Raw genomic sequence first — 71,189 nt, 5'->3', positions numbered from 1 at the left:
TCATCTTTTGTCATGCTTGAGTTAAAAGAGGAAGCCTGTAAACTTCCAATCACTGCATTGTCCACGTGACGACTTGATACTTTTCTGAGTTGTATTTAATTAAATCGTTTTAGTTGTGAATATATACTCAGATTATCCGATGCTTAAACTTCTTTTTGTCAGGGTGATAAAGGATAGAACAGCTGGAACACTCAGATATCGTTCTTCTCTAGGCCAGAACTGTACAATTTATCTGTACGTTACTTCTTTCACAGCAGGAATGAATAGTTGTTTATCATGGAGAGAAACGGATTCCGTTTAATCAATTACAACTAGAAATCTTAAATAGTGGTGAGGTTTCGATGGAATTGGTTTGGAGTATGCATTTTGCACCGAAAGCGTATGCGTTCGCAACAGTATATAACACGGACATTAAAATTCTTTCAAGATGATATAGCCGGCGTAGCTGGCGGTTTAGTTGGGGTGGAAGAAACAAAAGGCCTTTTTCATTTTTCCCTCAGGCCTTTCGCAGCTTCGTCATACCCCAACCAACTAAACCGCCAGCTACGCAGGCTAAAGATGACACAGATGTATCACTAACTACATGGCTGCTATGACATCTACAATACAAAGATGCTTTATAAAATTTGTAGTTTCAGGTTACTTGTTAAGACAACCCCGGTAAAAGTTTCTCAAAACAAATTTTTAATTTCAATAAATGTGAATTCTTACATTAAGATTTGCTCTCTTCCAGGAATCCTCTCAATTCTGATGCAGAAGTTATCAAAGTCTATAGTCCAGAATCAAAGCGAAGTATAGCTTTCGTTTCCGCTCTCATGGCTTCAGGATTCACCAGGATACCTAACAACTTTACGGATGACATTTATCATTCCTTTCTACCATGTCCAGTGGGAACGTTCTCAAACACGACATCTAAAGGAAAAGATGGATGCACGCCGTGTTCCCCAGGTTACTGTTACTCTTCAGTTAAACTGCTTGTGTGACTAGGATTATCTAGAGCTTGTCTTCAGAGTTTTATGGGAGTGGAATGAGCCCACAGTAAGTGCAGACCGGAGTAAAACCCGGTCAAGGGCGCATAAAAATATCGGTTGATAGGTAGAGCTCAAACCCTGGATAAAATATCCACCTTCCAAAATACGTACCTTCAAGAAATATACAGACGAAGGATCCCTGGAATGCATCCTAACTATTCAGTCAAAACCGCGAGTGCAAAACCCCTTCAATGAGTGCCTTATGTCTGCTTTATTTCGTAAGTTCAGAATACACTGTAAATCTTTTACAGGTGGATTTTACTCTGACAATCTCGGCCACGTGGCTGAAAACTGCAAGAGGTGTCCAAATGGTTCCTTTGTAGCATATGACAAAGCACCAGGAACACGAACGCAAGATTGCAAGTCTTGTCCCCATGGTATAAACAATCAATCAAAGTATAAACAATCAATCAGGAGCCATAATCGGGGACGGAGACCGTAAGCGCGCGCTATTTCTAGTATTGGGGCTGTCCCTATGATATAGGACAATTTTTCTATTTTTTAGAACAAATTGCGCCATCACGTGCGGCACACGCGCGTACATGCTGCGTGGATTTTTGCGGATATAGCGCGGGGAATTGGCGTCCAAAATTCCCCAAATGTTCCACGTTTTTGGCCTTCAAATCAATACGTTCATGTCTGTTGGAATTTTGCTTCAGTATTTTCGTCGTAAGCTGCTCCAGTTTGAGTGAAGTAAGACAGTGCCGAGTTTAGTTATGTCCCGCTTCATATCGCTGACCAAGTTGTGTTCCGCTGCTTCATTTACAAGAGCTCCACATTACTCCACTCTAAGTTTCACATATGTTGAAGATTAACAGCTTTTCCATAACACAGCAAAAAACCAGTTGGATATATTTGGATTTAGTATCACCCAACCAGCGGACTAAAGCAAATCCTGCATTTTGATTGGCTGCGCTACTAGAGGACTATTAGTAATAGTCCTCGAGTAGCGAAACTGTCGCAATCGAGCGTGACGCTTTCTTTCGTTTTATTCCCAAATAAATATTTCTTCAACTTGCATTTGCTAACTTTATTATTGCCTTTTCTGTCCGACTAGTTGGGTGATGCTAAAACAATTAGACCCTTCGCCCTCAAGGGCCACGGGTCAATAGCCCATTCGACTTCGCCTCATGGGCTATTGACCCGTAGCCCTCGCGGGCTACGGGTCTAATTGTTAAATAGCACCGTTTCAGGACTTCAAAGTTTCCCTCCTCTTGCCACAGGCTTGCGAGGATTTGCTTGCCAGGTCCATCTCGACCGAAAAGTAAAACAAAGTAATTGCAAGTTTGAGTTTCGCCTGAATTGTAAGCAACGCTTGATGCTTTATCAAGGCCCAATAAGTGACAATAAAGTTTATGTCTGTAGATGCCGCTCAGTTTTGTTTGTGTAAAAATCCAATGAATTGTCTGTTGTCGATGAATAAGAGCGCCCGCCGATGTGTGTTTTGTACAGTCAGTAAAACATGACAAATTGGACTTTCCCACTTTCGTGTGAAAACGTACATCGAACTCATATAATCAGGGTTCTACGGGTCCTGGAAAACCTGGAAAGTCCTGGAATTATACTGTGGCATTTTCCAGGACTGGAAAGTCCTGGAAAAGGGCTACTGGTTCTGGAAAGTGCTGGAAATCTGTTAAACTCAAGTAAAAAATATAAATTGTATGGGAGACAGTAAGGAGAATTAAAATTGAGATCTTGGGAGTGAAAGGGTTAATGTGAATTTTAGAGTCCTGGAGTCCTGAAAAAGTCCTGGGAAAGTCCTGGAAATTTGTTTCTGAAAAAGGGTACGAACCCTGTATAATATCTCTAGTTTTTAAATATGTTTAAGGTTGATAAATATTTGAGAACATATTAAAAGCTTAGCTGAAAATGTGTGAATACAGCAGAAATAATCAGCAAAGTTACGATGACTCTTTCTTTAATCAACTCGAATAACGATTTCGATTTCGTTGGTTGAGTTATGAAAACTCTATGTCTATTTTCTTTTCTTTTTTCTTTTCGCTGTGAAAAATTTCACTATGTTAAAGAAATACACATGATGTTAGTAGCCTTTTGGCGTTGGTGAAAACTGTTGCAGCAATTCAGCGCAAAAGACAACGAAAGAAATCTTTGTCAAGATTTGTTGAGAATTGAAAACACCGACTCGGATTTGAAGGTGCACGCGCTGCACTATGCAAATGAGCTACTTGTGTACGCGTCAGACTTTCCATTAAAAAACTTTTGCAAGCTCGCCAAACAAACAGAAGCAATAAGAAACTATCAAAAACAGGGTCTGGTTATGATTAAGCATTGTCTCGGGAAACTCTCAAATTAACTCGCTACCAAAGTAAAGAGTTTTCTTTCATAACTTTTCTTTACAGAACAAACGTAAAAGCTTACGCGTTCAACTAGCGAGAGCTCATATTAGTCATTCACAGCGCGAAAGTCTTGTTTTCGACCCTGAAAAACTCACCTTTTCCACCAGCTCAGAGCATTGGGAGGCGCGGTGACCTCATGGTTAGTGCGCTCGTCTCCGGATCGAGCGGTTCGGGTTCGAGCCCTGGCCGGGGACATTGTGTTGTGTTCTTGGGCAAGACGCTTTACTCTCACAGTGCCTCTCTCCACCCAGGTGTATAAATGGGTACCGGCGAACTTAATGCTGGGGGTAACCCTGCGATGGACTAGCATCCCATCCAGGGGGGAGTAGAAATACTCCTAGTCGCTTCATGCTACAGAAACCGGGATAAGCTCCGGCCTGATGGGCCACTTGGCTCGTATGGAGACTTTGCCAGAGCATAACACTACATATAAGAGCCCTGGATCTAATTCCTTGCCTTATTCTCTGCCATCGCTGTGAAAAATCTGCAAGAGAATCTCGCAACTCTCGCCATTTGATCATGCAACGTGACAACATCCACGCGAGAACCCCTGACACGTGCGTGGATCCGCGCGGATATATGACGTCAGGATGACGCGATTTGTTCTAAAAATAGAAAAATTGTCCCATATCATAGGTGCGCGCGGATCCCGAGACTTACGGTCTCCGTCCCCGATTATAGCTCCTGCAATCAATATAAAATTGTAGTTTGCTGTTAACTCGTGTGGTATCTATTTCATGTACGGGTACGTCAGTTTAAGAATGTCCCGTTTGAAGGATAATTTATGTAGTGGATTCCCGGGCTCATCTTGAGTTGTAGTGTTGCATCCACGTCCTCTAGGATGGTTTTAAAACACAACACAAAAGACTTTGCTGATGTAGTCCAGTGCACTGATCCGTAACGACATAATGGTTCAATTTTTTGCTTGTTTGTTTGTTGTTGTTGCTCTTCTTTTTAAATGCTTGTTTTTACATAATCTCCAGAATGGTTGTAACTTTTAATGTAAATGTTTAGTATATATATCTTCTTGTTTTTTTTTTAAGTACAATTTTATGAATAGCTGTATTTTATATGTAAATGCTGATCGCCAGTTAATACCAGTGATCCAGTGATCACTGATTGGCCTTTCAGGGTAAATAAAGTCTTTTATTTATTTTTATTTAATACGGAACCACTTGAGTAATACTCGTTTGAAGTCATTCTCACCACAGATGAACAGCTTCAATATAAAACAAATAGAAAAGGCTTGATCGTATGACCTTTCTTTGGTCTGTTATAAAGCAAGGAAGTGACGTCAAGAATCGTGCTTCGATACTCTACACTTTTGTGTTGCTCTACTCACTTCCTGGCGTGCTTTATGAGAGAACAAAACACGTTCAAGCCTTTTTATTTACTAAAACATGCGGTTTTCTTCCCTGAACCTCTTATGGCTCGTCTTGACTCTCTCACAGGAACAGATACTGATTTCTTTGCTGGATATCGTGGTTGCAAATGTTTGGCAGGATTTTATCGAACACATATGTTCGACAAATGTGAAAAATGTGGCTTAGGTGGACTGAAATGCCAAGATGATTTTGCGTCTTTAAAGTCTGGTTACTGGTGGGAATGGCGTAATACGACGCACAAAGATCGATACAAAGAATTTATAACAAATCTTTTGGCAACCTTACCAACACTAGGTGTTGATGATGTGCAATTCCCTCATCCTATACCAACGCCATACAAGTGTCCAAGAGAGGAATCTTGCGGAGGTGAACTGGATTCTCCCTGCGACATTGGCTACGAAGGTCCACTCTGTGCTGTTTGCAGTAAAGGACATTATAAGCAATTACAAACCTGCAAAAAATGTCCATCAAAGAGGTGGATACTGGGACAGTTATCCATCGTCGTGGCCATTTTAATGATTATTGTGGTAGGCTTGGCGTGGTCAGCGAGCAAAAGAAAAGTTAAAAAGGACAAAGGGCGCACTCTAATAGACATGTTCTTTTCTAAACTTAAGATTGTTATTGGATTTTATCAGGTCACTTACGGTTTGTTGGAAGCGTTCTCCTACATTAAGTGGCCAGATTCCATGGAAGTTATCGCCCAATATTCCGAAATACTCCAAATGAATGTACTTCAGATAGCACCTATTGACTGCTTAATTTCGGGATTTCGAGTGAATGCGTTTGGCAGCATGTTTGCAATGATGGCCATAAATGCTCTTGTCATTGGTGTTTCAGGCGCCGCGTACGGAGTGCGTAAAGTCATCATCTTAAGAAACAGCGACATTGGCGAGGAAGAAAAGTCAAGTAGACTCTCCCAGACCAAAGAGCTTGTGTACAGGAATCTGTTTTTCATTTTGTACGTTACGTATCTCAGCACCTGTACCAAAACAGCCAATGTCCTCCCATTTGCTTGTCGGAAACTTTGCCGCGATGAGAAAGAGGAACTTTGTTTCAAATACCTGAAAGCAGATTACAGCGTACGATGCCAAGGTCCACAGTACGACAACTTACTTATCTTGGGATACATCTCTACCGCCTACATTATTATCCTTCCAGCCGCTTCATTCATTGCCCTTTGGAGAGAGCGAAGAATGATAATGGCTACAGGACGCGACAAAAAATCGCAGAAACCAAACGCTAGCGCGGAAATGATCGCAGGATTACGTTTCCTTTTTGAAAACTACAAACCTCGTTCGTGGTTTTGGGAATTGGTTGAAATGTGTCGAAAACTAATCCTCACATCGGGTCTCATTCTAGTGGGGCAAGAGAGCAGGTCCTACATTGGTCTGGCATGGGTAATCGCTGGGATGTACGGAATGCTATTTGCCTTTATCAGTCCCATACAAGACGTAGTCGAGAACCGATTGATGGTAGTTTCACTGTCTGTTACTATCGTCAACTTGGGCATCGGAGCCGTGAGCAGAATACCCGCTGAGAATCTTCCAGACTCGACAGATCGGTACACAGACACGGCCATGTTTAAGGCATTAGTGCTTGGAGCAAATACTTTGGTGATCGGTTTAGCTGCTGGTAAGAAGTTAAAATAAACCTTGTTCTACAGTTGATGTTAGGTGTAAATGAGGACCTGTTTTTATTTGGATTTACTATCACAAGTGTAATGAAACGTTTTTGAAACTCGCATGACACTTGGGCACTTAGGCAGCAGTAAGAAATTAAGTTCATCAAGTCTTAACCAGTTTTTTGGTTTTAACTCCCGAGTTTTTTGGCGATCTCATTCTGCTGTCAATTGTACGCTGACTACCAGTCCTTTCGGCGTCTGTTTGCTCTTTTTCCATTTTTCAGAGACCAATTCCTAAGCGTATATATTTTCGACAGAGCGGTCTCGTTATGTCATTGTAGAGCTAAGTGCATTGTTTTTGTTGTCGAGATTGCACGGAAATGCATGTTTAAGAGGGTTTCTCGTTCACGAAATCTTTTCGTTCAAGGTGGTTGGACTTTACATGGTCGTGTAGTATCTATTCTCAGAAAGTAGAATATCACTGGCTTTTTCCATGAGCTTTTAAACGACGGGTAAACGATGGTAAATGAACATAAATTGTGACGAGCAAGCGTGTTTTTGACCGAACGTTACTTCTGAGAATCATATACTGTATCTTTATTTGCCTGGAATTAACACCCTGACACGGTGTCCATGTATGAAACATGAACTGTTTCTTTCAAAGAAAACGTGGCAAGGTTTACCTTCCTATTTTCAATATTTAAAACCACTGAAACTTGGAAACAAGATATTGCTTTCACATTAAAAGTGTGTTCTAAAACTTAGTAAAACACCCCCCGGGGGAGGGGTATTCCGTTATATGGGCTATGTAAGTATGCGCGGCTCCAAAGGGTACGGTTTTTTCAGCCGTTTTCAGTTTTTCATAAATAGGGTATCGATTTTGGCCATTTTGGTCTTAAATAGGGTGTGGTTTTTGTACTCTAGTCTTGAATTGGGTATGTTATCTAAAAGAAGCTACTTTTTCATCATTATCGATAAGACCATAAGCAAATGCCCTTCAATAATTATGCTTAGGGTAGTTTTGTCAGCCGCAACTGTCATAAACAGGGTGTCGAATTTTTGGTCAGGTCATAAATTGGGTGGGGAAAATCGCAGATTTTGGTCATAAATAGGGTAAGGGTTTTGGAATCGAAGCGGGCCACACACCTCCACCAAATTTTTCTGGGAGTACCGTATTGACCGAATTCAACAGTGGGCCCAATAGGCATTTCGACATTAGATATCTCATAATTCATTGACGGTAACTTACAATTGCGTGATAAAAACGACAATGGCCGCGAGAATCAGAAATAGCGAGTTGCAAGAAGATCAGGTTCTGCGGGACGGTTTGACACGGTATGGGGCTCAGAATTTGCCCTGTAGGGAGATTCTCGATTTTGTCAACATTAGCTATCCCAGAAAGAAAGAAAGAGAGAAAGAAAGAAAGAAAGAAAGAAAGAAAGAAAGAAAAAAATCGTGAGGTTTATGGCTTGAACGTGCCCAGAAGTGATGACCGAGGTCAACCCACAAGGACTTGCCGTAAGAGAAGGAGCTGGAAAACCTAAACGACCACAGAGAAAGAAAGCGTATATATGTGACGTACGGCTTAAATCACAGTGCTACTAAATACGGACACTGGCGAGTTCTCTAGTTTCTGTACAGCCTTTTAACCCAAGCTATCCTGAGTTTTTAGGCGAAGCCGCGATCGACAAAACCACAGTATACCGGTTACAGTACTAAATTATCGAATGGTTGCACGGTGGAACGGCGGAACACCGGACTTAAATCCAAAACGTCGGAATACTATTATACAAACGGTTTAGTACAGTATGCACTGCTCAAAATTAAGAATACAACTAAAGACTAAAGAGGCTTGAAGATATTATAAATGTTCTGCTGCTCCAGGTTTTACTACAACCTGGTAAACCCAAGATAAAAAGAAATTTCCCAAATACTTCCCTACCATAGAGAGGTTACAAAGATTTAGAATCTGGACCAAACAATTTAAAAACGATGCCCTTTTCAAAGCTAAATAACAAAATGATTACACTAAGGGTTTATCTTTAGCACGAGAAATCTTGTTGAAAATGCCAATGATGTTGGCAAGGGTTAACATTCTCAGTAGCCTCCTTACGATTGTCGCACAATCTTTATTCTACCTGTGTGGGCGGATGCAATCTTACTATAAATTTAAAGAAATATATATCTCTTCTACTGGATATCAATGTATTAATATTGGTTTCCATTAAAATAATTAAACCACTGTATAAGGTCAAAGGATAATTATAAACCAATACAATGCACAATCAGATAATCTACCAAATGTTAAACTAGTGAGACAATCTCAGATAGTGCAGAACGCAATTGATAGCTCTGGTACAGTAGTCCCATAAGTACTCACCCCAGCTCGGTTCACTTCCGGTTTGTGTCTACCTTGGTAGTCTGCTACGGCTTTTCCCCTTTGCAGTGTGTATGTTTCAAGATTGTATTTTCATGCAAGGTCCAAAAATTACGTACAAATTAATTACTACTGGTGTTTTACGTTGATTTTCGTTCATTTTAAATTCAATAACACGCTGAAGCAGCAAACGTGATAATTTAGCTCTTCACACCAGCTTTGCAACTTGATACTTTTGTTTTCCTCGCAAGGGCATGTAATATGAAACCCTTGTTTTCTCAAAAACATACGGAAGATGTCCTTGTTTTTTGGAGATAATTGAAAGAAAGTTAAATATCTGATGTAGTGATGAAGAAACGGAAGAGAAACGATGTTGTTTTACTAAAAATGCAAATTCTTACCGATGAACAAGAACTAGTTTTATTATCAGATAGTCAGGAAATACCACTTTCTTTTTCTGTTGCCACCTTTGTTGTTAACAATAAAACAATTCAAAATTAACACACAACGATATTGATGGCTGAGAAGCATTTCAACGAAAAGTATTGAAGATAGACAGCGCTACTTGGCCGATATGAATGAGTCTCCTCAAAGACTAATTAAATTAATTTGCACTTTCATTAGGTGCCACGGCGTCTGCAGCAATATTTGAGCATTTTCCTGGTTTCTTTTCTTACAGATTTACAATTTGCGGAGTATTAAAGCCACTAACTTGGGAACTTTTTGGTCTCTCTTACAGACACAATTAAGGCAGGGGGCAGCATACCCATCAAAATGTTTCATTCAAAAAGTCATAAGTCTGAGAATGTAAGATTTGAAACTACTGATTCAAAACAGTTTTAAATGAATGTGGCCATGAATCTCATAATGTTTTATTTTTGCGGAGGATCTGTAGCCGGGTAGACTACCGCGGCCATCCACTTCCTTCCCATCAGCTTCGCGTACATCGTCAACATCCATGCTATAATCTGTAACCTTGATACCGAAATATTGCAGTCGATGAGTGAGAGTGAGAGGATGAGGGCTCCATGCATACATGGGATAGTTGATGTTGACAAAATCGAGAATCTCCTTACAGTGCTAATTCTGAGCCACATACCGTGTCAAATCTTCCCGCAAACCCTGATCTCCTTGCCACTCACTAATTCTGATTCTCACGGCCATTTTCGATTTTATCACGCAATTGCAAGTTACTGTGAATGAATTATGGGATATCTGGTGTCGAAATGCCTATTGGGCTATGGCCTCTCTGGGCCTATGGCCACCATGGGCTACCTCCAAATTTTCTTTTTTTTTTTTTCTCCAGACACACACACAAAAATAAACTTAAAACAATAAAACGTAATAAAAAAGAAGGAAAATAAGAATAATAAAAGAAAACATAATGTTTTAAATTTTTTTAAATAAAATAAATAAAAAATAAGAAACAAAGAAGAAAATAAGAAAAAATAAAATAAAAACCAAACTTAAAAAAAATAAAAGGCAAGAAAATAAAAAGAAAATAGGAAGGAATAGAATAAAAACACAAATAAGTTAGGAAAAATATCGGAAAACTTTATGGCTCTAATGAGCCACCATAGATACGACATTTCAGGCTAGTTCTCAGAAAGTGCGGCTTGAAATTGATTTCTCCTTGGCTTGGTGGTTACAATTTTAGTTAATCTTCAAAAGTAGTTCCTTAATCTTCAAAAAATGTATTTTGTCTTAAATATCATTTTACTTCCATTGGGTGATGTTCTTTCATTGAAAACTATTCTTGATTTCTTGTCCACTCACAGTTCAGTATGTAGTGCACTTTTACCAGTACTTCAAGGAATGGCGCAAGAATCCTCGTTGGTCCATTTCATGTTGTCTGGAGGTGCTTCTGCCTCTCACTGACATGCAAGGAGAAGTTAATGTTTTGGCGGAGACGAATGTTCTTGACAAACAGCTGCAGTCAGGGCAACTTGAGATGCCCACTATTATCGATCTCGTTAAAGAAAGTGAGCCTGATAACTTCACGCAGGAGGAAGGTGGCCAAGGTGGTAATAATACAACTGCAGTGCAGATTGAGCACTACAGCGATGTCGTTTGCAGCAACAAAACTTGTCATCAAGAGACGCAAACAAGTTTCTTTACACTTTCAGTCGCAGAAGGTGTGTTACATTAGCCAACGTTGGAGATACGAAAAATTGTGAGTTTTAGTTAATTCAAAATCGAATTCTTACTATGCACTTGACAAAAAGACAGTGTACCGTATTTATAAGCTGAGTACAGTAAGCGCAGTTTCTGCTTTAAAGAAAATTAAACGATAAACGGGATATCTATTAAAACAAGGAGAAAGAAAAGTGTTTTGTTATAACAGGATCAGCAGGATATTTGGTGCCACGGTTGGAGTTCTGCAAAGAATACTTCTCAAGTAGTCTGCTTCTTATAGTGCATTCGAATTAAAAGGTACAATATAACTGCAAAAAAATCCACTCATTACCTGGGTTGCTACAGAGCTTTAACCTTGCACTCAGCATGTACCAAGAATAACCTCAGCTAATACTCACCCTGATACGCCTTAAAAAGATCAACATCTTCCTTCAAGGGAAAGACATTTTATTTAGCTGAGATTATGTTGCCGTGCGTCTGTTCAGTAATATATATCACAGATGACGTCAAAATGTGGTAAGAACATCAGTGACACACTCGCCTAATAAACGGCTCGTGTACAACCTTTCTGTTCTAGCCACATTTTGACGTCATCTGTGATATGTAACTGAACAAACAAAGGACAACATGGAATGTATTTGTTTCATTAAATAAAGACGTCATCTATGCTGATGTCTGTCCTCTAATCAATCATAAGTACCAATCAATAAAAATGTGAGAATAGCTAGAATTACTATATATTATTACTTATTGATATACTGTGACCAAGTACTATCTGTCACTTTCGTTTCTAGACTTCTTTGATCTAAAACGAGAAACTCGTGAAATGAAGATGTAGGATTAGCCATCATGAACAACAATCAGCTCCTAAGTTATGTTGTGTAATGGAAACTTATATCAATACTAGTTATTTAAGGTTTGTGCTATCATAATTAAATTTAATTTAAATTGGGATTTACTTGGTAATCAAAATGCTTGAGGAAATGTCTATTTTGGCATTACCGGGTTGCTAGGAAACAAGTAAGATGGCATATATAGCAACAATCCATTCAGTATATTACTCGCATTTTAACTTTTTTAGTGTGATATTGATCTCTTATGTTTGCTGCTCCTAGGGTAGGTCAGCGACTTGTTGAAACATTCAATAAAAATTGTCGCGAGCAAATACTATATATAAAATTGCTTTAAGCTACAGACCTCCTTGAATTTAACTATCGAGCAATATTAAATAAATATGTCTTCGTTTGTTAGTATTAATTAATTATAATAAAAACATAATATTCGCTTAGGTTCCAAAGGTCTTTTGCATCAAGACAATTTAGAGTTGACAGAGTGGACACTAAAAGTTCATTTTAAAAGACTTCAGTTATACAACATCGTCTTTTCCTTGGATTAAGGTTACCGTATACCTTCAGGGGTGTCTCACGTCCAAGCGATGTAGCGCGTCCGGTTTAAGCTGTAGATACCTAAACCCCTATATCAAATTTAAGCTTATAGAGCTGGCTATCAAACCATACCAAAAATTTTAAAATAAAATGAACTCCCGATTTTTTTCATGGCCACTAAATGCGAGCTTCCTAATCACCTTTTGGAAGCTACAAGTCAAAGCAAATTTTGTTTTTCGCCAATTTATTTTTTCCTCGGTTTCAGGACAAAAAGCGCTAAAAAAGCGTGTCTGCGTTTTGCCACATTCAATTGCAGTAAAACGTTACAGAACATTTTCGAAATAGGATTTAAAAAATGTGAAGTGATCGTACAAAAATTGCTCTCGGAGAAAAAATATCTCGAAATAAACAATTCGCGGACACGGTTTTGTTTTTTATATGTTAATCTAGCTACTGTCCCAATTTGAGGGCAATCAAACAAATCCCCTTTGAGTTGTAACTCTTTAAAGTGTCTGCTTCAAGCGAAAAAATTTATTCGAGAAAACAGCCCTAAGAAAAATCTTTTGCTTCGCAAACAAACTCCGCCCACAAACGCCTTCATCTGGGTTCTCAGATCACTGAGCCAATCAGAGCTTGGAAAATTTAATACCATTAACTCGCAGTGAAATTTACGCGTGAATCTCTAAAAAAACCCCTTGTGTTTCGCAATGCGCTCAAGGCGGAGAGATAATTTTTCTGTATCTCGGTTTTTCTTGAAGCTGGTCTGGCAAAATGGGGAAGACGAAAAAGGATACGGCGAATGTACTGTCGTGAAATGTAATAATGTCGTGAATTGTAATACATGTCGTGAATTGTAATTACACTTGTCATGTATTGTAATACTTGTCGTAAAATGTAATAACAAGTGTCGTGAATTGTAATAACATACCCGTCGTAAATTGTAATAACATGCTGTCGTAAAATTTAATAATCCGAGCTGTCGTAAATTGTAATAACACTCTGTCGTGTTTTGTAATAACCTGTGAAGTAGAAGGATTTCATTTCATTGTCATTTTCTATATTCAAAATTCATAATATTGAAATGACCTTGTAATGGACATCTTCGTAAAAAGATTTACGCTAAAAAAAATATTGGCATAGTTGAGATTTCGTCGGACACTAGCTATTTTTAGTCAGCCAATGTCCGATGACCGACCGTTTGCAGCATTGACGTTGTCAGGAACGTGTCTAACGGGAAAGAAAACGGTTTATTTGCCGCTAAAAGGACAATTTAATGAGGTCATTACAATGTCATCAAAAGATATCGATGAATTCCTAAGATTGTAGTGGTCAGAGCCTGGATGTCTTTTGTAGAACACTGAACATTCTTGAGTTAACGCACAAGTTCGATTTTTAAAATCGTAGTTTTTGTTAAAACATCAATAGTGTAATAGCATTGGGTTTATTTGGCGAGATAGAACTTTAAAACATTTGCTTAAGTTGGGCTAAAATTGTAATTGCGATGTATTCTTGTTTGTCTTGAGTGCTAAGTGCTATAATCGTTACGTTTTCCGATCACCTGTTATCATAAAAGTAATGGTATGTAAGAGATAGCATTTATGGTTTGAATTAAAGTAAATTGCTGTGCAACACTCCCGTTTTTCTTTTTACCTCCCAACGATGAATGTATAATATTGTGCTGACATTTCACCGTCAAAATATCAAATGAAAAAAACTGTACTAGGTCGAAAGCTGTTAAAAATTATTGCCACACGTTTTCGACCGATTGATCATCTTCAGAGTAACTAATCTGCGTGAACCAAGTATTTTCTTTAAACTTGTTGGTGACATAAGGCCATTTCCCAATCGCAGTTTACATTTCTTTATTGAATGCATAACAGTATCGATAAGCAGCATTGCAATTCTCATAAAACCATCATCATCATCATCATCATCATCATCATCCTCACTGTCATCATCACCATCACCACCGTCATCAATTTTAACGGTTATTTGTTGAAAAGACTAAACACGCTTTTTGAAAAACTGCTCGTTCTCAGGTTCACGACCTATTACAAAATACGACAGGATGTTGTTACACTTTGTATTCACTATTATTTGTATTCACATGTCACCCATGGTTCTGTATTTGTCTTTGATTGTCTAATCCTTTTCACCTTGTAATTTAGACCTTTGTTGTATTACGTAACCTCAATCTTAATATTTCTGCTCTGTATATAACTCGGTGTTTCTGTAAATCGCAACCACTGTTAATAGTTTTTTAGTTTTTAACTTTTAACCTGAAGAAGGCCGAACGGCCGAAACGTTGCACATTAAACTCGTTCAGAACAGTCAAGAGTTGGTCTCTTCGCCACATCGCACACTAATTAAACTACAAATTTACGTAGAGACACTGGATCCGTTGGATCCTCTTACTGGGAGTTCATCGTTTGGTACACCATTTTTACACTGCTTATATATATAGGCCGGTTATTTCAGGAAAACACAAGTCAGCATATTAACAATATGATATTAACAATATGATATTAACATCATTAGACTTATTAGGCTGAAAAGCAGGTTAGTGTGGACTTCAGGGTCGTTAAGCAGTCTACGCTTAAAGTATTTTTTACTTGAAAAATGAATGTTGTTCTTATGTTTTCTTTATAACACCACCTATAACAAGAAGGAAACATATTTTGAAACAAAGATTACAAACTTGACTTATGACAACTAAGTTCTATCAGCCATCATTAAGACGAATTGATGCATTCAGTATTTCTTAACTATTGTAATTTGTCTGTATTTGTTTTTCAATCTTCGTGGGGCACATAATCAGTTTAATATAAACCTGCAGCGCAGTTAAAGTCATTCTGAATAGGCAGGTGTTTGTATAACGTCTAGCAATAAAAAATAGTAGATAAGTAGATCTGGTTTATTTTTAACTATACCAAGACAGAGTGGTGGATAGAGGGTACTGACAGGCACAAGGCGACTCAACATTATAGACAATCATGATAGGAAGTAACCAAAAAAAAATTAGCTTCTCTGAAACAATCTTCTAGTTGCATGGAAACTTATACCTGCTCCTTTTCGGAAGAGCTGGACAAATATGTCGTTTCCCAACAGGTTCCAGACAAAGTCTCCCATCAAGCATGCCTGTACTGTACCCAAAACTGTGACAAACTACACCCAGCAATCTTGTACTCATGTCACTGGGTAACTTAGCAGGAGTCCAAATGTAAATGTAAATGCAATAGGGCTGTGTGTGCGCGTGGTGGCAAGAGGTAATCTACACCTTCAGTTGGGGAAGGGGGAGGGATGGGAAAGTTTATTCAATGCAGAGTCAACTACTTTCAATAGTTCTTTGAGGACAGAGAATCGAGCACATTTCTTTTAGCCAGCAAGTAATCCCTACAGAAAAGCCATTTTGCGGGTCAGGGCCATCTCATGTCTGGTAGTACCCCTCGCAAGTCTTCCCCCAGGGAACAGATTTTTTATGATATCCACTTTTTCCAAAAACCTCGAATATGATTACAGATTTACAGCACCAGAGCAAATAAAATGGTTCATCTTAAAAAAATCGAGGTCTTGTTGTATACCTGTTTTTATAGAGAAGGCTTTTTGTAGCGATTATTCGACCATTAAGAAGCTTAACTGAAAGTCCCTGTGGTGTTTTTTCCCTTTTGTTAAAATGTCAGTTCTGGGCTACCCTGGCCTGGGTGCCAGTGGTTTTTCTTACGCGTTTCCGGTGTCGGTCATGTCTCTATTGTGACCCGCGCGATGATTGGCTCCTAACGACCTCCCAAGGGTTTTCTAATCTTACAGACACGGTGATTGGTTTCTAAGAATAGAGAACGTGAGTCTTTGAAATGTCGCGAATAATTTACTTGTCGCTTGGTGACGTGTGATCGAGATGGGGAATTTTGAGGGTGATGTTTGTTCGCGCTCTCGGAAAGGTTTATGAAAGATCAACATCTAGACAAAGCCATAACAAAAGCTCTCAAAACGTTCGACGGTGTTGACACCTGAAGCGCCAAACAAAGGGATGGAATTGCGAATTTTATTCCCAGCGAGGATGTTTCGGCGGTTTTGCCAACGAGATTCGGGAAATTGTTGTTATTTCAACCAATTCCTGGACTCTGTGTCGAAGTACACAATTTGGGCTACAGCCACTACCCAAAGACATGCAAAGAGTCCGATTGTAATTGTTATTTGTAGTTTCTCCTTTCTAAAGGACAAGATTCTTTTTGTAATATTCTCAGTTTGAATTTGCGACGTCTTTGACACTCGCTTAGCACTTCTTACAGAGAATACGCGACCCGACGGACAGATTGTCGTGCTCGGCAGTGAAAAGTGAAAAGTGTCGAGTTCCTTTAGAAAATTTTAAGTTTTTGAGCATTTTCCGATACAAGGCTGTAATATCCACTATTACACACAACAATAGCGTCACATAAACGGCACGACAGCCAAGACTTCCAATTAGGAACATTTTCCACGGGTGTAGTTTTTATTCCCTCGGAAGCCATGTAATTCAAACCAAACCAGAACTGTCATGCCACCCGCGCTTCACGTGCCAGTCCATGTGACCCAGTGGGAGATGTACCCAGGGTAGTTCTGGGCGTTCCAAGCTTCCCAAATCTACTGATTTCAGCATTTCTCCAAAGGAACTTAGTGCTTACCGCTTCATGCTTTCTGCTGAAACATTTCAAGCCCAGCGACACATGCCGCACCTAATGTAAAACTCAGGTATGACCAACAATTGTGTTAATGAGCCTGAGCTGGATACGTGTTGATAATAAAATAATTAACGAGGCTTGTAGCGCCTATTTTGTAGGCGCCAACGAGGGCGAATGGAATGATTATTTTACAAAATTCTTAAGTTTCTTAAATTATAAATCGACTGGATGCTGTGAACATTTAAGTTTGATCCAAACGAGGTGATAGTTCACTATTAAAGGAATATGTTATCGTAACACAGCGGGATCAACTGCATTGGCCGAGTTTGATTGCTCCCCGAACAAAATTGCTTATTAGCGATTCCTGCTGACCGTCGGAAATGAATCCTCATTAGAAGGTAAACTTTGTTTTCTTTTAATTAGGATATGAAAAGACACCGAAATTGACCTCATAATGACGACAACACTGTTAGATCGGTCCGTTTTTTTTATGAATTATCGAAACGGAGTGAGGTGTAAACGACAAATTGCTTTTATTTCCTGACCGTGAATCAAAATGGTAAGAAAATTAATTAAAAAATGAGAAACATTAAGTGAGACCTTGATAAATAAACGTAGAGCTTTCCGAATCAACTCTACCTCATGTAGTGAACGTCAGTGTTATTACTTAAAGCAGATCAAGCAGATCAAGCTTGTACGGTTGTACTTAAGAGAGAGAAACGACTTTTCGATATCGAGAATATCGGTATCGGTAACAAAAGTATTGATATTGGTAGCAATCATACTACTAAAATACAAATTATAAGCATCAGTTTCCCTAAAATGACATGCGAACTCTGAAGTTCAAAACCTAACGATTTCCTTTTTTGGCTGTCGTCAATCACCATTACGACGATAACCAACGAACTTTGAAAAACAAAGAAAAAACGAACAAGAAGAATCGAAGTCTACCAATCAGAACCCACGGACGTGACCTTTTGAACCCGTTGAAATAAACTTCTGTTTCCTGAGAGGTCCGGTAAGATAATTGACGGCAGCGAAAAACGAAACTGTTGATCAGAGTGTTCCTGTTATTGAAAGGTGCAGTAAGATGGCATAGTCCTGGTAACGTTAGAAAAACAAAAACCAAATGAAACTGCTTTCACAGTTTTAGAATATTGAGTGCCGGGAGGCGAGTGACTTATGTTCTTCCATAAATTATTGACATTCCATAAATGATTAAACATCCCCTGATGTTTTCAATTTTAAAACCAAATTTTAATTTTTACGCCTTAAATAAACTAGTACGTTCTACACCAGCTTTAATAATTGCAGCTGACAATGGGTTAATCAGTTAAGCAAGCCGGCTGCTTCCGAACCTTTCTGTACATCAGTCTTTATCCAAGTTGCACAATGAGGTTGTGTTTTCATGGTTGTTCAAAGAAAACGAGAGATGGGTTTTCTCTTTTCTGCCATTCTGCCAATGTTGCTTTAGTTGCAGTGTGGATTAGCATTACTGGCTTCGCGAAAGGAGGTAAGTTAAGATATCAATTAAGGTTACCGTATGCCTTCAGGGGTGTCTCGCGTGTAAGCGATGTAGCGCGTGCAGTTTAAGCTGTAGATACCTAAACCCCTATATCAAATTAAAGCTTATAGAGCTGGCTATCAAACAATACCCAGAATTTTGAAATAAAATGAATTGCGAGCGCCCGAATCACCTTTCGAAAGCTACAAGTCAAAGCGAATTTTGTTTTTCGCCAATCTAATTTTTTCGTCGGTTTCAGGGTCCAAAGCGCTTAAAAAAGGTGTCTGCGTTTTGGCATATTCAATTGCAGTAAAACGTTACAGAACGTTTTCGAAATAGGATTTAAAAAATGTGGAGTGATCGTACAAAAATCGCTCTCGAAGAAAAAGTATTTCGAAATTTGCAATTTGCAATTCGTGTTTGTAGTTTATATGTTAAACTAGCTACTGTCCACATTTGGGGGCAATTGAACAAATTCCCTTTGAGTTATAACTCTTTAAAGTGTCTGCTTCAAGCGAAAAAATTTATTCCAGAAAAATCTTCTGCTTCGCAAACAAACCTCGCCCACAGATGCCTTCAACTGGGTTCTCAGGTAACTGAGCCAATTAGTGCAGGGAAAGTTTACTACCATTAACCTCCTGGTGAAATCTACGCGCGGATCTCCGAAAAGCCTTTGTGTTTCGCAATGCGCTCAAGGCGCCGAAGGAGGAGAAATAATTTTTCTGTAGCTCGGTTTTTCTTGAAGCTGGTCTGGCAAAATGGGGAAGACTAAAAAGGATACGAACGCTAGAGTGGCTGGGCGAAGAAAACAAACAAAAGAAAGTGCTGTGGAGCAACTATGTGTAGTCAACTGTGCATGGATAATATTTCATATGGTCTCATTGAGTCCGACGATTCGTCGTTATCGGACTCATTAGAAGAGTCTCTGTTAACATCCCTGTTATTGCTGTCAAGTTCCAAAATTACCACGAATTTTTTGCCCGCTTTATACGATAGGCTCGATTTCCGCCGCTTTCTCGAGTCCGGTCTACGTTCCTCCCCGAGAAGAGACGGCTGGACGCGTGAGCGGCAAAGCATGTCTGTGACGTAAATTCATAATTTAATTCTTGCGGCGCTTCAGGTGGCCGGAAATGTCATCTGATGACAATCATAGGCAGGCCCACATGACGCCAACGGCTCGCAAAATTTGTGGCGTTTTCGCCACGTCTTCGTTTAATTTTGGGCCTCCAACCTATTTTGTTTCACATTATTGTTGCGGAAGGACATTACATGTTGTGTTCTATAGAAAATAGTATAGTAGAGCAGAGCTGTTTGACTATGGTGTAGCAACTGTCATGTCAAAGGTGTGCATGGTGTTGACAGCATGTTTACGTTTTGCTAGTTCGGTTTGCTTTGGCTCATTTTGTCTGGCTTCGGCAAAGACTGGTGTCGCTTCCCTTCAAGAAGACTACCGTACACTTCAATTTGACTGAGTGTTTTGTTTCTTGAGATCGATGTTTGCGTTTATCCCTCTCTTTGTTGACTTTGTTCGTTATCTGACATCCTGGCACCACATGATTCAAATATAGATTCTAACGCATAAGTCTGTTGACTATTTTGCATGTTGTATATGAGCTTATATGCCACTATGGTTTAGATCAGGCAAGATTTCATCGGTTGACGGTATTTGGTTAAATGTCCCACTAATGCGATCGCACTTCATATCGCACAACTTCTTTGCTACTGCGAGAAAGCTAATTTATGCAGCCTGCTCGATTCAGGCAGGTAGATTTCTTATTGGTTGAAATTAACAATGCCAAGTCCACGAGTCCAGCCGTGAGTTCGGGGGAGGAGCGCGGGCTCCTTTCCCGAACAGCGGCTGGTAATCGAGCCTATTTATACGATAGCTATATCAGCTTCATCCGCGTAGCGAACTTTCGCTTCTTCACGCATTGATGTATTTTCACTCGTTCTTCCCTGTTTTCGCTTTTTCGAACTGGTTTATGTTTTTAACGTGGTCTATGTTTACTTATAACTTAATAGAGTTACACCTAATACCAAAAATGCTTAGCAGTCGGAACAACAAGGCTGATCAACTGAGAAGTCAATTCGTGACATCCGTACACCGGTAATTCTCGCGGAAATCGTCTCAGTTGATTGCATACGCGCCATAGGGCTGTCAATCAAGAAGTGAACTTTTACTTCCGGTGAAAACGAAAAACTGCCATTTCTCCGCCAATATTTAGCCATTTTCAATTTTTTTTCTGAAATTAGAGATTATTCTTCGACGACTACTTTGACACAAAAAGCTAAATTTGAAGAAAATTGCCGACCCGAATGTATACTGTAACCTTAACAAAATTTTTAACTTGGAATTGCCTGTAGGTTTACAGGATGATAATAGTGATAGATAACTCCAGTCAATAAGTTGAAGGTCAATATAGTTGCCAAATAAAAAGTCAACGCGAGGTTGATTTTCTGATGACTTATTCATAGCTTTTCATATCATCTCGTATCATGGGAAAGAAAAGTTTGTTTCAGCGTGGTATCGCTTTATCGCAACTATATGAAAATTCAATGCGTAATTAAGAAAACGAGCCCTATTTTTTAGTTAAGGCACAATTTGGTCCCTCTTTCTGGGCGATAGTTGAACAAATTTGCTTCATACCTTCTTACCCTGCCAAATTGCTAGATGTTGTAAAACCAGTAGTGTGATGTGATTTTTCTCTAGCGTTACCACAACATAATCCGTTATTTCGCCCGTTAGAAGGCCGTAATGAGAAATCTCAATTCAAGTAAAACGCGTTTTTTAACATCGAGCTGACATTACTTGCGCTAGAAATTAAACCATGAAGTCGAATAGTAGAATTTGGGAAACTGAAACTAGTTGTTCAGTCTGTAAGCCAGCTGTGATGGGGTTCTAGCTTGTCCGACCATAGGCATTCGTGATCTGTGGAGAGTTGTCAGAGTTTGGCTCAAATGACTTAGAGTTTGACGTAATCAGCATTGCACAAAAACATTTTCAGGTTTCGCGGTCGAGAGGTCCCGGCAGTAAGTATAGACCGCTATCTCGATCTCACGTTAAGTCAATATCAGTAAATTTATATACTGTAAACTACGCCTATGCAGCTAAAAATGCAGTAACTGTTTTCTCTTAGACGACTGTCGGAATATTGAATTCAGAGAAAAGATAGAAAATATGGTTCTTAGCTCACACGTCATCAAAAGTATGCGGGTACTTAACGAGGAAAATTGCGAGATAAATTGCTACCTGGAGGCAAACTGTGTGTCCTATAACTACGGCCCAGCGGAAGATGAGCTTTATCTATGTGAGCTTAGTGACAAGAATCACTTGCAAGTCCCTTCTGATGAGCTGGAGGCGAGACTTGGCTTTATATACAGACCTGTTACTCCGGTAAGTAGATTGAAGCAGCGACGTGAGGGGTCAATATATCAGAAACGTGTTTTGTATGTTTATTATCTATTATCTAATAGTAATAGTAATAAGTTTAGAAGTAATGGTAATAATTTTAGCAGTAATAGTAATAATTTATTTAAAGTCGTGACACTGGAAGTGATTTCCCATTTTCGCGAGCCAGGATCGGAACTCATGATAAAAGTGCTCGGAAAAGATCGAAACAATTAAAAACTTAATATGAGAATATTTAAAAATTATTATTTTTTTAGCAAGGGCAGTGTGCCCTTGCTAAAAAAATAAGGGCCGCTTCTTGGCGTTTTCGAAGTGTCTGTGAAGAGGATTTTGATAAAGTTTTGAACGACTAGTAGATTTATACTAAAACAATTAGATTATTCGCTCTCGATTTCTATGCGTGATAGTTGACGAGGGCTGCGCCCTCGTCAACTATCATGCGGTAGAAATAATGAGCGTATAATCTAATTGTTTAATAGATAGTGGGTGCGTGGCCAATCAGAGAAGACATTCGTAGTAGAACGCTAGTAGATTTATACTAACGAGTGATAGAAAGAATCCTTGAGAGTTTGCAGAACTTGAAAAAATTGGGCAATTTCTTAGATTAGCCAAAAAAGAAAAAAAAAAGTAGCTTAGCGTTGATAATTAGCTCCACTCTCCTTTGTATTAATTTTCTGTCAATATTAGGGAGCTTTAGATTGGACTACGAATACGAGATCGAGTACGAGTACGATTTTCGATTTTCAAATCTGTGACGTTTCCAGAGCCCTAGTTCTTCATGCTTGTTTTAGGCAGAGAGGGTAGCTTATGGGAAAAGATGGGTATGTGTTGTGATAATGTGAAACCTGAAAACTAGAATTGAGAAATCGTTCTCGTACTCAAATCTAAAGTCCCCCTGTTGAATGACTGACTGAATGAAAGTTAGTGAGTTAATAATACAAATTAGTAGAATTCTACTAGTATACTAATGCAAATGCTGTAATCTGATTGGCTGAGCCATTGCTAATTATCAGCTATTAGTGTGCAGTGGCTTGGTGTGGTCGACAAAATTGCAACGTTTCCTCGTTTCTCTGACGTTTTGAAAGAACATTTAGAAACAAATGAATAAACAAACTTTCCGAGAAGACTAAAAGGAGGGCATTTACGGTTTCTCGAATTAAAAAAGGTCGAAAGTTTTGAAAGACACTGATAAGCGTGCGTACACAACTGCAAATGTCAAATTGACAATTAATTCAGTCTGCGCGAATTGTCTAAAGCGTGAAGTTTAATACTCAGACCAGAAATTGTTGGAATCGTTTTTCGAAGGAAGTTTCAGTTAGAATTTTTTCGGCCTTATCAACTATCACCTCATAGAAATCTCGCGCTCATAATCGAATTGTTAATTAGTAGAATTCTACTAGTATACTAATGCAAATGCTGTAATCTGATTGGCTGAGCCATTGTACACTATCAGCCATTAGTGTGCAGTGGCTGGAGGTCGTCTTGGAAATGGCGACGTTTTTTTCGTTTTTCCAAATAATTGGAGGAAACTTTTGATGCAAACGGATAACTAAATTTCTGAGAAGTCTAAACGAAGGACATTTACGGTTTCTTGACTTTTAAAAAAGTCCAAATTATTGAAAAAGCTGATGCGCGCACGCACACAACTATTAAATGACAATTCAATCCGAGCGATCTTTTTCAGTTGCAAAGTTTAATAATACGTCAAGAAATAATCGGAAACTGTTATTTGAAGTAAATTTTAGTAAGAATTCTACTAAAACAATTAGATTATTCGCTTTCGATTTCTATGAGGGATAGTTGATTCGGCCTTCGGCCTCATCAACTATCACCTCATAGAAATCTCGAGCTCATAATCTAATTGTTAATGAGTACCCATTGCAGAATGTCTGTGTAACCAGTCCTTGTGCGAGTTATTCGACCTGTCAGACAGGATATGGTGAAGAAGGCTACCGATGCCTTTGTCCTCACGGTTTCCATCGAGATAAATGCCAGTTAGGTGAGTAATATTTTTGCAAATCAGGAGTTAATAGCAGCGGTCTCTTTGGCCGGCAAGCCTCGAGTAACCCATTTGTCTTTTTATTATTTTCGTGACTCTATTCTGCCGTCATTCAGTATCGCTGGACTTTCACTGTCGCGTTATTTACGTGCGCTTAAAATGATTCTCGTTTATCTTACTGCATTTAAGCAAGTAAAACTGATAATATGGAGAACAGTTATGGACAGCTAACTTGCCAATTGTATTTTATCGACTTTGCAGATATTGAGGAATGTCTAACCGGCGGCCACAACTGTTCACAAAATGCAATATGCGCCAACGTACCAGGGTCGTTTCTCTGTAACTGTAAACCTGGATACACTGGAGACGGAGTGGATTGCACAGGTATGTCTGAACTCTAAAGACATCTCAACTTTCCATTTTTACGTATTCTCACTCTACAGTGCATTCACCACTTTAGAAACGCGAAGAAGTCTGGGGCGAGTATCATCTAGCAGACGCTTTTGTTTTGCTCCAGTAACGGTACCACGAGCTACTGAAGACTTGAAAGATACGAATCTTATTACCCACCTACCCGTCAGAAGAAAACTTCTCTAATGGAGCACCATTCGTTTTCCCAAATTAAATTAATGGTCCTTGCAAGGGCAAGATTGACACGGAAGCCCGTTTTTTCCGAGTCGCACGATAATGCGTTTCAAAATTCAACATTAGAATTCAGTGTTGGTATTTGCAAAGATAACCATGATTGCAAGTAACGGTTACTTTGATTGTTTCACAGTATATATAAATTCAAAAACGTTTTTTTTATTAGAGAAACCTTGATAAGCAGGCTGGTGTTATTCGATAATTGCTAACAACACTGTTTAAAGAATGGAAGCTTGCTGGCAGCGTAAATGTAATGATAACATAGGGTCGAGTACGTTTGACTGAAGAACTGCATTCATAAATGAAGCAAGAGGTAACAATACTTTTTCACCCCATTTGTGTGACAATTGCCATTGTGTGAAAAAAACTATTGACAGGAACAAAATGTCTTCTTTTAATCCAGTTAACTGTGCAGCAAAAATTTTCTTTCCATGAAACAGGTATACTAACAAATCGGTCGTCTACGCAATTTCTGTTTCATTTGTCTGTCTGTCTGTAGCTGAATCTCCGACAGTGGTAGCCTGTGCCGCTGTTACAAAAATATTCGATGTCGATACATATTTCTATGAGGTGAACGCTGATCATGGTTCCTGGCCTGCTGATGGCTTCTGCCGCGTTATTTCACAAGTGGAGATTAATGATGGTGAACCGTATACAATGACAGTTGAAATCACGAATGTGGTTGGAGTGGATGGCGTGAACTCTGGACACCCTGGAGTGATGTACAACGTCATCGACGAAAACAATTTCGACGTTGTTTACTTCAGGTTGGTTCTTTAATAAGAATTTGTGAAAAAAAAAAAAACAGACTGACTGACTTTTTAGTTTGGAGACTGTTGGCCATAACTGGTCTGGGGCCCGTTTCTCGAACGTCCCGAAAAGTTTTCGCACCCAGAGAGCCATAACAAAATCTCGAACCTTATGATTACAAAGCTGTTTTATTCACGTATTCTTAATATGAGCAGAGGTTCCGTTCATACAAGAAGTTTCAGGCGTATACACTTCTCCGGCCGTTTTTAGATGCAAATGGCTTTATGGACCCGAAAAGTTTCCGGGCTTTCGAGAAACGGGTCCCTGGTCTTAATCTCCCACGATCATAAAACCCAATCAGCAAGCTCAGTGATGTTATCCAACATTCTTCAACAACTATGTAGCAAATTCATTAGTTATGTGAAACTTTTAGTTTCGGGAAAACGATGAAATCCTGTATCAGCTCTGAGACATGTTGTATTCATGGCTCTAGACAACATGCAGAGGTAACGTCTGTATTTGGAGCTGAATCTTCTGTGATCAAGCGGACAAAAAAACAAGCGCACAAAATGGAAGCTCAGTGTCCAAAATTTCCTCATTTGACAATTCACTTCTCGTGCTAATATTATAAAAAATTCAAAAATTCATTTTATTTCAAAGTTCTTGGTAAAGAAATACACAGCTCAAAGCGAACGCGCTACATTGCTTGGACGCGACACACCTCTAAAGATATGCGGTAACCTTAAAAGGTTTAAAGCAAATAAAGTCTGCTTCTGAATATGACCGGTACCATTTATGGCAATTCCAACGATAATTTTCTAGCACTTTACCCACTTGTCAAAGAAGTGGGCATTACGTACAACCAAAGAATCTCAAATAATACAGATGATGAAAGGTTGTTCACAACGATTTTGAGGAGTTTGTTTGTTGCGTGACAGGATAATTTTACAACAGTGATTACTTTATAAATGATTATTTTTACCACAATTGCAACTAATCTCGCAATCTGATTGGCTAATTTGCCGTTGTCGATAACAGTCCAGACAATGCTGCTAGCTTATTTAGGTGGAACACTTGAGCACCACAATTGTTACTAATCTCGCAATCTGATTGGCTAATTTGCTTGCATCAATGTGTCACGCTCTGAAAAAAAATTTCTTTGACGTTGATATTGTGGTAAAAAACAAATGGAATGTGGTTTAGCGTGGTCTGTACTCTTATCGACAACGATATGCGTCATCACAGTGGTCGAAAATTTGTTGTGGACTCACTCGCTGCGGCTCTTCAGCTCACAACATTTTGACCCCCTGTGATGACGCATATCGTTGTCGATATGAACAAAGGCCACGCTAAACCACATTCAATTTGTTAAATCGACATTTTTACAATAACTGTCTAATTTCTAGCGCGCTGATTGGCTCATTTTTTCATCAATAAGTGTTCAGATGGATAAAATGTTAATTTATGCAAGCTTTCAAGTTCACTTTTCAGCTGTCAAACTTTCAACTTTTTAACCAATGAGATTTATGGACTTTTTTAAGTAGCCAATCAAAAAGCGAGAAAAGCTATTGACAATGTTCGCGTCATTTTGAAAAAAATTCACTTATCTTTGTTTACGGCAAGTTTACGGCGTCTTTACCCCTTATTATTTCATTCCCGGCATTTGACCATTTTGGGGTCTTGTTATTGTAAAAAAACACAAATTGACGTCAGTTTTTTTATGGGTCTGTCTTCTTGTTGATGATAAATTTCGTCATAACATTATGAAAGTTTACTGCAGAACCACTCGCCTGCGGCTTGTGGTTCCACAGTCACTTTCACAATGTTATGACGCAATTTATTATCAATAAGAGGACAGGCGCATAAAAAAACGGACGTCAATTTGTTAATTTGAGTATTTACAAGTCAATCGCGTGATATGTTATGTCGCGCAACCTTCGTTCGTTAAATGTCGCGGGTGTAGCACGCCCAGAACTGCCATGTGAACCGTTAGCCGTGAAGAGACTAAAATGCATCATTTTAGCAGTGTCCGTTTGATACAGCTTTTTAACAATAGAAATGATCACAAAAGTCAGGTTTAAGATGTCCGCGTCTGCTTAACAAAGGTGTCCGTTGAACACAGGTATACAGTCGAACCTCTACTAGCGGCCACCTCCTTACAACGACCACCTTTCTATAGCGGCCACATATTTTTGTCCCAGTTGAGAGAATTGTGATATATCCTCAATGCATACCTATTACCACATCGCGGTAGACTAAGTTATGGGAGGAGTCCGCGACTACTAAGGCAGCTAAGGTATGCAGCGAGAAACGAGGGTAGCACCGTCAACCGGCACCAGGGGAGGAGGGTGGGGTTACAAAACCTTCCTCCACCGGAACGCCGGAAAAATGACAATGATCACCGAAGGCAAAACCCGGTAATTTAAATGAAGAGACCGCAAAGCATCATGCCCGCCTTAGGGCATAAAATCATGGTGGAATTTGAGGGAGTAAATCAACTTCCGCGGTGCGCTAACTATGCATGCAGTGAGAATAATAACTCCTCTCCACAATGGGCAGTAAACACTGGCTCCAGGGTTGCCGTTGTAAATTTGAGGGGGAAAAAATGGAACTTGTGCTGCTATCGGCTTAATAAAGGGTGTTTGCTTAATATGGCGTCCGCCTAATACCGGTTTGACTGTAAATAACTAGTTTTAGAATAGAAATGAGTCAAAATCCACATTTCGTGTACGTCTGTGTACGTAGGACTTTAGTTATTACAAACATCTTCAATCATTCGTTGTACTTAGAAAATTCTTGAATCAGAGGATAGAAATTACTAACACAAAAGCAAGTTTTAAACTGACCAAAAGGGCGAATCTCCAAGGTTCCAGACCTCCAAACCGATTAAGATGACTTTCCCTCTCAACAAACAAAGCGAGTCCATGCGCCGAGCGATCTCCTGGCCTCAGTGGAGAGTGAGAAAGAAAAACCACTCCAGCATGGAAAAATATCCATGACTAGATAACATGGCCAGTAAAAAAAGTCATTTGGTGAGAAAATTGAGTAATGGTCGACTGCAGAAAACAACTGCAATTTGCACTCATGCATGGTTTAGACTTTCAATTGTTAAAAGAATTAAAAAGTAATTGATTTGTCCTTCAATCTACTTAGACCACACAGACAAGACATCTGCTTCCAACTCGGGTACGTTTTAAATGGAGCGTGGTCAGGATCTGCCTCAGGCTCCTGTCCCAATGGCAGTCCAAGCGGCGGAGTTTGGTTCACTGTCCGTGTTGAAGTCTCTTCAGACAAAAGCGTCAATATCTACCTCAACAATGATCTTGTGACGTCACTGACAGCTCATTTTAACGCAAAAGGCCGCGGAGGGGTGCTGGTTGCCAATGGATATCAGAATATAATCCTGTTTAGAGGATTTGACATAACCAAAAACGTGTAAATCTTTTTTCAAAGAAGCAAATCTTTCCGTCTATTATTTTTAGTCTATTCTGTCACATACCATTAACTACTATAAACCAAACTACAGTAAACTGTACTAAAAAAGCAAGCTTGTGTAAGATGGTCAAACGTGAACGAGGATGAATGCAAACGAAGCCAAACTTGATTACTGGGTTAGTAGCCGTAGGTCAGCTGAGAACTCAGTTACAGTGAAAACAGTTTGTAGAATAATATGGAATATTATTATATGGCTGTGTCTCACAAGGACTGGGAACTACCGAATTCACGAATTTGATTGGCTGAAATCGATTGACCGCGGTCTAGATTTTCCCATCTAGACCGGCATCTAGACCGGTTTCATTTTGCGTTGAAAAAGTAGCAAACTGAAATCCAAAATGTCACCGTTTTCTTTTATTTTCTTCTCAATCATTTATGGAAGTGCCAAAAAGCCTGATGACAAAAAAAAGTAAAGAGGATGAGCAAATTTCGCCGGGCAGGTTTAAGGTGGCCGAACACAGTTTTTGCGCGCGCTTTTGCTGATGCAATTCAGCGCGCGCACAAGGATTGCAAAAACAAACATGCCGTCAATAGAGCGATCATTTTATTTACTCAACAACCGCACTATCTGTGCTATTTTTCCCTATTATTGAACGCAGTGTATTGATGGCTTTAGTCTTTTATTACAAAGATATGTTAGAAAAGGTAACGACGCAAAGAACCCAGCAATTCTCAGCTTTTTCTTTGTTACCGAAAGAACCGAGTTAAATGCAGCGCATGCGCAGTTGCTCAAAAAATTGAGACCGATTGCTTTTGCAGAGACATGCCGATTTCTAACGATCCAGTCGTTAGAATTTCAAGAAATTTGGCAAAAAAATAGTTCAGAAACCACGTGAATGATTTATCGCAAAAAATCTGAATTTTGACATAGGGATTTTTTAATAATACAGAACATGCAGTGAAAACGATTTACGGCGAATTACGAAAATCGCCTATGTCAAAATTTTGTTACAACAGTGTTGACAGAAGTGATTTAATGTCAATTCGTAGTGGGCAAATGATGAAAAAAATCTAACGACTGGATTTTTTTTAAATAAACAAAAACCAGTTTTTAAGCCCTGTTTTTAACCAGGCCCGTTGCCATGGAAACAGCATACACCTTAGCCAAAATGCGAGAATAAACCCTTCTGTGGTTAACCTTGACTCTTGCAAAAAACGGGCGCCAAAGCATAAATAGCTTAAAAGTAATGGTGAATTAGGCATAGGCTCTTGAAAACTGTGTTCGGCCACCTTAAGTTAAGCTCATCGCCGTTCGCAAGCAAAATGTCAGCAAACCAGTTACATTAAAGGAATTAAATTTTTCTTCTTTGCCATATAATAAACATCTTATTAACCGAGCTAAGTCGATCTGTATGGGAGAATCTTGACCGAGGTCGTGTGTACAGACCTCACTGCGTTCGGTCTGTACTCACGACCTCGGTCAAGATTCTCCCATACAGACCTCCTGCTCAGTTAATAAGAGCTAAGTAATAACCCAGTATGTAGCTGCAACTGCATCAGTAAACGAACACTTCATTGTCATTTAAAGTTTGCAGCCAGTATATTAATGAAAAACACTTAAGTTAGCGTGGCTTAACGCCTTTAATATATATTTATAAAAGCGCGAGCTAGCCTTCATTAGCATTAGCCAGGCGTGATTGTTATGTCTGTAGAAAATTGAAACTTGTAGCTAGAAAATGAGAGAGCGTGCAATATTAATCTACAGTAGTATTTTTGCAATATTTTTCCGTGTAAAGTACATGTGATGCACTGTGCAAAATGACTCAAATTATATGGATCGAGGGATTAGAAAAAAAGCAATAGTTCTCTGTAGAGAGCTTCCTTCACAAAAATAATGTTGTGGATAATTGGACATCCTTCCAGGAGCGGACAACAATTCTAAATAAGAGAAAGAAGTTGGGAAGTATTCTAAGACTTACGAAATCACTTGACATGACGTGGCGAGATATATAGAGGATATTACATAGCCGCGCGGAGATACGAAATTTCTCTTCGAGTGTTGAAAAATATTTCACGAGTGAGCGCAGCGAACTTGTGAACTTTTTGTCATGATCAACACGAGAAGAGAAGTTTCGTATCTCCAAGCGGTTATGTCATGTTCTATTTATTATATAAACACCAATGAAATACGAAATAATTTCATTTTCGCTGGGAATAGGTTTTTGTCGATCGTGCTAGCATAATTTCGGCATAATTTAGCAAACCGAGCATAATTTTTAGCTTTTATCTCAAATTAGCACTGCTAGCACAATCTGGTTTTTCTGAGTTCTGACCTTCACGAAATAACGTAATTTAGTTTCAAATGAACTTCTTTTTACTTGTCCTATTTCTGTTACTGTTGTCTCCGGGCCGCCTGGAGTCGGTGTGATGTTTATTGGTCTTAGGCCCAACGCATACGCTCGGTAGTGAGCTGACTGAGCTCTAAGATCTTGTCGTCGATCTGAATACTTTACAAGTGTCAGTTCAGAGAGTTCAGCAACTTACAATGTCGTACAAAGAGCTTCAACTTGGGAGCATTTATTGAAACCGTCTTAAGAGCGAATTAACCCAATTCATACTCACACCGTCGTACACCGGGGGGGGGGGGTGGTTGATGGAACCTCTACCCTTGGTTTTCGTTCTGTTAAGGCACAAAAAAAATAAATTTACATAGTTTAGATAGCCCTAAGCTTGCTCTACAAGGTGATGCCATTTTTGTTCATTATGACGTCATATGACGTCATTTGACCCGCCATATTGGAACCGCCATCTTGGATTTCACTATTTTCTTAAAAAGTCAAGAAATAGCGGAAATTATTCCTTGTTTTGTCTTTATTCGCCCTATTCTGTCTTTACTTTGCTCAAAAACCAAGTAGCATAATTTTGATGCGAGGAACATAACTTAGAGAAACGAGAATAATTCGGGCATAAGCTAGGAGCATAATATGCCAGTTTTACGAGCACAATCGACAAAAGCCTAGCTGGGAAAGGCGCAGTTATTATGTAACCATAGCAACGGTGATCTTGTCACATGTGAAGTTCATTATTCTTTTTCTAAGAAATAAAATAAAATCTTTTCATCTTTTTCAACAATGCTGTACCCGTAAATTTTAATTTTCTAATTTCACTTCTAATTTTCAACATTTCCGGTATTTTCAGAGTTTGAAAAGCGAACAGTGTATATTGAACTTAATTAAGTGCAATTTACGTCATGTAAGGAATAGGTGAATCGTTTGGCAGACGTCGTTGTTTACATTTTTCCTCATTAACATAAATCTTTTCGCGGAGAAGGCATCACGCTATACACGAATTGACTAAATACATTTAAAGAGCTTTGTGAAACTTATTGAGTTTTGAATTTTTGGCCCTGGGTGTAATATTCGAGGAATGATTGACTTTTAACACCTACAAAATTTCTGAGTGGTAAAAGCGCTAATGAGTTCAGACGTTCTTTGTAAACTTTTGAGATTCCGCATCGCACAAAAAGTATTCAATAGATCGGGCTCAAATTCCTTGGGACAGTTAATCGTGCGTTGCCCTTTGTTACGCCGCAAAAGGTTAACCAAAATGTAACAACGTTTGACGCAAAATGGAACATTAACGCGAACTGTAACAACTTTTGTCGCAAAATGTAACAATTTCTTTAACGCGAAATGTAACAACTTTTTAACTCAAAATGTGACATTGTCACATTTTGTAGTGTCTTCCTTGCCATCAACACTACATACATGCAGGAGGAGTTTCGAAAATTTTATCTCTGGTACAATGGTTACTTAAACGACTTCTACTTCTTACTTTCGATTGCTTTTACTTACAAAGCACTGTTGCTTTTTCCATCATAGTACAAAAAACACAAACAGAGTGACAGTTACAGTAAAGACTAGCCAAAAAGCTAAAAGTGTTAAGTCAAAAACTAAATTGAATTAACCTTTTAACAAGGATGAACAAGTTGCTCTATAGCTACACCCTACATTTTATGTGCTCCAAAATAGTCCAATTCGAGAAAAGAGGTCGGCCTTTCGAAACCAAATGATTTCATCTTATACAGTCAAATCTTCCCTAGCAACCACTTCTCGTAAACTACCACGTCTTGTAGGTGACCAGTTGTTTGTGCAAAGGTAGTGGACGAACAATTTTCTTTAAAAGTCATGAGACTTCTAACCTCTTCAACTGTGACTGACAGTGGTAGTAATTATTCGTGCGGAGTATTTGTTGTTGTTTGTTTAGCGTTAAAAGATGTTAAGTTGCTGTCCGTCCTTAGAGCACGAACAGAAAGATACGGACTTTGTATGACAAACACGAATTCTTTTAAAGCAACGTAACTTTTCAATTCAACTTGAGAAGATTTAGAACGAGTCATGTGACCAGCAGGTTTGTATAATTTGACTTACAGGAATTGGTAAGCTTGAGAAGAACGCCAATATGTCTGAATGTCCTTCTTTACATATTAAAACCAGAGTTGTTACATTTTGCGTTGTTACATTTCGTGAAAGAAGTTGTCACAGTTCAAGTCAAAGAAATTATCACATTTTGCGTCAAAAGTTGTTACAATTCCGATTAATTTCACATTTTGCGTCACAAGTTGTTACATTTTGCGTTAGTTGTTACATTTTTGCGGCATAACACTCTTTCAATATTCAGAACTAACGTTTTTGTACCCCATCAGAAATTGTATCACTTATGTTAATTAGGCAAATATTGTAAACAACGATTTTCCTATACGAACTTATGAATCAACTTCAGCATTTTGTTTCTCGTTGGCGTGGTGAGTGCAACTGACTGTGAATATCGTCGAGAATAACTGATCAGGCTTGAAAAGTCGAAAATCCTGGTACTTTGCTAAAAAGGAACTTTGTGGAAATATCAATATCATTAAAATGTCACTTTTTAATAATTTATAATCTTCGAGAAATTCGAAAAAAGCAAAAAGACGAGTTTTGTCGTTCATTGATTATGTAAAATTGATATGAAATTTGGCAAATTCTAATCGTTTGGATTAAAACACTTTGCTATCTACGCTAAGAAAATTAATAACTCTGCAAAGTAGCGAAGCTCTTCTACTTTCTATCAATGGCACTGTTGAAAGTTTTGCAGTTGTTTCAAGTGTTTCAGCGCCCTTTGAAGAAGTGCAATCTCTCGCTTTAACGAATGTTATGTGAAAATTCAAAAGTTTACTATTTCTACACCAAGCATCTTGGTGTAGAAGGATGGTCCTTTTACCGTCTATAACATGTAAGAGTGTCTTGAGAAAACACTCGCGATCGCAGTTAAAATTAGGGACAGAGCAATTGAAAAATGTTAAGAACCTAGGAACTGTATTTCGATTTCTCTGTGAATATTTCAAAGCGAAGAATGTCACGAGAAAGCACTTGTGATCGCAGTTGTAAAGTTGTAAAGTAAAGAATATTTCAGAAAGCAATTGCGAAGCGAAAATTTTCTCATAAAAGAAGTCAAACCAAAAGAAGCTTCAGAATCCTTAAGGCTACACACGAATGAATCACTACATCGTGCATGATCAAAAGAACGGCCATTGCGAAGTGTTTTATTGTGCCGCAGCTCATGTTTGTCTTCTGAGCTTATTCTCGGAGATATCATTGACAAAAGCCACCAGTAACTCCGAAAAATCGTTCTCCGCTTATCTTCAAAGTTTGGTTGGAGAAAAACATACGTCGTACAAAAGCAGAAACTGAATTTAGATATAATGCAATTACCTGCCTTTGAACGGAGATGGTCATAGGAAGTCTGGTAGATAGCTGATGACGGGATTTCAGTTTTATTTGGTAAAGTAAAGCAATAAGATTTGTTTCGTACGAAATTTATAATGGCAAAACTCAGTCCGAAAAATCTCCAAAACCAGTTATTATAGTTTCTACTTGAGTAAGGTAGAGTTGAGGAATATTTTCAAGGGTGAGTTTCGAGAGTGTGAGTTAAAAAAGTAAATACTACCTGTATATAGCACAACTTTATTTGTTCCTGATATAATTTTCTTGAAAACCGATCAAATTAGAATTCTCTCGTCTGTTAATCATTAAGCTTCCAAGCTGAGGCTGGAAGATCTCCAAAACAATGGAAGCAGATGGACCGAAAATTAGATATGCAAATCCTTCATATTTCTCGTATTAGTTTTTTAGTTGATTTCTTAGCTCAAATTATTTAACCTTTGTTGACATGACTTTGAGGAATTGAATGACATCGTAGGGGCCCCCTGTATATCAATACTGCTGCATAAATACTTGATGAGCTTGAAAATCCTAAGACAAACATATTTTGGGAGTCACGAACGACACTACAAACACTCTGCAACTATTTCACGCCTCAAAAAATTGGTTTGGTCGCGTTTTTTCATGGTTTATCTCGAAAACATGTTTTAGGAGGTAAGTTGATGAAAATCTCTTCGTTAAATATATTGTTTTGTGTTAATTGTTGTTTCTTTTTCTATTCAATGTCTTCTTTATTTGTAGACTTAACCTCCAAAGCTAACATATTTTTTTTCTGATTTTCTCAATAACGAGCAAAGAGTTTGAACAAATACAATAACTGATCCACTCTTATCAGTGAAAGATCGAACACGTTACAGATGACGATAAAACAACAACAATAATTCCAAACACGTTATAATTTCATAGCCATTAACGTCACTTTTTAGGGTGTGTGGTAAGGCAAAAAAAAAAAGGTTTACGATAAGCCATGATTTTAGTTTAGTTCGGTGCATCATGAAATGTCAAGGAGGCGAGTGATATAAATATAAAATCTCTTTATGGATGAAATTAAAGCGGATAAAAATTCCAGTGTTCTTACACAGCAATTACGAAATAATCTGCCACCAATATTTCCATGGGAACGATAAACATTGAAACATTGAAAATCGGCAAAACAAGAATTTTGCACGAACTAGATCTGATATAAAAAAGTTAATACCAATGTCTTAGACTATGGTGTATGGCAAGTAGAATATACAAGAACAAAAAACCCTGTATGTAACGTAAAAACATTTCAAACATAAATTTTGCGTAATAACGCTAAGGAGGGAAGGGGATTGCAGCTGAGCACTGTTTTGATGAAATTGCTTCATTTGATACCAAAATGTGCCTTGAAGTTGTTTTGAAGCCATGAAAGGGTTTTCTTTTAGTTTCAATTTCGCGATCTCGTCGCTGCAACAGGAGCCATAATCGGGGACGGAGACCGTAAGCGCACGCCATTTGTGGTATTGGGGTTGTCCCCATGACATGGGACAAAAATTCTATTTTTAGAACAAATTGCGCCATCGCCTGCGGCACACGCGCGTACACGCTACGAAGATTTTTGCGGATGTCGCGCGGGGGAAATGGCGTCCAAAATTCCCGAAGTTTTTCATGTTTTTGGCCCACAACTCAACGCGTTTATAATTACGTCTGTTGGAATTTTTCTTAAGTATTTTCGTCGTAAGCTGCTCCAGTTTGAATGAAGTAAGACAGTGTCGAATTTAGGTATGTTCCGCTTTAAGCTTATATATATCGCTAACCAGGTTGTGTTCCGACGGATGCTTCTTTTACATGAGCTGTACATTACTCCACTTTAAATTTCACATATGTTGAAGATTAACAGCTTTTCCATTACACAGCAAAAAACTAGCTGCATATATTTAGATATAGCAGAGCTTCAGGACTTCATAGTTTCCTAGCTCCTCTTGCCACGTGCACGCTTGCGAGGAATTTGTCAGTCTATCGTGACCGAAAAGTAAAACAAAATAATTGCTAGTTTGGTCAGTTTGAGTTTCGCCTGAATTGTAAGCAACGTTTGATGTTTCATCAAGGCCCAATAACTTTACGTCCGTAGATACTGCTCAGTTTTGTTCGTGTAAATATCCAGTAAATTCTCTGTTGTCGATGAATGAGAGCGCCCGCCGATGCGTGGTTTGTACAATCAGTAAACATGACAAATTGTACTTCCGCTACACTTTCGTGTGAAAGCGTACATCGAACTCAAACAATATCTCTATAGTTTTTAAATATGTTTAAGATTGATAAATGTTTGAGAACATATTAAAAGCTAAGCTGAAAATATGTGAATAAAGCAGAAATAATCAGCAAAGTTACGATGACGCTTTCTTTAGTCAACTTCGAATAACGATTTCGATTTTGTTGATCGAGTTATCAAAACTCCTTGTCTATTTTCATTTTCGCAGTGTAAAAATTCACTATGCATATGTTGAAGAACTCCCCCAATGATGTTAGCAGCCTTTTCTGCGTTCGTGAAATTTGTTGCAGCATCTCAGCACAAAAGATAAAGAAAGAAATCTTTGTCAAGATTTGTTGACAATTGAAAACACCAACTCGGACTTGAAAGTGCACGAGCTGCATTATGCAAATGAGCTAATTGTACACGTCAGACTTTCCTTTCAAAAACTTTTGCAAACTCACCAAACAAGCAGAAACAATAAGAAACCATCAAAACAGGTTTTGGTTATGATTAACCATTGTCTGAGAAACTCACAAATTAACTCGATACCAGAGTAGAGAGTTTTCTTGCTATATTCTTAAGTCAGAACAAACGCAAAAGCATACGCGTAAGCTTAAAACTAGCGCGAGCAGATCTTATTATTCATTCCCAGCGCGAAATTGAAGTCTTGTTTTCGACCCTGAAAAACCCACCTTTTCCGTTAGCTCAGGGTATAAAACTACATATAAGCGCCCTGGTTCGTATTTCCTGCCTTATTCCCTGCCATCGCTGTGAAAAATACGCAAGAGAATCTCTCAAGGTCTCTCAACTCTCACCATTTGATCACGCAACGTGACAGCAACCCGCGAGAGCCCCCGACATGTGCGTGGATCCGTTCGGATATATGACGTCAGGATGGCGCAATTTGTTCTAAAAATAGAAAAATTGTCCCATATCATAGGTGCGCGCGGATCCCAAGGCTTACGGTCTCCGTCCCCGATTATGGCTCCTGGCCGCAACTATAATTTTCGGCCAAGTTTCAATGGCGAGCGCTTCTCAAAATCTTGAAAACGGATCCATAGATTTTTTGGAAAGCTTTATGATGCAGATAGTTTTATCCCAAAGTTTCATTAAAATTGATTTACTGAAACCCTTTTTAAATTTATCGATAAAGAAAGCGCAAAGCCGGAGCAAAGAGCAAAGTACGGAAAACAATAGTGCGGCTGATTACAACACAAACCAGTTAACGTTGATGTGAATATTTTAGCACGATTTTGTAAATCATGAATTTGTAACGCGACTTTCTCGGGTACACGTGGCTAACGTTTTTTTGTAAAATCTGATTGAGTCGTTTTAGAGATTTTTGAACAACAATTAACTGAAACATGAAATGGGAGTGACCTTAAAGTGTCTACACGGCCAACAATATCTCTGTAAAGTGTAAAAAGATAATCTAAGAAAAGAAATCGGATCCTGGCACTTTTTCGCCCTAAAATCGTTTCGGCCACGCCCAATGACGTTGAACGTAAGCTAGTGCAAACAAGAGTTTGGGTTCCTTAACATTAAGCACATCACGAGTAACATTTCATTTAAGATCTGAGCGAGATTTAGAAGAAACAGACGTGTACCTAGATTTGAACGCGACTCATTATTCCGCCAAAACAACAAAAAATACAAATAACAACGAAATAAGTTGGTAAGTGGCGGCTTTTGAGTTGATTAATGCGGATGCAACAGACGAAAAAAAAAAGTTGTCCTTGGATTTTGTTTCGGACAATTCTTATTTTGTCTTCTAGTGCAGATGGGCCCTTAGAGGAAACTAAGTAGCCAAGAATACCCGAAGTTTGAGAAGCCAATAAGAGTCTACCAAAGCCAAATTAGTCATGCAAACATCAAAACAACTCCAAAATTGATTTTAAACATCCCAAAATATCATTAGACCAGAAAAGTGAAGAATTTGGAATTGAGTATAAGTGTTATGTCTGTGAACTGCAATGGGCGGCAAAAGTAGCTGAGACACTTTTAAAAAATGACGCTTTTCAATATGTTATAAGTATTTATTCTAGCTATTGTGTTTGCATCTAGTGTTAATTTTTATTAATTCTCTGATACCCGTGGTCTGTGCAGTCTAAGAAATAGAAAAATCAACATTGTTTGGGGGGAAGGGGGTAATGTAAACAAATTGCTCGAAAACCGAGTTTTACTGCCAAGTGTCTCAACACTTTTGTCGCCCATTAGCTAGATGTAGCCAAACGCATTGTCGACTATAAACAACAAAACAACAATATTTCAACTAAAAGAGGAAATGTAAATTTTAAAAAAGCCAACCTAATTTGCATAAGACACCTTTTGAAAACATGGTTTCCCTGTACGGGAACATTAGGATGCTCCCTGATGATTTTTGTCAAATTTATAAAGTTGGTCCATTACAGCTGGATTGCAGTTTTTGTGAGAAATAAACTGAAGTCAGAGCGCCCTCTCCCTCTAAGCCCGATTAAGGCAAATATGCCAAGAAGAATGTCGCCAATAAGTCGCCTTCTAATTACTGTGATATCGCCGACTTCCGACTTCGACTAGTTCGGCTTCTCCTCTAATCAATGGAATTATTTTTGCCTCAAAAACAAAATTGATAGGCGCGATAACTGATTGAGAAATACAGCATGACCCACAGAACACGCTGTTTGCTGCATCAGTGATAATATGACGTGATCGACGTTTTGTTAGGAAAGTGACCCTTATAATTAGGTCGATGTTGCTGGTAAGAATACAACTAGTTAGATCTAATGTAACTATACTACGATATAATCTATACTTCGCGAGGTCAATATTAGTTATGATATCTTAGCATCAAACTGCTGCAGGGGTAAATACAGTTATATTAATATATAGGTTTAGGCCAGCCTAAAAGCTTAGCTCCTGGGCCGGGTTGTTTAGAGCCCGATTAAGCTAACCCAGGAAAAGGTAGAATTTTGATTTGAGTTTTGTAACTTTGCGGTGAGGTTTTCTGTATATTGTTTGACCTTCTGTTTTGAGTTTTAATAATCACCATATACACAAAAAAAGAAGCCAAAAAGAAAAAAAAAAAGCAGCAAGAAAAAAAAAATTGATATAGAGGAAAAAGTTGAAATTCGGTTAACTTTTAATCCTGGGTTAGCGTTAACCGGCTTCCGAACAATCCTGCCCTGTTTTCAACAAGTTTACCTGACATGAGCCCGCGATCCAATTGAAAACCAGCATTTGGTCAGCAGTCAACATAAAAAAACACGCGACCTCAACGAGCTGTAAACTTGAGCCCGCGATATGGTCACGTGAAACTGGTCAGCAGATACCTTGTTTTGACAGGTGTCAACTGATCATAACATGGATGTCCAATATCAAAGAAGTACACGGTAAACCAAGGCTGCACGTCTCTGTCAACCTATTATTTGAAGTGTGGCCGCCATGTTGCGCGACTCCGTCGTCGCCGTCGTACGTACGCGCCCACGAGCAATACCGCTAGCCATGATAACCATGAGAAAATCAACCCACGGGTTTCCTTTTCTTTCCTATATGAGTATGGGGCTCAGCTATTGAGCGGCTTCTTAAAACTCTGTACGTCTAAGCCATTTCTTTGTTGAGAGTGTGTGTCGCTTCTTAGAAAAGACTTGGCTGGGAGCTCGGGGAAAATATACTTTTTCACATATAAACATGCGAGTGATTTTGACCTTTTTACCGCGACCTTTTTACCGTAGTTCAAAACCTTGGTTAACACCAAGTTAATTTGTGAAACAGTCATGCGCAGAAATTTGGGGAAAAATTAAGGTATTCAGTTCTGACTTACAGGTTGAAACATTTTGGTCACTGCAGAGAAAAGCCCAGGGATTATGTAAATTAAAAATATATGTAAACTACGGGTGAAGGCGAAAGGAGTTTCCTCCGCGCTTTGATCATTACCAAACTCAATGCTTGAATAAAATAAAAGAGTATTTTTTTCAGGACTGCTTTTAGAAGTCGATATAAGGACAATGGCAGAAAATCTGGGATAGTTAAATTAGTGTCAGTGTACTCGTCTTTCAGGAAGAACTAAATCACACTCGAGCCACCTTGTACTGGCCCTCACTGCCAGAAGTTATCGGCGACTAGGCGCACTGCATTGTCTCTTGAATGGGATAATAGTACATCACAGATTAGTTCCCAGCAAGTTGAAATATACAGTTATAAAACTTCATAACAGGGATTCCTTAACACACTATTTCAATTATTAACCTCACGCAGAGAGTGACTTTGAACAAACAGCAACAATTACGAAATGGACTTTGTAGACAAGCAATAGAAATGTAGATAAAATCTAACCAAGCTCATCAACTGATGATATTCGAACATAGCCTCTGTTTTGTCCATGCTTTGCTTAATAAAAAAATACAGTGTATATTAAAATGTTAATTATGCTTGTTACGCGCTTCTTGCAGTTAAATTACAAAATCGTTGAAAAACCCCCTGTTTTTTCTTGACTCTTTGGCAGATCTGGATGAATGGATGGATCTGAATTGAAGCAATAAACAGAACTGTATAGGACTACGGACAGAGATGATACTTTTCCTATCGTGGCACACTCGTAAGGCAATGACGAAACTGCTTCTACAAGAAATGCCTCTTATCGCATTTGTGTTTATGGGGTCTTTGATGATTCGAAAGATTGCAACCCACGAGTGTGGAATCGAAAGTTACTCTATTTATCAAATGATGTTAAAGGGACACACCTTTAAGACGTTCAAAGCCCATCAAGGCTCACTTGACTGCAGACAAGCGTGCAATTCTGACGTCAGATGTCAAAGCTACAACTATGTCATATTGAAAGAAATATGTGAGTTGAATAACAGGACCAAGGAGGCCAGTCCAGAGGACTTTGTCAGGGACAAGGACAGATATTACATGATGAAGGCCCCTAAAAGAGGTATTGATATTATTATAACTAGACATATCAATCGTGAGAAAATAGCCTCATAGAGTAAGCACGCTTGAGGCCTTCTCTCTGTAGAAACACGAAACTTGCACAAGCTTTGGACGTAGTCATTGTGGGAGCAAACTAAGATGATGAACACAGTAAACAGGACGCTTTCCTCTTTTTCTAGCTGTGGTTTGAGAAAGATTTAAAGACAGAATTTTGCGGTTTTAGTGGAATCAAACAAAAAGTATCTATAAACTTTAATGGAATTTCAAAAAGCGTTTATAAAACTGCCGCCCGTAGACTTGCGTTCCCACAGTATTTCTCGTTCTTTAGTCCAAACTTCCGTTCGAGTTTTAAGTCTCGATAGCTGAATACGAATGATGTAAAATTTTCGTCTACTTCTTTAACGAGGACTGTTTGATTCTCAGTGCCCCTCGGCTCTATTCCCGAGCTGCCTGCCGATTCCTGTGCTGAGATCAAAGCCAGTGAAGGAGGACTAGCGGTCAGCGGCAATTTCTGGATAGATTACACGAGATCTGGAAACTCCCTTCTTGCTCACTGTGCCATGCACACAAACGGTAAGTAGACCAACTATTTTCTCAGTCCATGTTCCTGTTGATCACTTAATGTAGTGTATAGGGTAAGCATTCTTTTATCTTTACTTTAGCTACAAACTTCTGCCCTGCACACCGGTGTCTCAACCATGGCACTTGTGTAAACAGTCCTGGGAACTTCACATGTTTGTGCAATTCAGCTTGGTGGACTGGAAGATACTGTGAACTAGGTAAAATATAATTGTTACTTAAAATGGGTTATATTATTTGTTCAATGACAAAGAAGTTATCAATTACATTGTGTGCGAGTCCTTAAGCGAGTATATGTTTTCATTGGTCAAAAATTGTGAAACTGGGCCAACCAATCATGAATTTCGAGTCCCAATCTCATTCTGTAATAATAGGTCTTTTGCATCAGGTGGTAACGTGACCGATGATTTGTAAACTTTTTTTTGCTACAACTATATGAATTTCAGCACTGGAAGGAATATGTCTCAAATAGTCAAAAAACTAATTTTCTGACCAATGCCATGTAAGGATGAAATTTAATGGCGATTTGAATCAGGCTTTTCACAAGTTGCTCCAGATTTCCCAAAACGTTGCCCGCAATTTCTCACAAAGTTGCCCAAAAGTTGCTCCAAAAAGGTCAGAAGTTGCTTTTTGTAACTAAAGTTGCTCCAACAAAAAAAACACAAACAACCAAAAAGAACAAAAACATTTTGATGCTCTCTTCTTTGTTTGAACTGGTGCAAAAATATGCAAATTGTACAACAAAAGTAAGATTTCTAAGCATTTTTGTGCAATTTTGCGGCGTAACTAGCGTTGCTAAATCACCTTGTCCTCAATTAAAACCAAACAATGCATGAGCAAAGACTACGCATCAATATCAATCTTGTAAAAATTCTTCTCCTGAAACACTCGAGTCAGCCGGGTGTAAATTTTCGTGCGGAGACCTAGCAGCCCGGCTGCGTGCATCTTGCATCATCTGCCCCAGGGGAGAGTCTTTCTCCTTTTTCACGGGAAATTCATAAATTATCCACTAAAACATTGAGAAATATGAAAGCAAGGACAATTTAAGCACTAATTGCTCAAAATTGATAGAAAACTAGAAACTGCTCAGAATGCAAAAAGTTGCTCAAAACGAAAAAAAGTTGCTCAAAATACCAGAAGTTGCCAAAACGTTGCCGAGCAACTTGTGGAAAGCCCTAGATTTGAATAATGCAAAAATCTGGAGACCTTTCGGGGGTTTTGTGTGGAAACGAGGAAATGTTGCCCTCCAGAAGCCTTTTCCGAAGCTGCTAGCATATTATTATTTGAGATAAAAATGGGGTAAAATATTAGGACGAATGGAAGATACTAGGCTTTTACACCAGCTTAAACCGAGAGGCAAAGATCTTGTGGCAGGCTGAAAACTTGCAAAATTACAAGGATTTGTATGGAAAGCCACTGGAGGGTGACTGCCAGTGATGCTTTGCAGCTAAGCATATATGAAAACGGTTTTTTGTTTTCCACTTTTGAAAACATTATGAATACATCATTATGTTTTGGAAGAGCAAGTCACCTGACCAATTGTTGGAAAAGAGCTATTGGGGATATGAGGAAACTGATATGCAAAAGCAGCCTTGGACGGATAAATGGAATATCTGGAGTAAAAGAATAATTAAACAGCTAGGTGAAGAGCAATCGTTTTAGCAATGAATAAAGTTCCCACTCAGTGTTAAGACTTTTTGCGTATTTAGAACATTCAACGTCGCGGTAAATTTTATCAGCCTCTGCCTTTAATTTCATTCCTATCGTTTTCACACTAATAAGATGACTTTTTTGCCTGAGACGACTTGTCCGTCTCTACTATGAAAATGGTCATTCTGAATTTCAGTTTATTGTTTGGCCATTAAAATTATCTGATAAGTTAATAAAGATGGTGAATTTTAAGCGCGGTAATGAAATGTGAAGGTGAATTAATCAACATGACACGAGCGGGGGAGAAAGAAAAATTCTGAGTCCCCGACAGGAATCGAACCCATGACCTCCCGAACACCGGGCGGGCGCTCTATCCACTGAGCTACGAGAACTCATGGAGAGCGAGGTCATTTAACTGAGTTCATATATGATAGGTGTCCTGCATACTGCTAGGATCAACACTATCGAAGTCATCGTGAGTAGTGATAAGTTAATAAAGATGGTGAATTTTAAGCTCGGTAATGAAATGTGAAGGTGAATTAATCAACATGACACGATAGTGTTGATCCTAGCAGTATGCAGGACACCTATCATAGCGGAGCTCCGGCGGCCCGAAGGGCCGCCAAGCGGAGCCCCATACTCATATAGGAAAGAAAAGGAAAGCCATGAGTTGATTTTCTCATGGTTATCATGGCTAGCGGTATTGCTCGTGGGCGCGTACGCACGACGGCGACGACGACGGAGTCGCGCAACATGGCGGCCATACTCCAAATAATAGGTTGACTGAGACATGCAGCCTTGGTTTACCGTGCACTTCTTTGATATTGCACATCTATGTTATGATCAGTTGACACCTGTCAAAACAAGGTATCCGCTGACCAGTATCACCTGACCATATCGCGGGCTCAAGTTTATAGCTCATCGAGGTCGCGTGTTTTTTTGAAGCTGACCGCTGACCAAGTGCTGTTTTTGGTTTGGATCGCGGGCTCATGTAAGGTTAACTTGTTGAAAACAGGCCAGGATTGTTCGGAAGCCAGTTAACGTTAACCCAGGATTAACCGAATTATAACTTTTTCTTCTGTACAAATATTTTTTGCTGCTTTGTTTCGTGTATATGATGATTATTAAAACTCAAAACAGAAGGCCAAACAATATACAGAAAACCTCACCGCAAAGTTACTAAACTCAAATCAAAATTAATTCTACCTTTTCCTGGGTTAGCTTAGTCGGGCTCTGAACAACCCGGCCCAGGAGCTACGCTTTTAGGCTGGCCTAAATCTATATATTATATGAACTCAGTTAAATGACCTCGCTCTCCATGAGTTCTCGTAGCTCAGTGGATAGAGCGCCCGCCCGGTGTTCGGGAGGTCATGGGTTCGATTTCCGTTCTTGTCTCAGAATTTTTCTTTGTCCCACGCTCGTGTCATGTTGATTAATTCACCTTCACATAAAATTATCTGATTATACATTACTGCAAAAACTGGAAAATTAACATTAAGTTCGATCACTAAATGGAGACTTATTCATTCCTTGCTGAAACATTTGTTTATTCTCAGTTGGGATCAAGCTATTTCACGTATTCTTTTATTAATTTCTTGGTTTTCTCTTAGATGTTTCACACTTTTTGGTAACAACTGACGTTATCAATCTTTTTCTGTATTTTTGGTCTAAAATGCAATCCAGTGCTCCTAGAATAGAGATTGAGACCAGCGTTCGCACTTAGAATCTTCAATCCTTCTGACCAGTGGGCGAGAAATAAGCCACCCTGGGAAGTTCTGATTGTAAGTCCGAAAATTCGGACTTTAACTTAAATTGCGCATGCCTGGCTGTCAAACACGTGGCTTAGTCAAGTCGTCGGTGTTTTTAAAGCCAATCTAAGTCGAGCGTTTATAATTAACTGGACTCTAAACTGTCCCTCTCTTGTTACTCTTGCACTATGAAAGCGACAACTGAAACACTCGAAAACTGAAAAAAGTGTTTCGTAAATAAATGTATTCGCGCACAAAATGTACAACAGTACAAGAAAGGTACACGATACCTCAGGAGATCAACAAGAGAAACCAAACGTCTTTCGAGTATTTAGTAAAATTTCACAACAGCAAACACAGCGGGGGAAAATGGCTGATTGGTTGATTTATCAAAACATTAGTTCAGTTTAGTCTTCTACAGGAAAGACTCACATTAAAATCGATTGCCGATAATAAAATCGTATTTGTAAATACTGACAATAGGGTCCCCAATAGGTTTGGCGGGATGCGGGATTTGGCTTTTTTTCGCCGTGATATTCGGGATTTGAGCTGAAAACAGGGGCGGGAAGCGGGAATTAAAATTACGAGCGGGAGTGGGATTTCGTGTTTTTATGGGGTTGGGATGCGGGATTCGCAGGGGGAATTGAGCGGGATACTGGATTTAAATTATTACATGACCTCGTAAATTAACCAGCGCAAAAACCGAAAGCTGGTAGAAACGAACCTTTTGTGCATATAGCTGTGTTAGGTTTCTAATGAATAGCAACGACTCTCTACCTTATCAGGTTCTGTCAAACGTATCCATTATCGCTTGATTACGTTAGTATCATGAGATTGCATGAGGTCTTTGAGTCCTATTTCGATCATTTGTGTTGGCCTCTGATATTAATGACATCTGTCCATTGGCTCTTCGCGGCTTTGGCGCTCGTTGTCGTGGCTTCGCCGCTTTCTTAGCGCGCTCAAATTGCTTAAAAACCGCCAAGCTACACAGGCTATCCATTTCCGACATTTTCGACGCTCGTGCCTGTAATCTTGACCACCCCTCTGCCACCGATCATTTCTAGTTTTTCTTAGTCTTTCGACCTTTTCCAGAGTACTTGACCGGGCGCTTGGCTTGTTTTGGCCAGGATGGCTATATCGGATGGCGGTGATAACGATTTACCTAACGAATTATGCGACATTATAAATTGCGTCGCCATATTCACACCTTATTCAACATTAATTCTACGGGATGTAAATGAACCCACACACTGATCGAAAAGAGTAGGGGATGTAGTTCCTGGTGTGGCGGTCTATCTCTCATCTGATGGTCAAATGCACGGAGAAATTAGCTGCAAAAGCTACTCTGAAATCCGAGGGTAAATAAAGTAATGTATGTATGTGTATTTACGAAAAGGATGTGCGAGCAGGAATGCCTTCATTCGAAAAGAAAAATTCTTAGCCCAGATTTCAAAGAAAATGAAGACGCTGAAAGCTTTGAAGGAAACTGTCAGGTGTGTTTACGGGCCATCTCATGGAAATGAACAATCTTTTTCTTTCACTGACACGTGGGCAGAAGAAAACAAAACAGAACTGACCGTTTACAGAAAGTAACGTTATAATCATTTGTGCTTACTTATCTGCTACCCTTTGAATCCTTTTGTGATCTTCTAGGCGATATCTATTTTTAAAAGGTTTCTGCGTTAATTATTAATTTAATAATTTAACAAATTAATAATTAACGCGGAAATGTCTTTGAAAAGTGGACGGCTAAAAAAGGCGCGGGATGGCGGGATTAACAGGGGAAAATGGGCGGGAAAGCGGGATCTGAGAACCCTATTGTGGACCCTCTGACAAGCCGAATTTTGAAGTTTTGACGATGTTGCACTGCTTGTAGGGGAAGCTGCCTTAATTAAGGCTGGTTTTCACGAGAGCATTATAAGCACAAGCACAAGCACAAGCATAAGCATAAGCGCAGGTGAAAACAGCCGTGACATAAACTTAAGCAGAAACATAACAAGAGGGAACCCACTGATTTGTCTTGTGCAGTTTTCAATAGTAACGCGCTCGACATAAGCATAAGCATAAGCACAAGAAAAAGGAACTAAAAATATCTTCTTCTTTTGCGGTAGCAAAACAAAGAACCATTTTGCTTACGACCCGCGCGTGCTAACGGAATTAGTGGATAGCACGCCTTATACCCAGTTGCCAAAATAAATGCATCGATAATAATTTCACTTGTAAAAATTAGGAGAAACAGTGTTATTTTTCTCCCTTATCTTGCAGCTGTACTTCCGCCAGTGGTAGGCTGTGCCAGTCTGACCAGATCAGAAGCTACAAACAGCTATGAAGTGAACGCTACTCATGACAAACCACCCCAATTCTGCCTCGTTCTTCCCGAGGAGGAGATCAAGGGTGGAAATCCATACACAATGACAGTTGAACTGATGAATGTGATTGGAAAGAATGGCGTGGACCATGGACACCCTGGAGTGATGTACAACTTAATTGATGAAAACAACTTTGACTTTATGCACTTAAGGTTTGTACCGCGGGAAAAGCCCGCAAAAGCTAATGTTCGCCTTTATTATACAATATTAGTGATGGAATTAGTACGTGTAGATCATAACTTTATTTCAAGAGAAATCTCTTGCTTTATTCACATTAGCATAGGTGATATGTCTGACAGGCATAACAATTTTTTAGAAACGAATTCCGACCGCATGTAAAGGAGTGCATTTTTGACAATTTGCCCGAGTAGTTGAATGAGGAGGGGAGTATCTATTTGTAGTAGTTCAATGACTGGTTTAATTGTCTAGACGTCATTCCGATGACGGTGATACAGCAGTTCCCAGGGGATGTAAACTGAGGAGAAATCACATTAAAAATATGCTTCACTATCTCCCGATCTCTATGCCAGTTGTATAGTCGAAAATGTCATTTGACAAGATTTTTCACTGCCTCTAAACTAGCTGACCTAAATTATAGACGATTTAGATTTGAAATATTGCGAGAATAGAAACTTATTTTTTTTCCACCCTCATTTTATTCAGGACCCATGGTAATGGTGTTTGCTATCAGCTTGGTTACATTTTAACAGGGGGCTGGTATAAGACCACAAACGGAATCTGTCCCAATGGTAATCCACGTGGCGGAGTTTGGTTCACTTTTCGTGTTGAAGTCAGTTCGAATAAAAGCGTCAATATCTACCTCAACGATGATCTTATGACGTCATTGACGTCTCATTTTAGCACAAAGGGCCGCGGAGGAGTGTTAGCTTTAAATGGCCAGCAAAACATAATCCAGTTTAGAAAATTTAACCTAACCGGCACTAACTAGCAATCGAGCAATGTCTGGCAGGTAACAACAAGATTAATACATTTAATAGACGTTCAAAGAACGTGTACACGGGCTTCTTATCCAAATATATATCAAATCGTACTCTAAAATTATTAAACACACACACACAAAGATAAATACTCTGATCAGGATAATCAACATTAGAGTTAGCTAACATGTAGATATTTTCTATTTTCCATTCAAGTTTCTTCGCGAATATCCGCTTTATCCAATTGCTTTTTGTTTGCTTCACTTTCGAAGTTCTGATCACGAAGATATTTTTTCAATATCTGATTTGTTCGAGAGAAGAAGCATGAGCTTGGCTAATTTGATTAGCTTTAATCTCGAGCTATTGCCAATTCGTGGATCTTCCTTAGCACTCTGGTGACCAACGCTTAGCACTTTGGTGACCAAGAAAAACAATGGCTTTCCTACAGATGCCCGAGTTGTAATAAACGTTACTTTTCAGTGTTGTTATTAGAACTGCTTATATATCACCAGATGGATTCAAACCTGTTGATGGAAAGCAATCATGGGATTTCCCCCAAGAATGTTTGTGAAATCTTGTGTGCCTAGGGGTAGAGTTGTAAACAAGTAAATGCTCGCTTTTCAAGCAACAACAACAACAACAACAAAAGAACTGATCCCGTGACTTGCTCATTATGGTATGGTACAATTAATTTAATCACTGTGTGCTAACGCCATCCTTTAATAGAAATCTCGAGCTGACAGATGTAATCCTATCGCTAAATAGTAGAATTCTTACTAAGTTCAAGGTGTTGAAGTAATTATTTTCAATTATTTCTGAAGACTTTAACTATAGTGCACACTGTAGTTGTAAACTCAGCGCACCGCGTACGTGGAATTAAGGGGACTAAATCTTCACGTGAAACTTACAGCTTTAAGGTCATTCCTCACATTTGCATTGCGCATCCTTACTGCGCATAATTTATGGCGTCATTAGAGCGCACTTGTGCACGCGCATATTGAAAACATGACGGATTTGCCTTGATATTGAGCTCTGTCAGTTAAAAAATGGCTCTAGCTCACCAACGAGCATGGGCACCCCAATTTTTTTTCCAGTCGTTGTAATCAACTAATCATAAGCTTTGCGTGAGGAAAGACTGATCTAATTTCTGTTGCTGAAAATTGAATAAATAAGAAAAAGAGCAAATACACTGTGGTCTTTTCTATTTTGCAGTCGGTAATTACGCCAAGAAATTTGGTTCAAATTTTTAATCAAGGATTTAGCTTTCTGACTGAATCAAACTTAAACGTTTATTTGTGGTCCGACACAACGTATTGACTGTAGTTTAATGCGTTTTCTTATGAGTCCGGGCTTACAAAGATGTTACAATTACTGGGAATGCGTTCTTATAATAAGCATTAAATAATACAAAAATGGGGCATTTTCAATGCCTCACTGCTCCTTAATGAGCATGGGCACCCACTTTTTTTATTTCAAAATTGAAGTTATCATATGACAAATATTCAGTGGACAAAGTTTGAACAAAAATCTATTGTCACTTTTATTTCAGAGGAATTACCTTAACGGTACATGCACTCGTTTGAAGTTTTTATTTCCCGTAACGGCGAGTGTCCTTCTTGTAATATTCTTAGAAATTGTCCAATATTACTCGTAAATACTTAAATGATACTCCTGAGAAAAGAGAAAACGTCACCATTTTGTAGAATGACCCCCAACCACTGCACATGCACTAGTGGCCGATCAGTTACTCTGATTCTGGCATTTTCATAGGTATGATACCGAGAGCATTCTGTTGATCCAATTTAGTAATGTCTCTTAAAACCGTAGATTGTAAAACTTCTTTGACTGTTAATTGGTCAAGTAATATTTCTTATTATTTACTTCTGTTTGATTGGCACATATTATGTTTAATTTGTATATTTTAAAATAGCATTTTGGAGTTGTAAAAAATAACATTGTGGATGGTAAAATAAACTGTCTGGTGAAGCACTGGGAAAATCACTTCTGAAACCGTTAAGTCATTAACAGAGATAACCCCTTTGGTCCTGAAAAGAAAAACTCATTTATTGGCCGGGAGAGGTTAGAGATTTTGATGAGAATTTGTTCTAAGGCGAAAAGAAGTTACGACTGGAATTTCGACCTGAAAAGAAAGCTTAATTATAGGACAGACCCTTATACAAAATGTATTTATCGGTCTTCAGTGTCTATTTCCGCTTGTACATTAAGTATATTTAGCACATGTATACCTGGTAACGTAATTAGTACATTGGGAGGTACATATTAAAGTCACGTTGTTACGTTAGCTTCGTGTTGGTTGTTGTAATAAAGTAGTAAACTTTATTGTTTTGTACATTGTTTAAGGGAGCCCACAGTGAATTTTTCATTTTTTCATTGGTAAGAAGTGGCTTTTCGGTTGTCCCACTCATGTCTGTTACTGACGCACAAAAATAGAAAAACATTTTGTTAAGAAAGAGTCTAGATGAGGACTATGCAGGCAAGTCTACAGTGAACATCACCGATTCCCCTAAAACTTGGCACACTTGTGAAACATCACTAGTGCATTAACAATATAACAGTCTGGTTCAACTCCCTATTGTTTATGAGATAATTATGTCAATCAAACTGCCAGACAATGAAAAGTGTTCAAATTTGCGATAAAAACATGCATCAACTTTGATAACTTGTTGCAAGCTAGAAACAACGGGAAACGACTTGATGTTCCTACATAGAATAGTTCTAACCTCTAGCAACCTCTAACAATAAAACAACGTTGACTAAACACCTTACTTCTGTGCCTTATTTCATGTGGCCAGCAGCTAAATTTCAACTTCCCCTAGTCAAGTCATATCTGAACAGTAGGGTCTCAAAAGTCGTTGTTTGTAGAGATGCGGCGTTTTCCCAATCGAATTCGAAGCTATCTAAAGCTTGCCAAAGAGATTATCTTTCAGTTTAAAAAGAAAAACTATGCAAAGGACTCTGTGGGACAAGCTCTCTTTGCATCAAACTAATGTCTGTGACAATATGCAAATGAGCTCAACAAGGAATTACTGTCAGACTGGAGTGGAAATAATATAAGGTAAATAAAACGTTACTTAACGAGAAGCGATACATCGTTTGAAACATTTTGCAACTCCAATTTAGTTATTTTGTTAGTATTTAAGTTGCTGTTAGCTGGTTGGCATGGCTAATTGGAAGGAAAGCCGCAAACGTCATAAGTTGTCATACAAACCGCTGGTTGCACTCGCATCAAAGTGAAGGCCGCATCATATCATTTAGAAATCACTGCCTTGAAGGTTGAATAACGTAGCTCGTTTGGCAACCAAGCTTCATTTTGTTGTATTTCCAACACCTGATAATAATTTTTCGGACAAGATGTTATCGAGCCACCCGGCCAGCTGGCTGTTTTAATACTTGATCAACTTGTTTTACTATCCAATCGCGTGTTTTGTTCAAACAGTGAAAACAATTTTTTCTCCGTAACGAAATGTTATATTACTTCATTCTTTTCCATACAATGGAAACCAGCAGAATATTTTTTGCGTTGTTGTTTTACTATTAGTAACGCACAAGCTGGAATGTTTAATTGCGTGACAGAGTACGTCACTTGTGACATCTTACAGCTGTATTTTGTATCAGATTTCATACTTGAATTCGATCACATTTACGATCGCTATGACCTCTTTCGAATTCCCTTAGCTTTAAGAGGACATTTCAAGAAAGAGTGTGGTGTATCTGGTCGGTACAAACACCAGGCAGCACTTGTATCATTATAGACCTGCTCAAAAGACGTTTCTGATCATCTGAACGGCTGTTAAAAAACCACACCCACGAGTGTTGAAGCGTAATGGAAACTTTGTTTATACAGAGTTGGTTTGTTTGACGAGGCGGGAGATTCTCCTACTTTTTCCCCCCTTTACTATTCCCTTACCAAACGTCACGTGATACGTTGTCTAGCTATGATAGTTAAAACTCACGCTCCCGTTTGACCGCAAAACTTTCATCTACTATCACTGACTATGAATAATGCCATCTATTGTCATTCACTTTGAACTTGTTCCGGCAAACGCTTTAAGATAGTAAATACAATGACGCGAGAAACTGCAAACGTTTTATCCCATTTGACCTTGCGAATGGTCGGGAAAGTGTGTCGGTCAAATGTTTCCCCTCAAATCCGGGTAGGCTCACGTTTTCGAAACATGACTAAGCAAAACTGAAATTGAGAAAAACCTTAAAATTGGTAAAAAAAATAAGGCTATATCCGGGGGCATTCCCATATAAAGGACGGGGGGGGGGTGCTCATTGTACCGTTCAGGGGTCTAAAAAGCGGTATTGGTACCTCTTAGGGTGTTCAACCCTAAAAGGTCCACAGCGCGAGCCTTGGCGGTACCCTTTAGGGTATTGAGCCGAAAGTAATACGACGGGAAATGTTTGACAATCAGTTAACTGATTTTTAATTTTGTCGCATTTATACCGGGAATTTACAACTCTTCAATAAAAGAGTGTACATTGTTCAGTTTGGATAACGAAGCTTTTAAGTTAACCGCTAATTCTCTTTATCGCTATTAAAAATTATGAAAGTGTCAGTTAATTTGCTGTTTAAGAATTGGTATCTCTTAGGGGTGGAAAAAATCCAAGCCTCGTCCACAAAACAGGATCTTGGTACCTCTTAAGTTTTTTTTTGTGTATGGGAGTCCCTCTCTGAGCGCAAAGCCATATCGCACAGCGCTAGCAGGAGTATCGATCGGAACGCTTGCTCGAGCTTTCGATTAATTTTAGTAGTCTAAAAAGCAGCTGCCCCTACAAACAAATTGAACAATGAACAAAACGAGAGAAATAAACCATCAGAAGGCATAGAGCGATAACATTTACCGAGACCTTGTTTATTCTAAATAAACGAAAACTCGAATTCATCACAAGTCTTCACACTGAGTAGCAACTTAATTCATTGCTATAAAGTTTGTCGTTCAGTTAGATTTTTAAGTTAGACCAGTTCTATTTATCCGTCCACAGCTGCTTTCGCAGATTTCGATGCTACATTTTACAATAACTGCAGAAATTCTCGCGCACTCATTGGCTAATTTTCATTGTCTATAAGCAAACAAACACATGAATTTCTAATTTATGCTATGCGTCAACTAGTGAGAGCAGACAATGTGACAATTTTCACTGCAAAAAAACCATTGACGTCAGTTTTTCATGCGTCTGTCCGTTTATTGAGCATGAATTTCGTTATAAAATTGTCAAAGTAGTCTGCGGACCCACAGCTACTTTGACAATGTTATGACGAAATTCAAGATCAATAACAGGACATATACAAGCAAAAACTAACGATAGATAAATCCGACGTTTCGGCGACATCTTGGCGCCATTGTCAAGGGAAACTAATTAAATATGCGATTTCAAGAGTAACTAAGAGTTCAGAGTTTCTAATTTGCATAAGTTAGACAAAGACTTTAGCGCGAACTGAGTCTGATTGTACATTTAAACACGGTCGTAATTGTTTAATGAGTAACATCTCATTAATGAGACAATCAAACTTGTTGTGGCATTTTTTCAACACGCTAAAACGATTGCGAAGGTCATCCGGAATCCTGCCTGCGTGTCTATTATCATAGTGATTGCGTACTGACGAGGTCTTGCTTCTATGTCCATCAACGCGTACGAACAGATGGCCACGGGTGTAACCGACATAACCAGCATCGCACTGGTCACACTTGAAGTTATACACAACGCATTGTTGATCAATGAGCTGAGGCTTAGGTTCGCTTGTCGGGAACTCCTGGGCAATCTTGCGGCTCGTAAACACCGGTTGAACACTGGTCTGCAGCTTCACACTGAGATCTTTCAACTGTGTCTTCACGATATTAGCAGACTCCTGGTCTTTAAAGGGTATGACAACCCGAGTAGTGTTTTCTGTCGTAGATCTGGACCGTAATGAGGGCTGGTCAGCGACCTTTAAATTTAGGAAGGTTTTGACAGTGGAGTCAACAAGGTGCTTGGGATATTTCAGTTTAGAGAAAACAGACTTCAGTCGTTCGCACCCCTCAGTGAAGTAGGACCATGACGAAGACAGGCGATGTGCGCGATCGAGCATAGTTGTCAATAGTCCGCGCTTGTACCTATTATCGACATGACTGTGGTAATGGAGAAGCAGACCACTGTTTGTTGGCTTCACAAACACTTTAGTTTCAATACGAGGCGCTCTGTTTAGGAGTTGAGTACCGAGAAAGGGAAGCATTCCATCATTTTCGACCTCCATAGTGAAGTTGATGGCGGGGTGAGCGTGGTTGAGGGTGTTAAGAAAGTCCCTAGCTGTAGACAAATCGGGCATCACAGTGAATGTGTCGTCAACATATCGACGATAGTAAGGTGGCAGCTTGCCCTCAACATCTAGTTTCTCTTCAATAGACGACATGAATACGTTGGCTAGCAAGGGCCCAAGGGGTGACCCCATCGCTACTCCGTCGATCTGTTCATACAGGGATCCATTAAATTGGGAAAGCTGCCCCTTGGTGGCCACACCCAAAAGATCAATAAGGTCTTGCTTTGAAATGTTCAAATCATACTCGGAATTAAACCAGTTGTTTCTAAAGGCTCTGTCTGCGAGAATCGTAATGGTTTCATCCAAAGGTACATTCGTGAACAAGGAGGACACATCATAGGACACCAGCAAGTCACCAGGTGTTATGTTGAGGTCTCGCGGTAGTTCGTTCACAAAATCGAAAATGTCCGTGACTGTGTACTGATTTAACGACAACGGTTTGAGCTTGTTGTCCAACCATTTCGCCAGAGCATAATTATACGTATTAGTCGCTGATAGGATTGGTCGCATGGCTAATTTCTCCTTTGACCACCCAAGCACTATCATCCGCTTTTAGCAAAGGAGGCTCTTGTACAATCTATCATCACAAGGATCCTCCCTCACGCTGTGGCCCAGTCTCTTCGTCCGACCGGTTCTAGACTGGCACACCTGTACGGGTTGCCGAAAACACACAAGGAGAAATTAGCCATGCGACCAATCCTATCAGCGACTAATACGTATAATTATGCTCTGGCGAAATGGTTGGACAACAAGCTCAAACCGTTGTCGTTAAATCAGTACACAGTCACGGACATTTTCGATTTTGTGAACGAACTACCGCGAGACCTCAACATAACACCTGGTGACTTGCTGGTGTCCTATGATGTGTCCTCCTTGTTCACGAATGTACCTTTGGATGAAACCATTACGATTCTCGCAGACAGAGCCTTTAGAAACAACTGGTTTAATTCCGAGTATGATTTGAACATTTCAAAGCAAGACCTTATTGATCTTTTGGGTGTGGCCACCAAGGGGCAGCTTTTCCAATTTAATGGATCCCTGTATGAACAGATCGACGGAGTAGCGATGGGGTCACCCCTTGGGCCCTTGCTAGCCAACGTATTCATGTCGTCTATTGAAGAGAAACTAGATGTTGAGGGCAAGCTGCCACCTTACTATCGTCGATATGTTGACGACACATTCACTGTGATGCCCGATTTGTCTACAGCTAGGGACTTTCTTAACACCCTCAACCACGCTCACCCCGCCATCAACTTCACTATGGAGGTCGAAAATGATGGAATGCTTCCCTTTCTCGGTACTCAACTCCTAAACAGAGCGCCTCGTATTGAAACTAAAGTGTTTGTGAAGCCAACAAACAGTGGTCTGCTTCTCCATTACCACAGTCATGTCGATAATAGGTACAAGCGCGGACTATTGACAACTATGCTCGATCGCGCACATCGCCTGTCTTCGTCATGGTCCTACTTCACTGAGGGGTGCGAACGACTGAAGTCTGTTTTCTCTAAACTGAAATATCCCAAGCACCTTGTTGACTCCACTGTCAAAACCTTCCTAAATTTAAAGGTCGCTGACCAGCCCTCATTACGGTCCAGATCTACGACAGAAAACACTACTCGGGTTGTCATACCCTTTAAAGACCAGGAGTCTGCTAATATCGTGAAGACACAGTTGAAAGATCTCAGTGTGAAGCTGCAGACCAGTGTTCAACCGGTGTTTACGAGCCGCAAGATTGCCCAGGAGTTCCCGACAAGCGAACCTAAGCCTCAGCTCATTGATCAACAATGCGTTGTGTATAACTTCAAGTGTGACCAGTGCGATGCTGGTTATGTCGGTTACACCCGTGGCCATCTGTTCGTACGCGTTGATGAACATAGAAGCAAGACCTCGTCAGTACGCAATCACTATGATAATAGACACGCAGGCAGGATTCCGGATGACCTTCGCAATCGTTTTAGCGTGTTGAATTAGAAACTCTGAACTCTTAGTTACTCTTGAAATCGCATATTTAATTAGTTTCCCTTGACAATGACGCCAAGATGTCGCCGAAACGTCGGATTTATCTATCGTTAGTTTTTGCCTGTATATGTTTATCTAAATCATTGTTAATAACAGGACAGACCCATGAAAATCTGACGTCAATTTGTTACTTTAATATCCCCTTTGTTTTCTTTATTTCGTAGTAGGCAATCCAATCAACTCTAAAGAAAGAAACGAAGCTGCGCGACCGCGCTCAACAGGTGACGAAATATACAGAATAGCGCTTTTGCAACAATTGGTTATGTGACTTGCTCTTCAAGAACAAACTGATTTATGATTTCTGTGCACGTTAAAAATAAGAGAGAAAAAGATGTTTTGCCTTCCAGTCACGCTCAAGTGTCTTTCCATATAAATCCTAAACTTGTAATTTTGCAAGTTTTCAAACTGCCATAAAATCTTTGCCTCTCTGATTAAGCTGTTGAAAAAGCCTAATATTTTACCACCTTTTCTAACTCCCGTAGTTATATGCCAACATCTTCGGAAAAGATTTCTGAGGCCAAAGCTTCTTCGCTTTCACACAAAACCTCCTAATTTTTGCGAAATCGCCATTAAATTTCAAGCTAACATGGCATTATTACCCTGATTATTTAGACATACTAGTACTCTCCCCAGTTCTGAAATTCATTCTATTGTAGCTAAAAGTTTGCAATTTATCGGTCACGTGAAAACGTGATGCAAAAGGCCTATTATCACAGAACCACATTGAGACTTAACTTATAATGATTAAAATGAAATTTATGCCTGGTTGGCCCAGTTAAACACTTTTAAAACATAACTAAAGCAAAGCACGCGCTCTGATTGGTTGATTTAGCGTCTACTATTTGCCCATGGGTGTACGCTGCTGACGTGTGTGCTAATGTTTACAAAGCAAATCTTTTGACAGACATTGTTTCCAAAGTAATGGCCGACGTCCTTCTGCCAGTAACGCGAAACTGTCTTCACAGTTGTCTGAAGATGAAACTTTATCGAGTTACTGGTGTGCAGTCGGTTGTCATGAATGAATTTTCGCGAGCTTGTTTTCTCTTGTCATGTAAGACTACACGAACATTTTTTTGTGATGTAGCTCAATAAAAGGACTTCTGTTGTTCCAATGTCGCAATGTTATGTTATAAAACAAATGGTAAACACCATAGCGTGCACTATTGAGTTATGGATGCACTTGTGAGGTTTGCTAAGCACTCAAGAAGCTAGAGTCGCACTCGGCTATCGCCTCGTGCGAGTCTTACGCTTCTTCCGTACTTAGCAACCTCCCGCCTGCATCCATAACTCAATAGTGCACGCTATGGCGTTTACCATTTGTTAATTTGATCACTGTGACTAATCATTCGTGTTTCTATCAAATTGTTAAAACTCGAGCGGACGTTTGGGCTAAAGAACAACAAAGGCTACGGGAAGGCAAGTTTATACAGGCGATGGTTTTATAAAACGCATTTTGACGACGTCCCCCAAAATTTCATTGGTGTTTCTATGACTCCACAAAGAAATGCGAATTTCCGCGTTTAAATTCTTCCTCAAATCACAGCTAGAAAAATAGGAAAGTGTCGTGTTTACTGCTATCATCATCTTTGCTCCCGCAATCACTACGTCCAAATCTCGTGCCAGTTTTGCATTTCTACAGAGACAAGGACGGCTTTAATTGAGAGGGCTCTACTCTCGTAGGTTACTCACATATGTTTTTGAACATGACATAGTTACAGCTTTGACATCTGACGTCAGAATTACACGCCTGGCTGCAGTCGAGTGAACCTGGACTAGCATTGAACGTCTTAAAGGTGTGTTCCTTTAACATCATTTGATAAGTGGAGTAGCTTTCGATTCCACACTCGTAAGTAGCAATCTTTCGAATAATCAACGACGCTATAAATGGCCTAGAAGTGTGATAAGAGGCTTTTCTTGTAGAAACGTTTTTCATTATTGGCTGTGCGAAGAGAGGAAAAGTATCATCTCTACTCGTGATTTTTGTCTTGAAAGAACCAGAATTGTACGGTTATTTTTATTGCTTCAATATGAAACATTTTCAGCCAAATCTTTTTTAAGGGGCAAGCCAAAACAGGTTTTTCAACGATTTTTGCGTGGACTGGCGCTGTTATATGACTTTGACCAGCACGCCGCAACATTTTAGTAGATACTATTTTCTCAGCAAACAAATCAGTCAAAAAGCTTACCAGCCGTAGTGCTGGCAGGTGCAAGCAGTGTAAATGGCGGTGTTTGATTGTCATCAGTTAATGAGCCGTGTTAGGTTTCATCTACATTTCGACTGATTATTTTCAAGTCCATTTTGAAAATGTTACTGTTTGCTCAAAGTCACTGTGAGGGTGAGGTATATATGTTATTTGCCGGCTGGGAGGTCCGTATGGTGAAAAACTGCAACCGAGATCTTGAAAATGTTGCCCGAGGACGCAGACCGAGGGCAGCATTTTCAAGCCCGAGGTCACAGTTTTTCACTATACGGACCAACCCTAAGCCGGCAAATAACATGTTTTTGGTTTTTTTTTCCTGCGGTGAATTGGTTTTACAGATTACAAATGGGTTTGTTTACGCAACTCTTGTCATTGAATCGGCTTCCGCGCCGTCTATTAACGAGTTGTAAAAAACTCTTCGCAATGAGCGAGTAACTCAGATAGTAGACGATGAAATATTTTTTTTCGAACTACTTTTTGTTAGTTGCATTTATTTCACCAGTTAAGTTCTCCAAAATTTGTTTTTGCGGTGTGAAATTTCGTGCGAAGTTTGAAGTTTTACTACAAAAACAATTTCTGTCAGTCGTTGCTTTTAAAAGCACTCGGAAATCAGACTTTTCTACCGTAAATTGAACAGCAGAAAGCGAGGAAATTCGTTAAGAGTATTCCACAGAAATTCTCCTAAATACAGCAACGATTAGAGAGGTAAACTCGACTGAAATTGACTCAAATTTTTACGGCGAGAGAAACGCAGGATTACGTATGGGTTATTGACCAAGTGTGAGGTCAAGATGGCTGGATATATATTGGACCCTCACATCAAGCATATGTGAAACATATATTTCGGTACAATATATGTCCCCATACATGACCTACCTACCAGGCAAAAGACGCCGTGCGCTGATTCACTTGACCGTGGGCGTAGGCAGACTAATTTTCGCGGCAAAAGAAACGAGCAGGCAAGATGGTTATCTTTTGACGATGTTTAGGCTTGCCCGTGTGTGGAGGTTAATTAAATCAGTTCAACATGGCTCGGTGTTTACCCGTCGTCAGTGCGGAGGCATCTCCGAGACTACAGAATACTCATTACGCACAGCTAGAGATGTACTACTGAGAAGTACACCCACTGCTGGCGTCTCGGGTTTCAACCTTGTAAAACTGCGAACAGGCTCAACCCTGAATTCTGAACGAACCCTGTCTCAAATTGTGATGGATGTGGAATTGGGGGTAAGTCTGTTTGTGGTACACTTTCCTTTTTAGGTTAGATCTTTCATTATACAAACTTAACTCGACTGAACATTTCGAATAAGGAACGAAAAAATTGATTTGCAGACGTGCGACCTCGGAATGATTTGACTCGATACAAGCAGGATGGAACGTGTACCAGTGTGTCAACACCTGACCAGCTATCTGTAATATTCTATATTGGGCTTATTGTTACACGTGTTGTGCCCTTCTTCTAGGCTTAAATTTCCTAATTTTTGAGCCTGCATGCTGAGCCTGCACACTGAATCGATACTAAGCGTACTTACGTCAGGGCGTATCTAATCGATATTTTCGATACTCGATAGAAATCGAATGTAATCGATCGTAATCGATACTAATCAATCGATTAATATCGGAAATCGATAGAAATCGATCACTCCTGTCTTTGTGACTATCGATTTTGATCGATTTCTGTAATTAGCTTTCGATTGTATCGATTTGTTCGACAATGACTGAAAAGAAAATGGACGAAGATTCTCTTTCATAAAGTTCTCAGTTTTATGCTAGAATGAGTCACAACTCACTCGAACAAAAACACAGTAGTCCAAACTGATCTGATAACATTCCCTTTACATGGCTTTATTTAAGATTGACCATAGGATTTTAAACAAATTTTGACACTGAAAAGGATTAAAACATGAACAACGTAACTGTTACAAAACTATCGTTTCCGCCTTCACAATTAGAGTCATGCTTGTTGTTATGATATCTCGAGTCCTCCTCTCGCTCTCTTCAATTCGGTTAGTAAGCCGTTCCACAAATGGTTTCGAGAATTTACCATAATTCGTTCTTTTATAGCGTATTTATTGGCAGATATTAAAGATGTTGTTTGAATAAGGAAGGTTGTCGTTTTTGTGGTCAGCGGCTTACAAATCTAAACAAGCCCTTCGCACTCCATGAGCCACCATGTGTGCCTCCCCATAAGCGCTCGCAAATTACTCTTCTAAATTCTCGGAGAACGGACGACAGTTTGCCAATTTCTATAGTAGTGACTCCGGATATTAACCACGATTCTGATGATTCTAGAGTACAAGTTTTCCTTTGATTTGTTTGTTAGTTTTCATTATTCAATACCCGTAAGTACAGCAAAGATCGAGTACACAGTACACAACACCATAGGACTGCTAGGCTGAAATCTGCTGAAATATTGCTTTAAACAGCTATAAAGCAGTGGTACTGGTGAAAAACAAAATAAGAAAAGTAGCTACCATTGGAGAAAGAAGTAGGTAGGTAAAGTCTGCATGCGAGCCACGTGGCCCATCAGGCCGGAGTTTATCCCGGTTTCTGTAGCATGAAGCGACTAGGAGTATTTCTACTCCCCCCTGGATGGGATGCTAGTCCATCGCAGGGTTACCCCCAGCATTAAGTTCGCCAGTACCCATTTATACACCTGGGTGGAGAGAGGCACTGTGAGAGTAAAGTGTCTTGCCCAAGAACACAACACAATGTCCCCGGCCAGGGCTCGAACCCGGACCGCTTGATCCGGAGACGAGTGCAGTAACCATGAGGCCACCACCAGAAGTAACATCTTTATCAACAAAGCGGATTCGAAGGTAAGCTTGAAGGTAAATGTTACGCAGTGTTATGATAAGATCAGATCACGTTTTTGATTTTTGATTTCCATCGATGTGACAAAAAATTTGTGATTATCGATTTCAATCGATTAAATTGACTAATCAATCGACAAATATCGAGTACTATCGAGTATTATCAATTAATCGATTACATTTTCGATGATCGATTTCTATTGATTAGATACGCCCTGCTTACGTAGACTTCATTTTAAACTGTTTTAGTACTAGAAAGTACTAATTTGGGACACTGATTTTTACGTCTCCTACTGGAGACGGGACCGCCATTTCCACGTGGTCATCCGAGCCATGCTAAGGTGTAGCCATTTGCTTGACAAAGTCAGTACCTTCATTTCTCAGTTATTTTAAGCAGGGGCGTAGCTATGATTTTTCAAACGGGGGCTCACAGTGTCGAAGTGTGGGTACTCTCCAGATTGTCATGTTGTTTTTCGCTGCTTGTTGTAGATTGTTTGCTTTAAAAGGCTTACAAAAGGGGGGGGGGGGCGGTCACGGGCATCCCAAAATGGAACAACAACATAGACATCATTGATAATAACTGCCAGGAGCCATAATCGGGAACGGAGACCGTAAGCCTTGGGATCCGCGCGCACCTATGATATGGGACAATTTTTCTATTTTTAGAACAAATTGCGCCATCCTGACGTCATATATCCGCGCGGATCCACGCACATGTCGGGGGCTCTCGCGGGGATGTTGTCACGTTGCGTGATCAAATGGTGAGAGTTGAGAGACCTTGAGAGATTCTCTTGCGTATTTTTCACAGCGATGGCAGGGAATGAGGCAGGGAATACGAACCAGGGCGCTTATATGTAGTTTTTAATTGAAAAGGTGGGTTTTTCAGGGTCGAAAACAAGACTTCAATCTCGCGCTGGGAATGAATAATAAGATCTGCTCGCGCTAGTTTTAAGCTTACATGTACGCGTATGTTTTTGCGTTTGTTCTGACTTAAGAATATAGCAAGAAAACTCTCTACGCTGGTATCGAGTTAATTTGTGAGTTTCTCAGACAATGGTTAATCATAACCAAAAGCTGTTTTGATGGTTTTTTGTTGTTTCTGCTCGTTTGGTGAGTTTGCAAAAGTTTTTGAAAGGAAAGTCTGACGCGAACAATTAGCTCATTTGCATAGTGCAGCTCGTGCACTCTCAAGTCCGAGTCGGTGTTTTCAATTGTCAACAAATCTTGACAAAGATTTCTTTCTTTATCTTTTGTGCTGAGATGCTGCAACAAATTTCACGAACGCAAAAATGGCTAGTAACATCATGTGGGGGAATTCTTCAACATAAGCATGGTGAGGTTTTACACTGCGAAAATGAAAATAGACAAGGAGTTTTGATAACTCGATCAACAGAATCGAAATCGTTATTCGAAGCTGATTGAAGAAAGCGTCATGGTAACTTTGCTGATTATTTCTGCTTTATTCACATATTTTCAGCTTAGCTTTTAATATGTTCTCAAACATTTATCAATCTTAAACATATTCAAAAACTATAGAATTGTTGTTTGAGTTCGATGTACGCTTTCACACGAAAGTGCGGCGGAAGTACAATTTGCCATGTTTACTTGGACTGTAAAAAAACACGCATCGGCGGGCGCCCTCATTCATCGACAACAGAGAATTTACTGGATTTTTACACGAATAAAACTGAGCAGTATCTACGGACGTAAAGTTTTTGGGCCTTGATGAAACATCAAACGTTGCTTACAATTCAGGCGAAACTCAAACTCACCAAACTAGCAATTATTTTGTTTTACTTTTCAATCGCGATAGACTGGCAAATTCCTCGCAAGCGTGTGGCAAGAGGAGCTAGGAAACTATGAAGTCCTAAGGCTCTGCTATATCTAAATATATCCAGCTAGTTTTTTGCTGTGTAATGGAAAAGTTGTTAATCTTCAACATATGTGAAATTTAAAGTAGAGTAATGTACAGCTCATGTAAAAGAAGCATCCGTCGGAACACAACCTGGTCAGCGATATATATAAGCTTAAAGCGGAACATACTTAAATTCGACACTGTCTTACTTCACTCAGACTGGAGCAGCTTACGACGAAAATATGAAAAAAAAAACATGAAAAACTTCGGGAATTTTGGACGCCATTTCCCCCGCGCGACATCCGCAAAAATCCTCGCAGCATGTACGCGCGTGTGCCGCAGGCGATGGCGCAGTTTGTTCTAAAAATAGAATTATTGTCCCATATCATGGGGACAACCCCAATACTAGAAATGGCGCGCGCTTACGGTCTCCGTCCCCGATTATGGCCCCTGTAACTGCTTAAATTAAATGAGGTAATGTTCTTAAGTTGTTAAAAGCTAATTTGTGAAATTCAAAATACGAAAAACTTGAATAAATTCGGTCCGAGGCAAGTCTTAGAATTGTACACTTATTTAATGTGCTACTGTGACCAAAAATCAATTCTACTTTTTCTTTGTATTTCAAAACTATGTAACTGAACCACTGATTGACCGAAGTTTTAAGCCTTCATTTCAACAAGACACCTGTTCATTTGACTGAAATTTTCCTAATTACTGATCTGCCATTACTAACTTTAAAATCTTGAGAGGGCTGGATTGAGGATAAGATGACGTCAAAGACTCACTAGTTTAAAAATTTCTAAGGGATAATTAAGGAACCAAATGCATGGAACAAGTATTTCAGGCTTCCCCAGTAATTAATAAAGGAAAGTGTTGGTTGGGATTTGACTCCTTAAAAATTTGTAGATCATAATAGTTTGGTGTTGAAGTTTATGCAATATTTAACAATTATTCTTTGAAATTGAGGTGAATAGTGGCTGTTATTCACTGAGATTGACAAGTTTTTAGTATATGTACAAAGTGATCTCAACAACAGATGGAAAGGAAACCATTAAAAGATAATTTAATTGACCTCTCAATTTATGCATGGAAGACGTGCAAGCAGCATGAAAATGTGCACAGTTCTTTACAGAATCTTCTAACGTGGCAAGTCTAGTTAACCTGGGATAAAATCCTTGTTTATCACAATCTAGCAAAATGGTCTTTTAACACTGTTCAAATCAGCAATCTAAATGAAAAGTCTGTTTGCAAAACAATTTCATTGTGCAATCAAAGTTTTTATTTTCACTTGAAATGAAAATTGAAAATTCAAAACTTTGAAGACTTTTTTGTATTTTCTGGTACAGTATCTTCTTGTATTCTCAGGATTTCCATTTCAGAAACACTGGCGGAACACAACTTTTCACCGGCCATTTTGTTGTTGTTTGGATCGCACATTGTTTACCCGTTAGGGAGTGAATGATTATCGATTATTCCACAACAGCGTGTTGGATATGAGATATTAGATAGCCAGCAAAGTGCGTAGCGCTAATTTGGCTTTAATCTTCTCATATCCAACAGGCACGAGTGGAATAATTGTTTTATTAAAATGGCCCCCAAAATATAGAAAACTAGACTTATATAACAATAAAAATGCTCAAAAAATCATGCATACGCTTTCCATATTTGTAGAGCATGGCACAATGGCTCATAACCCCTGATAGCTAAGACAACGAAAACTCTGAAATTGCAGTATCCAGTGATCCAGTTGTTTAATAATGCTCATTGCCGGTGTGTTTGTTTTGGATGTTATTTTTATTTCAGTTTAGTTTTCTATATTTGGGGGGGGGGGGGGGGCATTTTTAATGAAACAATTATTCTAGTCACGCTTGTTTGGTCTTTTTGTTTGGGAATGGGAGAGGTTAACTTAACTGTAGTTTTTACATGTAGTTATTTTGGAATTGCAAATCTCTAAATTGCATTTTAGTCAGATAAACATTTTGCTGAGACAATTGTCTGATCTGAATAATTTACCAAAAAGTGAATTGTGGTGCCAGACAATAACCATATCCACCTCAAGGGAGGTCAATTGAAATTCTGAGGAGTGAGGAGGGGGCGGGGGGAGAGTTCAAAACTTAAAATTTTGAAAAGGAAAGTATGAAGGTGAACTGGCAGTTTCAGTGGGGTGTTCAGAGGAAGGGGTTTGCTCCAAATGCATGTGTTATGATATGAGCCCTTGTTGCTTCACTGATGTTGATAGAGATTTGAATGTCTTCTGTATCTGCTATAGTCTCATTTTTTACAGTAGAGGGTTATCAGCCCTCAGCCCAACACCCAACCTGAACAGCCAGGTGATCACAATAATTTGTCTGGTCCCTATCCTTCAACCTACCAGAAGTACAAGACTCCAGCTGACATAGCTCATAGGGTCACGGATACAAAAACCATCCCTCCACAATAAGGTGGTGACCCCTTAGGATGGTTGGAAGTTGGGTGGGGGAGTAAACAAATGTTTGGTGGCAGGGTCTGCAAGGGTATGGATTTTATCTGGAACACAATATGAAACAGTAGAATTTTGTTGCAGTGTAGGCTACTGAACCTTCTCCTTAAAAGTATTTAGGAGAGATGGCATACGGTAAATATTTACTTGGAACAAGACTTAAACTTACTGTTGGGAGAGGACAGATGGTGCAGTTTTCTTGTGTTTTCTCACAATGGTACTTTTTGCTAAAAGGCATACTTTCCAATACAGTAAATGGTTTGAACCCAGGAGTATCAGTAGTTCGTATAGTGTGATCGTCCGGGTGAGTGTAATTCTGAAAAGAACTGTTGTTGGTGACTGACGTTTCGACAACTGAGCGGAAGTCACCTTCAGAGGCAAGTGAATAGTGTTTGTCAGTCGATGATGTTATAAGTCTGGTCTGTTGAACGTGATTGGTCAGTATAGCCATGATGGTATTGGCTGAAAGACTCGTGTAAAGTTTGTCATCAGTCATTGGTGGGTTTCGATCCGGCTATTGTTAGTCAAGTAGGTCGGTTTTTGGTCCGTGTATTGTTAAGTCGGTCTGTTAGAAGTCCGTTTGTCGGTTTCGTTTCTGTCGTGGATAAGTCGTTTGTAAGGCGCCGGTAGTTGTTGACATCTGTTAAGAGGCGTTTGTTCTAGGTTAGTGTACCAGCTTTCCAGAGTCAGTCGTTGAAAATAGTTTGTAATGTAGGTTAAGCACTGAGCAGAGTCCCAGTCAATGTTGTGGTTTGTCGGTTGATGATGTACAGCAATGTGATTGTTGGCATCGCCATTTCTCGTGGCTCGTTTGTGTTCAGTCAGTCTCGTGTTAAGGTTTCTGCCAGTCACATCAATGTAGGAAGCCTGGCAGTCGGAGCATTCGATCTTGTAAACTGCTCCCTGTCTGTCGTTAGGTTCGTCTTTCACGTTGGTCAGTAAGTGTCGTAACGTAGTTGTAGGTTTGTGGGCTACACGAATGTTGTAGGGCTGTAGGATCCGTTAGATGGTCTCAGAAGTGCCCTTAATGTAAGGTATAGTCACTGTAGTGACAGGTGTAGGTATAGCTTGAACGTGTTTTTCACAAAAACAACTACAACGCTGACTTTATTAGACGAAACATTTACCGACCTACTGAAGCTGACGCTACGAACAGGAACCCTACAAGCCAATGTTTTGGAGGTCATCAAGTCTCGAAAACTGCAACACGTACGTCGCTCTTATAAACATGAAGCATTCAACTGAAAGTAAAACACAAACTGGATTTAACAGAACCTTGACAAAATACATTCTCGGTAAGGACAAATGTAAACGGGCTATAAACACGCGTGGGAATCTTATGTTTAGTTGACGAAATTACCATCCAAAGCAGTCCTTGAGTTTTCTTTCCTGCTGTTCGTTTGCCTGCTCCTCCACTTCGTATCTAGCTTTCCATTCCTAATATACAAGCAGCTCGTCCGCAAAGACGTCTTCCCCGTCGTCGCTTGAAATATTGTAAATTGCTCTCAAAGCTCTAAGCAGTGAGTTCACAGTTGTCGAACGTCCTCGATCGAAGTTTATTTCGGAGCCTTCCGAATCGAAACTTAACTCTGACTCCAGTGACGAAAAAGAAATGATTCTGAGACAAAACTTGGACGTTTTAGTCCCAAAATACATCGAAACGATTAGTTTTGCATTCTATTTTCTCGAGCAAATACAGTGAGTTGACTGAGGCGCTATTGTGTTTGGTTCCTGGGTAGACGTCATCAGGTACCGTCGCCCCAGACTCCCTAAAACGCGGTCGTGAAACACTTAATAGCGACTTTGAAAGGGCATAGAAAATCGAGGATTCAACCAAATTCAAAAATTTCTTCGCCCAAATGCTTCAAATTAAGTCTAGATTTGTTTTAGCGAAAAAAATTTTGGGGTTAGGTGCACTTTAAAGGTGCATATCCTGTGTAATTTTGCTGTCGATTTCTTTTGAGTTGTGAAACTCCCTCGAGTGCACGATGCCCAGTGGATAGAACGTTTTTTTTTCCTTTTAAATGTCGTTCAATGGTATGATTTTAAGGGAGTCCAGCTCGTTATCATCTCCGTTTTTTTGTGACTTCGGCGTAGGATTCAATACTTAGGACCTTGTCAAGTTCTTGCGGCGCCATTTGTTTTAAGATATTTCCAAGATGGCGGGACTGGCACGGGCTTCGTAAGACGTTCGTTCATTTACTATTTTGTGCAGTGTGACATATTTTGACTATGTTTATTCACAGCGACAGGGTTGGGCTCTTTTGTTGCTTCGTTTGAAACTACCGGAAACCTGGAAACATCTACCATCTTGAGATGGCTCTGAATTTGTTTTTGTGTGGTTTTCGTTTGTTTATGTTTTACTGGACTCGGTATCATACGGATCCTGAGCAGATGTTGAAGAAAAATCGCCAAAATATTCGTCAAAATAGACACCGACAGTTGGAAACTTCCATTAAAGTGGATCTTCAGCCTGAAGGAGCTCATAATAGTCACTCAGAAACTGTAACTAATTGAATTCGTCAATTTTTTTGGAAAAAAACTACAATAACAACAAAGTTTTGGCAATAGTAGTTGCAAAATTCTCCACACAATGGCCTTTTGCCTTTCATTTTCCTGAAATTTTATTGATTACTTTAAACTAATCTTGAAATCTGATTGGTTGTTTTGTTTTACTGTCCCATTCTCATTGGCTAAGAAAAAGATGCGATTAAGAGCAAAAAATAGTGCGATTCGTGAATAAATCGCACCACTGAGAGCCAATCAGATTGCAAGGATAACCAGTGATTTCAAAATGGATTTAATAATGATAATAATGAAGATGATGATGGTGGTGATGATGATGATGATGGGGGCGATGATGATGAGGAGGAGAAGGGGGATGATGATGATGATAGCAATAATAAACTTTTAAACAATAGATTCATCTAGCAATGTTATTACGGGTGTTACGACATTACAGGTGTTAATGTATGGAATCCTTAATGAAAGGGTTGCCAAGTCTCCACTTAAGCACAGTGCTCCAAGCTCAGTGACCTAAAATTAAAAAAATAGAGGTGCCAAGGAAAAAATACTGTCACAAGAAAGAATATTTTTTTTTTTATGTAACGATTACATGTTGCACTTAAGGCGGGGGTAAACATGAATTTAAGTGAAATTTTAGGAAGTTTAAAGAGGGATTAAAAGGGGAAAAAAGGTTATGGAACACCATCTGACGGTTGAACGCCCCCGAAAGGGCACCCCGGGTTGGTGGACAACTGTTTGGTGTACATCTACCAATTTTTAACTTTAAATTCTCATTTTAAAACAACGCCAAATTTTCAAAATTTCCTATTTCCATAAATTTTACTTATCCTGTCAGAAAAACTATTTATCTCCAAATATGCCTAAAAATCACCAAAAAATTTACAAAACAGCCCAAAACAGAAATGCGGGATGAGCAGAGAGATTCTTGACTGCTTGAGACGTAAACGAGATATTTGCATTAAAACCATAATACCCAGCCAAAATACGGTCTTCATGTTGCCCCGCCTTAACTTTAAATTAAACATAATGACTGCCCCAGTTGTCACAATCTCACACAACATGTCTTAAGAATCCTAAATGGAAGGGTGGAAGAGGCAAATTATGAAAAAAAATGGAATGGGGTAAATAAAACTAAGAAGAGTCCCAAATTTCTTGTGTCATAAAAATGCACATGGCTTGTTATTAAAACCATATTATAATTGAAACTATCAGATAGCAGGCTGGCTTGGAAAAGAAACCTGAAGTCATAAATACTCTCAAGATTCAAAATTACTTAATCTTTGAATGAAGGGTCAGGTTGAATATCAAAAGCACTCCTCAATATTATTCTTATAAATTGTTTTTGAAGTTCAATAGACCGGTTGCATAAATGGCGCCCCATTTGAATAACAATATGTTGGAGAACCTTAGTCTCGCATTGATAAGAAGAGTGCTTTCTTTCCCTTGAAACATTAGTACGAGGCTAAGGTTTTCAAAGTTGTTGTTATTCAAAGTCGGTGCCATTCATGTAATTGGTCTATAATACATCTCAATATTTACAATATTTGTGCTAAAAAATTTTATTGATGTGGTCTTAAATCTTAAGTGTTAGTCTTTGAGGGTCATAGTTCTAGAAACACCCGGTTACGGACAAGACCCATGGCGAAAACTAAGACTCCTAAAATGATTACAATAAAAAGGAAGAAGAAAGAGTGGGCGCTTTACTACCGGAAACATTCAGTAAATGAAGTGAAGGTCACATAAAAATTTTGGCAGTTTTGAGCAAACTTTTGTTTGGGTTAGTGTACGTAATTTCATTACACACAGTAGCAATCATCAGTTCAACGCATTTCCTGGGATGAGCACTTTTAGAGGGTTTCCCTTTATTTGATTTGAACGGTTTTGCGATACAGCTACACAAAATTCTTTTGCGAGTCAGTGAGATCTTGCGTGCATGCAAATCGTTCAAGATTTACGTCTTCAGTGGCCAACACTGGTAATGCGCATGCGTGAACTACATTCAGTTCTCTTTTAAAAAATACCATATGATTGAATTCTACGACAAACTTTGAGCCTTATGAATGAACATGGCCATTATCAGGGTAAGCCACACTTACGGCCAATGCTGCAG

General features: G+C 39.2%; 7 protein-coding genes across 7 annotated transcripts; 6 read left to right on the top strand and 1 right to left on the bottom strand.

Moving 5' to 3' along the window:
* The first annotated feature begins 809 nt into the window (after window positions 1-809).
* On the top strand, window positions 810-11,438 carry LOC145492990 (uncharacterized). Its single transcript, XM_081472389.1, has 4 exons — window positions 810-948; window positions 1,283-1,408; window positions 4,840-6,405; window positions 10,550-11,438. The coding sequence occupies exons 1-4, from the start codon at window positions 816-818 to the stop codon at window positions 10,918-10,920; spliced, it is 2,196 nt and encodes a 731-aa protein (XP_081328515.1). The 5' UTR covers window positions 810-815; the 3' UTR covers window positions 10,921-11,438.
* Window positions 11,439-17,960: 6,522 nt separating this feature from the next.
* Window positions 17,961-24,263, top strand: LOC145493031 (uncharacterized). The gene is made up of 4 exons (XM_081472436.1): window positions 17,961-18,463; window positions 21,592-21,848; window positions 23,748-23,862; window positions 24,124-24,263. The coding sequence occupies exons 1-4, from the start codon at window positions 18,343-18,345 to the stop codon at window positions 24,261-24,263; spliced, it is 633 nt and encodes a 210-aa protein (XP_081328562.1). The 5' UTR covers window positions 17,961-18,342.
* Window positions 24,264-25,142: 879 nt separating this feature from the next.
* LOC145493032 (putative skeletal organic matrix protein 7) lies at window positions 25,143-28,753 on the top strand. Its single transcript, XM_081472437.1, has 2 exons — window positions 25,143-25,274; window positions 28,411-28,753. Exons 1-2 carry the CDS (start codon window positions 25,165-25,167, stop codon window positions 28,694-28,696), a joined length of 396 nt encoding a protein of 131 aa, XP_081328563.1. The 5' UTR covers window positions 25,143-25,164; the 3' UTR covers window positions 28,697-28,753.
* A 12,394-nt stretch (window positions 28,754-41,147) lies between these two features.
* LOC145492638 (uncharacterized) lies at window positions 41,148-47,938 on the top strand (the record flags this gene model as incomplete). Its single annotated transcript, XM_081472059.1, has 4 exons — window positions 41,148-41,581; window positions 42,004-42,153; window positions 42,243-42,359; window positions 47,823-47,938. Coding segments are annotated over exons 1-4 (750 nt in total), but the record flags the coding sequence as incomplete, so codon positions are not given.
* Window positions 47,939-47,968: 30 nt separating this feature from the next.
* On the top strand, window positions 47,969-49,025 carry LOC145491936 (putative skeletal organic matrix protein 7). Its single transcript, XM_081471236.1, has 2 exons — window positions 47,969-48,078; window positions 48,590-49,025. The coding sequence occupies exons 1-2, from the start codon at window positions 47,969-47,971 to the stop codon at window positions 48,873-48,875; spliced, it is 396 nt and encodes a 131-aa protein (XP_081327362.1). The 3' UTR covers window positions 48,876-49,025.
* Window positions 49,026-54,185: 5,160 nt separating this feature from the next.
* On the bottom strand, window positions 54,186-55,703 carry LOC145492864 (uncharacterized). Its single transcript, XM_081472242.1, has one exon. The coding sequence runs from the start codon at window positions 55,694-55,696 to the stop codon at window positions 54,305-54,307; it is 1,392 nt and encodes a 463-aa protein (XP_081328368.1). The 5' UTR covers window positions 55,697-55,703; the 3' UTR covers window positions 54,186-54,304.
* A 15-nt stretch (window positions 55,704-55,718) lies between these two features.
* Window positions 55,719-57,157, top strand: LOC145492637 (uncharacterized). Its single transcript, XM_081472058.1, has one exon. It carries the CDS (start codon window positions 55,874-55,876, stop codon window positions 57,155-57,157), a length of 1,284 nt encoding a protein of 427 aa, XP_081328184.1. The 5' UTR covers window positions 55,719-55,873.
* Window positions 57,158-71,189: the final 14,032 nt, after the last annotated feature.

Source organism: Orbicella franksi, chromosome 7 (genome assembly GCF_964199315.1).
Source record: "Orbicella franksi chromosome 7, jaOrbFran1.1, whole genome shotgun sequence".
Taxonomy (NCBI): domain Eukaryota; kingdom Metazoa; phylum Cnidaria; class Anthozoa; order Scleractinia; family Merulinidae; genus Orbicella; species Orbicella franksi.
Note: the sequence above shows the minus strand (reverse complement) of the source record. Positions and strands in the feature narration are given on the sequence as shown.

What these genes read in the sequence shown, in the direction of transcription:
- LOC145492990 (XM_081472389.1), top strand. Translation starts at nt 816, where the DNA reads ATGGCTTCAGGATTCACCAGGATACCTAACAACTTTACGGATGACATT. An exon ending in ATGCACGCCGTGTTCCCCAG is followed by an intron (nt 949 to 1,282) that starts GTTACTGTTACT and finishes AATCTTTTACAG; the next exon opens with GTGGATTTTACTCTGACAAT. An exon ending in TTGCAAGTCTTGTCCCCATG is followed by an intron (nt 1,409 to 4,839) that starts GTATAAACAATC and finishes ACTCTCTCACAG; the next exon opens with GAACAGATACTGATTTCTTT.
- LOC145491936 (XM_081471236.1), top strand. Translation starts at nt 47,969, where the DNA reads ATGACAGTTGAACTGATGAATGTGATTGGAAAGAATGGCGTGGACCAT. An exon ending in TTTGACTTTATGCACTTAAG is followed by an intron (nt 48,079 to 48,589) that starts GTTTGTACCGCG and finishes CATTTTATTCAG; the next exon opens with GACCCATGGTAATGGTGTTT.
- LOC145493031 (XM_081472436.1), top strand. Translation starts at nt 18,343, where the DNA reads ATGAGGTTGTGTTTTCATGGTTGTTCAAAGAAAACGAGAGATGGGTTT. An exon ending in TACTGGCTTCGCGAAAGGAG is followed by an intron (nt 18,464 to 21,591) that starts GTAAGTTAAGAT and finishes GTTTTCTCTTAG; the next exon opens with ACGACTGTCGGAATATTGAA. An exon ending in TCGAGATAAATGCCAGTTAG is followed by an intron (nt 23,863 to 24,123) that starts GTGAGTAATATT and finishes TCGACTTTGCAG; the next exon opens with ATATTGAGGAATGTCTAACC.
- LOC145492864 (XM_081472242.1), bottom strand. Translation starts at nt 55,696, where the DNA reads ATGCGACCAATCCTATCAGCGACTAATACGTATAATTATGCTCTGGCG.
- LOC145493032 (XM_081472437.1), top strand. Translation starts at nt 25,165, where the DNA reads ATGACAGTTGAAATCACGAATGTGGTTGGAGTGGATGGCGTGAACTCT. An exon ending in TTCGACGTTGTTTACTTCAG is followed by an intron (nt 25,275 to 28,410) that starts GTTGGTTCTTTA and finishes CAATCTACTTAG; the next exon opens with ACCACACAGACAAGACATCT.
- LOC145492637 (XM_081472058.1), top strand. Translation starts at nt 55,874, where the DNA reads ATGCGACCAATCCTATCAGCGACTAATACGTATAATTATGCTCTGGCG.